The sequence below is a fragment of the Triticum urartu genome, chromosome 2A (genome assembly GCF_056163025.1).
Source record: "Triticum urartu cultivar PI428250 chromosome 2A, HENAU_Tu73, whole genome shotgun sequence".
Taxonomy (NCBI): domain Eukaryota; kingdom Viridiplantae; phylum Streptophyta; class Magnoliopsida; order Poales; family Poaceae; genus Triticum; species Triticum urartu.
In genome coordinates this window covers 26333212-26405300 of record NC_141874.1, presented here as the reverse complement: position 1 = coordinate 26405300, position 72089 = coordinate 26333212, and the positions used below count along the sequence as shown (strand labels likewise).

Here is a 72089-nt window from a genome sequence, read left to right as displayed (position 1 = left end):
TTTAACATATTATTTTTAGACAACTATGACCAATTTAGATGGTCATAGCATCATACTGCATTCTGATTGGTCTGTAGACGTTTCACGCGGATCGTGCATCATACGCCGTCGGATGCTCGCGGATCCAACGGCCGTCCTCAACCCTTCCACACAAACCCCGAAACCCTAGATGGTCATTTTGCATCCACCCCCCGCCTCCTTTCTTTCCAGTTTCCACATCCATCCCGTTCCAGATCCCCCATCTCCTCGCTATCTCGCCCGATGGAGAGACCTCGCCTCCTCCCTTCCAGATCGCTGCCGCCGCCACCTCCCTCCGGCGGAGCTCGCCATCGTTCATGGCCTCCCCCACGCCCCCTCCTCTCGCCCCTCCCCTTCCCTCACCACCCAAACGAACCAACCAGCCCACCACACGCCCTCACCTCGTTACCAAGCGCCGTCGCCGTCCCCCATGAATGGCGCCGTCCCCACGATCTGGATCCCCATGAACCACACGCTGGCGACCGCATCCACTCCGCCGCCGTCGCCACCTCCACCCCCTCCCCCTGCCCTCCAAACACTGTCGTCGGCCAGATCCACCGCAACCCCCTCCCCGCCGCTTCCTCCTCCCGACCCCACCCCCGTCCTCCACCTGCTCCGCGTGCCCAAACCCGTCGTCTCCGATCCCGCCCCTCAGATCCACCCCGCGCCCGCATCCGACCTACTCTAGCTTGCTCGCTCCGCCAGAGAGTAGGGGCGCCGGAGCAGCGGGCATTGGCGGAGATGGAGAGCAAGCGGGTGCTGGTGGTGGGCGGGAGCGGCTACCTCGGCCAGCACCTCCTCGTCGCGCTCGCCGTCGGGTGCGGGGGGCAACGGCGTCTACGTCGACGTGGCCTTCACCCACCACCATAGGGCCGTGCCACGGGCGCTGCTCAACGCGCTCCCCAGCGTCCGCGCCTTCTGCGCCGACCTCCGCTCAGGCGATGGCCTCGAGGCTGTCTTCGCGTCCTTCGGACAGGTACAGTAAGCGCGACAAGGATCGGCAGTAGGTCAGCAGACACCGCTCCTGCTATATATGCTAAGCTACTGCCAATGTTTGTGTGTTTGCGTTGCTTGTCACTCTGCTTGCATGCTCTGGATGAGATTGAGATGAATGAGGCAACTTGGTATGAGACTGGATGCTACATTCAGACGCCAACAGCCATTAGCTAGCGCCAACCAAATCAACCATATTATGATGTATGGCTTCAGTATCATGTTGTGCGCTGTAACAATAGTCTCCAGCTTCATCTAGCTATCTACTGTATCTAGTAGGAGTACATTTGAACACCAACCAACAGCCGTAAGCAGCAGCAACCAAATCAATCAATCAATCTAAAGCAGGCATCATATCCAATAGCTACTGCCTGTAGATGTGCTTGTTGTGGTGTCATGTGCTTCTCCTGAACCTGTTGTACGCTTAGCTAATTAAACATGCAGTTTTTTTAGTATTTTGGTCTGACGGCTTCAACGTTTCTTTTTTTGGCTGAAGTGCTTAACTGATGAGCTTATGTTGAACTTTATTTTCCTCTTGTCCGAGATGTGCATGTCTTTGGCTCATGTGTGGATAGTAATTTATCAATGAGCTCGAGACCATAACAGTGTAGACTGGCGCTGGTTTTGTTTAATCTGGACAGTGTTGTGTTTAAGACTGTTAGTCCAGGGTCTGTGTAGTTGTAGAATGGAACTATTTGATGTCAGAACATTTCATTTACAAGGTCAAATTTATATCTCTGTATGTTGATCAGTTTGTTACTTAATGTTCGTGCAGTATCGGCGAAAACAAGAAGGCCTGGAAGACCGAACACTGCAGGTATGTGCAGTCGCTGCCAAGCTTTCTGATATTATTAGCCTACCAGATAATTTCTGATATTGCCTTTTGGTGATTACAGGGCACTGAAGATAAAGCTTACAGAAAGAAATAAAGATGGCCATATTCTCACATACTCCTGGATTTCATTTACATCAACTTCTCAAGAGAGGAGTACTCCTTTTTAGTAGTCTCATCTCAGTTTAAAGTAAAGTAAATGAAAGGAGTACTCCTTTTCAGTTGTCTCAGTTTAAAGTAAATGAAAGGAGTACTTGCTCCCTGTACTACTACTACTTATTTTTAGCTGTTTAGTACTACTCTATAGATCTGTGATACTAGTCTAGTCGCTTGTATAATTTTGTTTATTAGTGTAACCTGAACCATGGAGTAGTACCCTGTTTGCATATGTGTGATTATGTGTGTTCTGTAGTCTCTAGCTCCAGTACATGTGAACTATATGTTGTGGTGTAAATCATTTTCATTCTATCTTACAAACGTGTTTCTTCAATAGCTATTTATGTTCAAGTCTTGTTGTCACTGATGTTACCATTTAGTTTGTCTCAAGTAAAAAACATACTGAAAATATAGTGTACAAATCAACCCAAATATGTGAGCCTCGGTTCTGAAAACTAAGGAGTTCATATATTGGTAGATAGACTGTGATATAGCATATGCTAAACAGAAAGCTTTATAAGATGGAACTCTCAATATCATGACTTCACTTTGTCCCTTAATTTAATATGGTTAGAACTACCATGGTTTTTTAAGTAGTTGGGGCATTAAGAAACAGTATGCTGGATGTTTGGCCTTGCATCCGTCCTTCCATGAATTCAAGCTTGTGCATTGCTAGTTATTGCTTTTTTTGCAGGTCTTCTTCTTCCTCGATCTGGTGCAGCAGCAACAATTCAAGGTCATGGTCATGGAGCAGCAGCCATATATTTTTCTTCTTATTCTTCCCTGAGATGACATGAGATGAGGTTTGTTTTCCTCAAGGTCAAGGTGCAGCAGCTCGATTTGATTTGATGTGATTGGATTCAGTTTCCTCATGCCTCTCTGTTTGCATTGCAGGCTCTGTTGGTCGGTCTTCAATTCTTCATGCTGCTGCTGCTACTGCTACATGAGGACCCTCTTCAATTCTGCATCCATTGCGGCCGCCGCAGCTTCCACCTCTACCCGGCCGCATCCGCAAGTGTAAGCTCCCCCTCCCTCCGTCCTAGATCTCTAGGTCTGTTGCTGTCATGTGCCATGTTCTTGATGTTGCGCGACCTCATGTGGATGCCACGAACGGCGCTGCTCCTGCGTGCAGATTTGATTTGCCACATTAGTATGCGGTTGTTGTCTCGCCGTGGTTGTTCAAACTGAGATGTACCCAGTTGATTCGTCATCTCGGGTCATAAATTTTTCTGCATTCCCTGTTGCTGTAGCTTGTTGGATGCATAGTTTGATCTCCCAATGGGAATTATTAGTGAATGGTGATGTCTGTGGTCACGAGAATGGTGATGTAGTAGCTGGTATGCTTGATGCATGTATGTCCATCTCTTTACTGTTTTGCTAGAACCATAAATCCTGATGCGCATGATGATCATGGTCTGGTTTGTTAGATCTATTCTGCTGGTGCTTAAAATTTGACATGCCTGGATTCTAAAACAAATTTTACAGCATTCTATGTTGTAGCCAAACACTTGCTCTGTATTTTATATTAAAACCATGGTATTGTGTACCTGCCAGCTACGAGTAAATTACTGCAGTTTTTAATACTTTGGTTTTTTTGATACTTTGCTGTTCGATTTACTTTTATTTTGTCCCTAAACATGTTGTTCTACAATGTGCAGATGCTGGCATTTCATTCAGGACAAAGAAGTTGGATGAAGCATAGTTTTACCTCATTGAGCTAGTTCTGGGAGTAACGAACTCCGTGTAGCAGAACTTGTACGTGTGCTAGTTCTGGGAGCTGATCCTATTTGTGTGTTATATGATGTAGCAGAACTTGTAGGGCTCCTATGATAGACTTGGGCTGATACACTTGGGCTGTATGTGTGTTATCTAATTGTAAACTTGATGCTGATCACATTTTTATGTATGTTATATGATGTAGCAGATTGCTTCCTGCTGTTATTTGAAATATTGTGTCTGTTTTCTGTATTTGCATATTGAAATATGAAAGAACATGACCTTGACAGTAGGGTCCCACAAACTAGAACGTCACATTTGGGACCCACTTACCAGAATTCGACAATTGGCAGGCATTAAAAAAAGAGAAACAAAGGCTACGGCCCAAAGATAAAAAGGCTATAATGTTGGGCTAGGCCCATGAAATCGACCAAAAATTGACACGAAAAAATATAGAAAGGCTGAATTAATGGGCTAGGCCCATGTAGAAAATCGAATTGGACCGGGCTGAATCTTGTGCCACGTCAGATTGCCACGCTGGATGCCTACGTGGCCTGGGGAGGTTGGTAGTGACCAAAATGCCACAGTAGACGTATTTTGGTCATAAACGTCTTCGACCATTCCAGAAGAAAGGTCGCTATAGTCAGTTTATGACCGCCAGCTTTTGACCTTCTGTTTTTGGTCACAAAAAGGTCGCAAATGAAAAACCATGACCTTTCAGTGACCAATAGTGGTGGTCACAAGTTGACATATTTCTTGTAGTGTCTTTGCTTGACCGAGACACAATTGCTTGTTTCTTTGCATTCCAGGATATGAGGTTTGAACCAAGAAAGATAGCAAAACCACCAGTGGACCTCCTATCATCAGGACATCCAGCCCAATCAGCATCTGAAAAGGCACTCACTGCTGTTGAAGAAGACTTACATAATCTCAGCCCTATTTCAACACTTCCTTGAAGATACCTCAAAATCCTTTTTACAGCTGTCCAATGTACTGTGGTAGGAGCATGTAGAAACTGACAAACCTTGTTAACAGAGAAGGAAATGTCTGGCCTTGTTAAGGTTAAATATTGAAGTGCACCAACTATGCTTCTATACTTTGTTCCTTCCTCTAGACTCAACAACACTCCTTCATGCAATGACAACTTTTCAGTTGTAGACATGGGTGTGTTGGAGGGTTTGTAGTCTTTCATACCTACACGCTTGATTACATCTCTGGCATATTTTTCTTGAGTTAGTACTATACCATCATGCACCTTTTTAACTTCAATTCCTAGGAAATAATGAAGCTCTCCAAGATCCTTAAGAGAAAACTCATTTTTCAACTGTTTTAACAATGCTGAGGTGGCTTCTGGAGATGAACTAGCAACAATTATGTCATCAACATAAATTAACATGTATATTATCACCTTTCCTTTTTTAAATAAGAATAGAGAAGTATCTCCCTTGGAAGCTCGAAACCCAAGTTGTTGTAGTTTAGTGCTTAGCCTCGAGTACCAAGCTCTAGGGGCTTGTTTGAGACCATATAAAGCCTTGTCCAGCTTGCACACATGATTAGGTTTAGAACCATCTTCAAACCCAGGTGGTTGTCTCATATAGACTTCCTCTTCGAGAGCGTCGTGTAAGAACGCATTCTGCACATCCAATTGGCGAAGATTCCATCCCCTGGAGATAGCAACAGACAAAACAAGTCTGATAGTAGCAGCTTTAACAACTGGACTAAAGGTGTCCTCATAATCAATACCGTATCGTTTTTAAAGCCTTTAGCTACTAACCTAGCCTTGTATCTATATATTGTGCCATCAGGTCTTTTCTTGATTTTATATACCCATTTACAATCTATAATATTCCTCCCTTGCTTGCAAGGAACTAGGTGCCATGTTTGGTTTTTCATGAGTGCATCATACTCAATATTCATAGCATTTTTCCAACTTGCGTTGTTCAATGCTTCGGTCAAATTTTGTGGTTCTCCAGTGGAGGCAAAATTTGCAAACTTGAAATTTCTTTCATACCTGACCATTCCATCCTTGTATGTTGAAGGCTTCAAAATAGAATTTTGTGATCTTGTTGTTACACGTTGTGGCGCAGAGTCAACAGTCGCAGAAGATCCCGATCCACTACCTCGTACTGGAGCAGGCCGCGACAGCGTAGACGAATCCTCCTCGGCTGCTGCGCGCCTAAGCTGGCTCAGATCCCGCACCTGTGGGCCTGGAGAAGGCGACCCACCGCCAGTCGACGGCACGCGGTCCACTGACCGACCGCCATCATTGCCTCGGGCGACAGGGTCCCTGCCCCCACTCGATCCGCGACAACTATCACGTGAGGGGGAGGAATCCACCGCGCCACCTGACCGGGGACTGGACCCAGACGACGTGTCGCTCGCTGAGTGGGCCGCCGCAGAATCTGGAGGGGGCGGCGTCTGTGGCGCCACCAGATCCTCCTCGGGATCGTTTTCCGCGCCAAATCCGTCGGGATTAGCATCAGCAGGCGGATCCTCCTCGTGTCCTGCGCCTGGCTGTATATGAACCTGTTGCTGCTGCATAAAATCACGGTTTGGGGCTGCGGTTTTTTACCACCGCTGTCACCACTGTTAGTAAGGCTATCACACAAATGATCATCAGTACTATTTTCACTCCCCTGATCAGTTGGATTCAAGAGTTCTGGCGGCAATAAGAGAATTTCAGAATGTAATCTGGCTTCCGCATTGGGATGTAGAGTGGAGAAGGGAAATATATTTTCGTCAAAGACTACATCCCTGGAAATATACACACGTCCTGTAGAGATATCAAGACATTTGAAACCCATATGAAGATTGCTATATCCGAGAAAAGCACATTGCTTGGATCTGAATTGAAGCTTGTGCTTATTATATGGCCGAAGATTAGGCCAACAAGCACAACCAAAGATTCTAAGAGCTGAATAGTTGGGTTTTTCATGATACAATCTTTCAAGAGGGGTTTCGAAGTTGATAACTTTACTAGGTGGACAATTGATCAAGTATGTAGTAGCAATGAAGGCTTCATCCCAAAACTTTAGGGGCATGCAAGCTTGAGCAAGAAGAGATAGACCAACCTCAACTATATGCCGGTGTTTACGTTCTGCCGAGCCATTCTGTTGATGGGCGTAGGTGGAAGAAACATGATGAGATATGCCAATTTTTGTGAAAAAGGAGTTGAGTTTTTCATACTCACCACTCCAGTCTGTTTGGAGAGCAAGGATTTTGCGATTGAATTGCCTTTCAACAAGGTTTTGAAAGTCATGAAATTTTTGGAAAACTTCAGACTGGTGTTTAATGAGATAGCTCCAGGTGAACTTGCTAAAATCATCTATGAAACTTACATAGAATTTCTTCCTCCCTACTGTTTCAACAGCAGGTCCCCAAACATCAGAGAAAACAAGTTCTAAGGGAAACTTTGATTCACTTATTGACTTTGGATAAGGTAGCTGGTGACTTTTGCCTTTTTGGAAAGCATCACATACAAACTCATTATTGAACAAATTATCACATGGGAGGTTATTGTTGCTAACAATCTTTCTAACGATAACTGAAGAAGGATGACCTAAACGCCTGTGCCACCTATCTGAAGATAGTTTGGTGACACTTAGCACTTGCTTCTTGGCATTTCCCCCCACGTGTTTGACAGGATAGAGACCTCGTCTACCCCTTCCTCGAAGTAGAACCTTCCTCGTTCCCTGTTCCTTGACAAGAAAAAATCGAGGATGAATTTCAATGAAGGTATTGTTGTCGGTGGCAAGCCGACTAGCTGAAATTAGGCTTTTATCAGCTTCTGGAACATGAAGGATTTTCTTTAAGTGGAGATCTCGATCGGGAGTGTGAATAGCTGAATAACCAATGTGCTGGATAGCCATACCTGAACCGTTTGCAGTATGGATCTGTTCGCCGCCGGTGTACCTGTCCCACACCGTCAGCTTCTCCAGGTCGCTGGTGATGTGGTCGGTTGCGCCACTATACAAGTACCAGTTGGAGTCTACCCCGTATTGTGGGATCACCATGTTGGCAGACTTCTCTTCTTCTCCCTAGTATGACTCGTCGTAGCGCTTCCAGCACTTCCAGGCTGGGTGGCCTGGCTTGCCACAGATCTGACACAACACTTTGGGGGCAGGAGCAGAGTTGTTGTAGTTGCCCCTGCCGCCTCCACCGCGACCGTTTTTGCTTGGTGTAGGGACGGCCGCGATCAGCACCAGAGTTGCCGCCGCCTTGTCTGCCGCGGCTGCAGTCACCACCGCCGCGACCACGCCCACGTGTCGCCGCGTTCGCCGAGGACTGGGATCCTCCGTGGCGAAGATTCATCCGTGTCTCAAAGCTAACGAGCTGTGAGTACAGCTCTGGCACGGTGACTGGCTCCACATGGGAGAACATGGCCGAAACCACCGGGTCGAAGTCTTCTTCAAGCCCGACCAGGATGTGGGAGACGACATCCTCCTCGTCCACCCTTTTGCCAGCTGCGACAAGTTCGTCACAGAGGGTTCGGATCTTGCCGACGTAGTCAGTGATGGAGTTGTTTCCCTTCTGAAGATTGGCGAGGGCGATCCGCACGTTCACGGTCGCGACACGGGTCTGTGAGGAGAGCATTCCCTGGACTGTGTTCCACAGCTCGGCCGAGGTGTGGCAGGTGGCGACCTGAATTTCCATCTCACAGGGCAGCGTTGTCAGAAGATATGAGAAAACTTGCTGATCTTGTGCATACCATGTTTGGAACTCCGGGTTGGGGGTCTTCTTCTTGGTTTTCCCGTCGGCGTCCGTGATCTCCAGCTCCATGGGCGGCACCGGATGATCGACGTTGAGGTACTTCTGCATCTGAGCACCGCGGATGGCAGACAGCACCGTCACCCACCATAGCGCCTGGTTGCCCTTGGTGAGTTTCTCCGAGACGACGTGAGTGAATGGAGAGGATGGGAAGGTACTTGAAGATGTTGCCATGGATGAGCTCAAGAGTGGCTCTGATTACCATGTAAGAGGAACTAGTTTGCGGTAAGCGTATGCATCGTTGCAGGAACGCGTGCGTGTTTATATAGCACAGGGAGTACATGCGGCGGCAGGTTGTTGGAGTCTTGACCCATCCTCCAAGCTATACAAGAGATAGGATCAAATCTTCCTAACAACCTGCCTTGGTTACAAGATACACACGCACACATTACACGCACACAATATCGTGACTATACAAACTAACTATCAAGCCTATCATTTAACACCTAGAACCTCCCTCGTATCTGTTATTTTGTCATTGTATCTACTCCCTCTGTTTCTAAATATAAGCCATTTTAGAGATTCAATCTGAACTACATATGGATGTATACAGACCTATTTTAGTGTGTAGATTAAGTCATTTTGCTCCATATGTAGTCTGTATTGAAATCTCTAAAAGGTCTAATATTTAGGAATAGAGGGAGTATTAGATAAAATAGATTAGCTCTACTGCTTAGGGATTTGACTAAGATTTGGTCCTGTATACGAGGCACCGGAGTCTCATCAATATAATGCACTAGTAGCCTAGCACACTACTTTATGTTCACTAAGCAGTAAGAGATTATAAGACATTAGGACAGGTGCCAAAGCCATCAGGGCCCTGCCGCTGATCTACAAAATATGTCAACAAAATCATGCTCAGATATGAACTAAGAAACTACAGAGGAATTCCTTCAAATAAACTTACACAAGTACTATTGAAAATATTTTAAATGTTCCTCACCACCTGATCAAATAAAAGCAATGCTCTGACAGAATCTAGCACGTCAATGCTGCAAGCTCACTAGCTCAGCATGTATGTTTGAACTCTCTCTCTCTCCCTCTCCCTCTCCCTCTCTGGCGTTCAGTCCTTCCTCTCCCTCTCCCTCACGCTCTCTCCCTCATGGCCTTAACCATGCCACATTATTCAGTCTATTATTCAACTACATAATGGCATTAGGTGATTTGGAGTATATAAACCGATGCCCTTCTCTGATAACCATTACCATTCAAGTAGTTGTGCGCAGTGTCGTGGTTCTAAGTCTGACATTAAAGTAGGGGGTAGGAATGTAGAGGCAAGATCCTAGCTACGGTGAGAATGTGCACGCAAGATGTACGAGTACAGGCCCTTCACGGAGGAAGTAACTGCCCTACATCTCGGTGCCCAGAGGCTCTGTCGATTGGAATATGCATGAAGTTACAGGGAGTGTGAACCCTTGTGCCAGAGGAGGGGGTGGCTTATATCGAGTGTGTCGGACCCCTCCAGCCCTCAGTTACACAGGGTTTAAGGTACATAAATATGGGGCGTTACTGATAACGCCAGTAATAAAGATACATGAATGCCCATTAAGTCTACAGGGTAACGCCTGGCCGTTGTCCTACAGAGTGACTTTAGATCTTCTATCCGTCGAGTGGTTCTTGTTACGGTCGAGTGAGTACTCCCTGGTCGAGTGAATGATGATATCTCTTGAATGCTTCTGAGTTTAGGTCAATGTCCTTGGGTAGGGTGTCTATGTCAGGCCTATGACCCTACCCTAGGTACATGTCGTCGTCATTAGCCCCCGAATGGTTCAGGGTTCTAGTGGAAAAGGAGTGGAAGTTGGTTCCGACTCTGCTACATTATGTGGAAGCGTTTTCCTTAGACTGATGAGTCGTACGACAACTTTGACTTCATTTTCAGTCGCCTTGATCTATTCTAAAGTAGTCGAGTGAACTTTTGCTGATAAGCTTTGAGTGTTGATATGGAAGAAATCTTCAGTCTGACAGGTTGCTCTGCTGCTCCCGGATCTTGCGGGATTCGAAATTTTGGGAAGCGCACGGGACGGAGGAGGCCGCAGTAATCAGGTGGATTAGGCATGGGTGCCTCGATCATCGCGCCACCTTTTTCGTCACGTACCGAGCGAGCGACAGTTGCGGGATTTGACATGATTTGCCGGGCCCAGTCGTCAGTTACTCGGAAATGACTCCATATAAGGCGTTGAGTTGGGGAATTTTGCACAGTGCGCCCCAATTTCTCCTTCTTCCTCCTCTCCTTCTCCACCGCTACCGCTTCCGCTCTCGACGCTGCCTCCCGCCCGTGCGCCTCTTGCTGCGATGGCGAAGGACAAGACGGCGGCGCTGGAGCACGCAAAGAACAGAGCGGCGAAGGGGAAGGGCAAGAAGATCGACAGGAGTGGGTCGTCGTCGAGATCCGCCTTGCCACCCGGCTGGGTTTAGGGCGACTGGATCCAGTCCACAATCGAGCTGGATAACTTGCAAGATCTGGCTGAGAGCGGGCTGATTGAGCAAGGTTCCTGGAAGCTCCCGGGGGATGAAACTGAGCCGCAGACTCAGGAGGGTGAGTGTGTCTTACTCGCCACTCACGTCGACCGCGGTTTTTCTTTGCCCCCATGTCAGTGTCAAAACCGGCGGATTTCAGGTAGGGGGTCCCGAACTGTGCGTCTAAGGTTGATGGTAACAGGAGACAGGGGACACGATGTTTACCCAGTTCTGGGCCCTCTCTATGGAGGTAATACCCTACGTCCTCCTTGTTGATCTTGATGAATATGAGTATTACAAGAGTTGATCTACCACGAGATCGTAATGGCTAAACCCTAGAAGTCTAGCCTGCATGACTATGATAATGAATATCCTCCCTATGGACTAAGTCCTCCAGTTTATATAGACACCGGGAGGCTCTAGGGTTACATAAGGTCGGTTACAAACAAAGGAATCTACATATTCGGTCACCAAGCTTGCCTTCCACGCCAAGGAGAGTCCCATCTGGACATGGGTGCAATCTTCGGTCTTTGTGTTCTTCACAGCCCATCAGTACGGCCCATGGCTAACAGGCCGGATGCCCGAGGACCCCTTAGTCCAGGACTCCCTCAGTAGCCCCTGAACCTGGCTTCAATGACAAGGTATCCGGCATGTAGATCTGTCTTCGGCATTGCAAGGCGGGTTCCTCCTTCCGAACTCCAAGATAGTCTTCGAACGTATTGACCGTGTCCGGACCTATAACACACACACCACACACAACCGCACAGGGAATATAATAATCCACAAGTCCGATCTTCCGACAACTTTTTACAGCATGACATCATGTTCGCCCGGTCGTAATTTCGAACCATTCTTCATCTGCCGCTCCATGTTTCGAGACGCGGTTACCATTGGCACGCCTTGTCGAAGCAGAGATCGTGTACCCTTATTGTGGGATTTTCATCAATGCGGGGATGGGTAACCCAACCATGCCGTTTACACAGCCCTTGGGAATAGGCGAGTTTTAGGGCGAGTGGGGAGGCGTTCGATATTCATAGCCTTTATAAGGGGATAAGGACTCCCCCTTCTTCTCCCACGCCTTCTCTCTTCCTCTGCCTTTCCACTCTTGAGCTCCAGTGCCCAAGCTCTCATCTTCTTCCCACTCAAGCTAGCACTCAACCATGTCCGGATCCGGAGGTCAAGGCAAGTGGATGGTCTCCTCCGTCAAGGAGGAGGACATTATTGAGCTTCGGGCGGCCGGGTACTTGGCGAAGGAAATCGCACACTGTCCTCCAGCCTAGGGGCAAGTCGTCCCCACACCGAAGCTCAATGAGAGGGTGGTATTCATCCCTCATTTCCTCCGCGGGCTAGGGTTTCCACTCCACCCTTTCGTCTGCAGGCTGATGTACTATTACGGGATAGACTTCCATGATCTATCCCCGAACTCCTTCCTCAACATCTCGGCATTCATCGTCGTGTGTGATGCCTTCCTCCGCATCCAACCCCACTTCAGGCTGTAGCTCAAGGTCTTCAATGTGAAGCCGAAGGTGGTGGATAGCCAGCACGCGGAGTGCGGAGGTGCCATGGTGAGCAAGCTGAGTAATGTCTCCTGGACGAAAGGCACTTTCGTGGAGACTGTCAAGGAATGGCAGAAACAATGGTTCTACATCACAGAACCCTGCGGCGCGAACCTGGCCGTCGCTACCGAATTCAACTCCGGTGCTCCAATGCGGCTCACCTCCTGGGTTGAAAAGTGCCTGAATTGGTCATCGTCAGATGAGCTGATAGCGCTACAGACGTGCGTTCAAAGTATGGTGGACAAGGGTATCAAGCTTGTCGATATTATCCAGGTGATGCTAGTTTGCCGGATTCTCCCGTGCCAAAGTCGAATTCGCCCTCTATGGGAGTTTAATCCGAAGAAGCACCATACCCTAAAAAGGCTCTTCGAAACTTCTCATGAAAACGCCTGGAAGTTGCTCTTCAAGGGCAACGAGACACCGCCGGCCACGAATTCGTACCATGGGCACGACATCAATCACCTCACCAACGAGGTATGTTATTTTTAACGCATCCCCTACACTACAAGAAATATGTCAACTTGTGACCCTCACAATTGGCCGCTGAAAGGTCATAGTTTTTCATTTGCGACCTTTTTGTGACCAAAATCAGAAGGTCAAAAGCTGGCGGTCGTAAACTGAAATTAACGACATTCTCTGTGAGAAGGTCATAGACGTTTACGACCAAAAGAGAAGGTCATTGATTCTATGTCCTTCTGTTTTGGTCGCTAGCTCTCTGCCTAGGCCACGTCGGATCCGACGTGGTAATCTGACGTGGCAAAATTGCGACCAATTGAAAAGGTCGTTGATAAGAATTGGCCCAGTCTAGATTGGTGTTTTAGATGGGCCGAGCCCAACAATTCAGCCTTTTTATATATTTTTTCTTATTAATTTTGGTCAACTATATCGGCCAAGCCCTACAATTCAGCCTTTTTATTTTCTGGGCCTAGGCCATTTCACAGTCCGTTTCATTAAGCTTTTTTTACCGGTTTTTCATAAATGCACAATATTCCAGCCCACAATTGTTTGGGCCATAGCCTTTTTAGAGCCCAAATATTATTTGACCCAATAGGACATTCAATCCTTTTCATTCACAGATTTTAATTTTACACATTTCAACAACAAACAATCAATAATTCTTTCAATTAAATGATCAAATCCAGAAATCTCTCAATGAAACTCACAACAGCACATACATGTTTGCACGTTCCAAAAAGTGTACATACAATCAAAAACAAATACACAGGCACCAAAACATGGTGGCAACATCAACTAAAACTATGGTGCACATCTCTAGGCTTCTTCTAATCTTCGGTAAGAGCAGGAGCCACCTCGATGACATTAGATCCTGATCTACATAAATTAGTAGTGAGATGTAGTGGAAGTTAAATGATTGACAATAAAATATATCCTTTCAAGAGAATAAAAGTTATACATAAATGCCCAAATGCCTCAGTTCAGTAAACAATAAGCATGGCATAGCAAAACTTCTAACCAGATGATGTTCTACTAAGATATTCAAGTTCAGAAAACTTATAGCACCAACTGTAAATCACTACAGAGAACATAAAGGTTCTATTTTAACTTAAATTTTATTAAGTACCAGACATCTCAACGAAAGCACTATAATCATACATGACACCTTGTTGTGATGTAACAGCATGCTACAACTGACTGCTTCCGGAACAAAGTGTGGATTATATAGAAGAGTAGAGATCTGTGTCCCTTGGAAGCACATCAAATGTAAAAAATCTGGACTGGTTAAATAATAATTGTATCCTTCTCTACAAGCACATGAGTAGTTAATAAGTACTAATCCTATCATGTATGGCAGGCTTGCAAGATGGAGATGCATACATGACTAAAAACTAACATATTATGGTATGACCAGGGCGAGAAAATCAACAACTCGGTTGACCCAAATCAGACATGATATCCTAAAATAGCAAGAAACAGGAAAAGTAGGCTCATAGATTAGGACCACATCACAATCATGGTCCAGGCTCATACCATAGTATAGCTGGAAAAAAACCCAACTTCAAGGTGTAGGTTCTCCTGCGCCGATCGTGACCATCCAGCTGATCATACAGCTTCATGTGCAAGTCACCTGTGCCAAAAAAACACCCAGCCGCCATAGGCCGTTGTTAGTCAGCAGCTAACACAACATAATTAACAGCTAGCTAAAGCTTAATACAAGATCTTTTCATAGTTGGCATGCATCAATACAGGAATCTACAATGTTGGATAAGGTGATAAAGAAAAACAGAAATACTGGAGTTGGAAACATATGCAGCATAATGATAAAATAGACCAATGGATTTATTGTGGCATCCATGCAACACACAAGATATGTGATCCCTCATCCAAAAATATACGTAATAATAGTTTCCAAGTACTTGCAGCTAGAGCTAGTATGCAACAGAAGCGACTGCATTACTCCTGATTGCTATCTCTAAAGACAAAGTGCACCTACTATATACAGTACTTTAATACAACAAAAGGCTAGCACTAGAAATAACATCTTGCTTGCTCTGGCTATGGAATATTATACTCTAGACAAGAAATACACATCATATTTTTTGGACAGAGAAAGTGACTAGTGTCTCAGCACAAGTAACTGCAAACTGACAAAAATGCTCACGGCAGAATTATCAAAGTGTTTTATTAACCTCTAGGTTAAAAAAACCACATTTTTATTGTCACTTGTTAGTCGGAAAATCTAGTTATCTCTCCTGTGTAAATATGTACATGTTGGCATTAATTGAGAAAAATGGGTATGAACAAGCATGCGCTGCTGCACAATAATGAATGAGAACAATCGGGTATTGGCAGGGGTATATGGCTGCACCATCAGTCAATGCAGGACACTACCAGGAGCGTAAATGCAGTAGCAACCCTTCTGACATTTGAGAGCACTCTCACTGTGCTATAATTAACTGTATTTTCATTTTCAGCAACAATTATGGAGCACTTAGTTCTAAATAGCAGTCATGAAACTGGGGAGACCCATCTATGTGAGATTTGGCAAACCAGAAACACAGATAGAGCATCAGTCAACTTTAGGTTTACAGTGAATTACAAAGGTACTATACACAGTAACTGAAATGCTTTGCAACATTCAAATTCAAACATACACATGGAACGTTTGACCCGCTACCTCTAAAGAAATCATACACTTCAGGCAAGAGATCCTTCCAGTAGATTTGAAGAGCTAAAAAACAAGGAAAAAACATGTATAGCGACCTCAGGATTAGGCGGGTGAGAGCTCGCAACATCCATGAATCGCATCAGTTGAGATCTAGAAAAAAACCAACAGATGGAGGGGAGGCATATACACTGATGAACCATGCATGAAATGAATTCCACACACTCACAAGCAAAACCTATGCAAGGTGAAGCGATCTACTGAAATCTGAGATGGGCTCTAGGCCCATATTGCAATTTCTGAAAAATCTCTAAGGGCCCATGTGGGTTATATGGCACTAGGTGTAGTGGGAAGTTTAGTCCCACCCCGGAAGTGGAAGGAGAGTTGGAGTGGTTTATAAAGGTTTCTCTTCTACATGCTATTGGAGCTTGAGAAGAGAAGAGGCCCTCGCGCACTCCTCCTCCGCTGCCCGCCTCGCCACGCCACGCCTCGTCACAACGCGCCGCGCCGCGGGTTGCGGGATTGAGCCGAGCCCAGCTCACACCTACGCGCTTATTTTTGCCAGTCACTAACGGAGAGTTTTCTGACAGCTGGGCCATGATCTGAGACGTCGGATCGTGGGCTGTCACGGACTCGGACGTGGGTCGAGCCCACGTCTCTCCACGCGGCTGCGCCTATAAGTATGCGGTGTCTCCTAACCCTAGCCGCCACGAACAGATCACATCTGCTCACGCACACGCCCACCGTCATTCCTTTGCTGCTGCTGCCGCCGGTGACTCCATCCCGTTCGCCGCGTACACGGTCGACGGGAGAGAAGGTCTCCGAAACCACGCCCTTCTGGTTCATGTACGGGGTGAGGGGCGAATAGGTTTTTGGGCAGCGATTACGTGACTGCTCGCTTCCGATCGTCTACTTCCTCTACATCTGCGTCGCCTTCATCATCACCATGTCCACCGACGCCGACCGTGCCGCCGCCGAGAAAGCTGAAGCCGACAAGAAGGCCGCCGAGGACGCCGCTGCTGCCACCAAAGCCACGGCCTCTGCGTGGCCTACTGGAGGGTATAACTCGTTTATCCCGCTCCTGATTATTTTCATATTAGCAGTACTAGCAGTATGTGTAGATTTGTCTATTGTTTGCCTAGTACGTGCATGTTTAGATCAGAGTCAGTATGTCATCAACTTAGTCAATGCCATGCTAGTGATTTACTCATGGATTAATTTAATCGAGAAATTGCCTATTTACTCAACAATCCAAAAACCTATTATGTGTAGGAATTTCTCGGCAAGTGGCTTTGCCGCTGCACTGAAACCGGATAAGTTTACCGGTACATACTTCAAGTGTTGGCAGACTAAGACCACGTTATGGCTCACGGCTATGAACGTGTTCTGGGTCACCGGTGTCTCCACGGGAACAATTGCTCCTGAACAGGAGAAGGCGTTCAAGGAGGCTACCGTTGTGTTTCTCGGAGCAGTTCTTAGCGTGATCGGAGATAAACTGGTCGACGCATATTTACATGTGCATGTCGCCAAGGACTTGTGGGCGGCGCTCAAATCTAAATTCGGGGCCGCCAATGCAGGGAGCGAGATGTATATTATAGAGCAGTTCCACGATTACAAGATGGTTGAAAACCGTCCTGTATTGGAGCAGGCTCATGAGATAATATGCATTGTTAAGGAACTTGAGCTTCTCAAGTGCGAGTTACCGGGCAAGTTTGTCGCGGGCTGCATAATCGCTAAGCTCCCTAATTCCTAGAGGAACTTTGCCACCACTCTGAAACATCAGAGGCGTGAATTCTCTGTGGAGGATGTCATTGGCCATCTGAGTGTTGAGCAGAATTCGAGGGCAAAAGACTCGCATGGAAAAGGGGCCGAAGGGACTTCTGTTGCCAACATGGTGAACCAGAAGAACTTCAACTCCCACAAGCCCAAGGGAAAGAACGGTGTCCAACACAATACCGACTTTAAGAAGAAGGGTAAAAAGACCTTCAAGAAGAACAAGAAGGACGAGGGCTGCTTTACTTGTGGTTCGGTTGAACATTGGGCCAACAAGTGCCCAAACAAGTACAAGAAGTCAGGACAGGACTCCAAGTCTGTCAACATGATTGTGGGCAACAATGAGAGTGGTGCATCTGGGTATGGTAATTTATTTACTGTTTTTCAGTGTTTCAACCCAACGATTGGTGGGTGGACACAGGTGCAGGTGTTCATGTGTGTGCTGACATTTCATTGTTCACTTCTTACCAGGTCACGGGTCCGTATTGATGGGGAATGGCGCGAGTGCTTCTGTTCATGGTGTTGGCACGGTTGATCTGAAGTTTACTTCGGGAAGGATCGTGCAGCTGAAGAACGTGCAGCATGTCCCCGCCATAAAGAAGAACCTCGTTAGTGGCTCCCTTCTATGTAGAGAAGGGTTTAAGTTGGTTTTTGAGTCTAATAAATTAGTTGTTACAAAATATGGACTCTTTGTTGGAAAAGGTTATGAGAGCGGAGGGATGTTCCGCCTTTCCCTTGCAGATTTTTGTAATAAAGTCGTGAACCATATTCATTCGAATGTTAATGAATCTGAAGTTTGGCATTCACGTCTTTGTCACATTAGTTTTGGTGTTATGACGCGGCTAGCCAAGTTGGATTTAATCCCGAGTTTCACTTTAGCCAAAGGTTCTAAGTGCCTTTCATGTGTGCAAGCTAAGCAACCTCGCAAGCCTCATAAGGCCGCGGAGGAGAGACACCTGGCACCATTAGAACTCATACATTCTGATCTTTGCGAGATGAATGGTGTGTTGACTAAAGGTGGAAAGAGATACTTCATGACATTGATAGATGATTCCACTAGATATTGCTATGTGTATCTGTTAAATACTAAAGATGAGGCTCTACACTACTTTAAAATCTATAAGGCAGAAGTTGAAAATCAACTTGAAAAGAAAATTAAACGAGTCCGGTCAGATCGTGGTGGAAAGTACTTCTCGAGTGAGTTTGATTCCTTCTGTGCGGAACACGGCATTATTCATGAGAGGGCGCCTCCCTATTCACCCCAGTCAAACGGGGTTGCCGAGCGGAAAAACCGTACTCTAACTGATTTGGTTAACGCCATGTTAGATACATCGGGTTTATCCAAGGCATGGTGGGGGGAGGCTATATTAATGGCATGTCATGTCCTGAATAAAGTTCCGACAAAGGATAATGAGATCAATCCCTATGAGAAATGGGCAAAGAGAAGGACGACACTCTCATACTTGCGCACTTGGGGCTGTTTGGCGAAAGTCAACGTGCCGATCCCCCAAAAGCATAAGCTTGGACCCAAGACCGTAGACTGCGTTAATTTGGGCTACGCTAAGAACAGCGTTGGCTATAGATTTCTAGTAGTGAAATCTGAGGTACCTGACCAGAAGATCGGTACAATTATGGAGTCTAAGGATGCTACATTCTTTGAGGATATTTTTCCTATGAGAGATATGCAAAGCACTTCTAGACAGGAATCTGAGGAGACTCCTGAACCTGCCATCCCTATGGAATATTATGAACAAACACATGATGAAAATCCTGAGGAGGATGACGAGGAAACCCTTGGTAGGGGCAAGAGACAAAGTACTGCAAAGACCTTTGGTGATGATTTCTTAGTGTACCTCGTGGATGATACTCCCACTTCTATTTCAGAAGCGTATGCCTCTCCAGAAGCTGATTACTGGAAGGATGCGGTCCATAGCGAGATGGATTCCATCATGGCTAAAGGGACATGGGAGATCACTGACCGTCCCTATGGTTGCAAACCACTGGGATGTAAGTGGGTGTTCAAAAAGAAGCTTAGGACCGATGGTACGATTGAAAAGTACAAGGCTAGGCTTGTGGCCAAGGGCTATGACCAGCAAGAAGAGGAAGATTTCTTTGATACTTATTCACCTGTGGCTAGACTGACCACCATTCGAGTACTACTCTCGTTGGCGGCCTCACATGGTCTTCTCGTCCATCAGATGGATGTTAAGACGGCTTTTCTAAATGGAGAGCTAAAGGAGGAAATCTACATGCAACAGCCTGATGGCTTTGTGATAGATGGTCAGGAAAGAAAGGTGTGTAGGTTGATAAAATCTTTATATGGCCTGAAACAAGCACCTAAGCAATGGCATGATAAGTTTAATACAACTCTGACATCTGTTGGTTTTGTTGTTAATGAGGCTGACAAATGTGTATACTATTGCCATGGTGGGGGCGAAGGAGTTATACTGTGCTTGTATGTTGATGACATACTGATATTCAGAACAAACCTCAAAGTCATTGAGGAGGTCAAATCGTTTCTATCTCAGAACTTTGAGATGAAAGACCTTGGTGTGGCTGATGTTATCTTGAACATCAAGCTACTGAGAGATAATGAGGGTGGGATCACACTTCTGCAATCCCATTATGTTGAGAAGGTGTTGAGTCGTTTTGGATATTCGGACTGCACACCATCTCAAACACCATATGATCCTAGCGTATTGATTCGAAAGTCCAAAGGCATGGCTAAAGATCAATTGAGATACTCTCAAATCATTGGTTCACTGATGTACCTAGCGAGCGCAACGAGGCCTGACATCGCGTTTGCTGTGAGCAAACTGAGCCGGTTTGTTTCCAAACCGGGTGATGTACATTGGCATGCTGTTGAGAGAGTTATGCACTATCTGAAAGGTACTATGAACTATGGACTTCACTATACCAGATACCCGTCGGTACTTGAAGGGTATAGTGACGCAAATTGGATCTCTGATGCTGATGAGATGAAGGCCACAACTGGGTATATGTTTACTCTTGGAGGTGGCGCTGTTTCCTGGAAGTCTTGCAAGCAAACGATCTTAACGAGATCGACAATGGAAGCAGAATTAACGGCATTAGACACATCTGGTGTTGAAGCGAGATGGCTTCGAGATCTTTTGATGGACTTGCCATTGGTTGATAAACCGGTTCCGGCTATCCTTATGAACTGTGACAATCAGACTGTCATCACCAAGGTGAAGGGTTCAAAGGACAACATGAAGTCCACCAAACACATAAGAATGAGATTAAAAGCTGTCAGAAAATTAAGAAACTCCGGAGTGATAGCGTTGGACTATGTCCATACGGCTAAGAATCTGGCAGATCCCTTTACAAAAGGGCTATCACGTGTTGTGATAGATAATGCATCGAGGGAGACGGGTATGAGACCCACATGAGTTGCCATGGTGGTAACCCAACCTATGTGATCGGAGATCCCGTAAACTAGGACCTGGGAAAACAAGCCAGTGGTGAACTGAGGAGAGTAACTATACTAACCCACTCTGTTGGAGATGCAATACTCTCGATACTGTATGGTAGGATGACTACGGTCTCAATGTGTTCCAAAGCTTATAAAAGCAAGATGCTATCCTACAGAGCGATCTTTGGAGGAACACACCTATATGAGCCCGACTGCTGGTCACAGTCTATGAGATTGGGGTGATCTCTAGTAAGCTCATGAATAGGCCAGGAGTGTGACTTATATGCTCCACCCGAGGGGTCAGCCTTCGGCAGCCTAGTACTAGTAAGATATGTAGTGAAACTTCTTTACGCCAAACTGACAATTCAAGGCATAGTCCATTGTTCAGTTGTGAAGGAGTGTAGCCACTTGTTCTAGGTGAAGTTCAACCTTAACAGGTCTTCACTGAAACACTGGTACATCGAAACAACAATTGGAACAGAGGACACAATGGGCCCTCGAGATCTGGTGGGGGATTGCTGAAATCTGAGATGGGCTCTAGGCCCATATTGCAATTTCTGAAAAATCTCTAAGGGCCCATGTGGGTTATATGGCACTAGGTGTAGTGGGAAGTTTAGCCCCACCCCGGAAGTGGAAGGAGAGTTGGAGTGGTTTATAAGGGTTTCTCTTCTACATGCTATTGGAGCTTGAGAAGAGAAGAGGCCCTCGCGCACTCCTCCTCCGCCGCCTGCCTCGCCACGCCACGCCACGCCTCGTCACGACGCGCCGCGGGTTGCGGGATTGAGCCGAGCCGAGCTCACACCTACGCGCTTATTTTTGCCAGTCACTAACGGAGAGTTTTCTGACAGCTGGGCCACGATCTGAGACATCGGATCGTGGGCTGTCACAGACGTGGGTCGAGCCCACGTCTCTCCATGCGGCTGCGCCTATAAGTATGCGGTGTCTCCTAACCCTAGCCGCCACGAACAGATCATATCTGCTCACGCGCACGCCCACCGTCGTTCCTTTGCTGCTGCTGCCACCGGTGACTCCATCCCGTCCGCCGCGTACACGGTCGACGGGAGAGCAGGTCTCCGAAACCACGCCCCTCTGGTTCCTGTACGGGGTGAGGGGTGAATAGGTTTGTGGGCAGCGATTACGCGACTGCTCGCTTCCGATCGTCTACTTCCTCTACGTCCGCGTCGCCTTCATCATCACCATGTCCATCGACGCCGACCGTGCCGCCGCCGAGAAAGCTGAAGCCGACAAGAAGGCCGCCGAGGACGCCGCTGCTGCCACCAAAGCCGCGGCCTCTGCGTGGCCTACTGGAGGGTATAACTCGTTTATCCTGCTCCTGATTATTTTCATATTAGCAGTACTAGCAGTATGTGTAGATTTGTCTACCGTTTGCCTAGTACGTGCATGTTTAGATCAGAGTCAGTACGTCATCAACTTAGTCAATGCCATGCTAGTGATTTACTCATGGATTAATTTAATCAAGAAATTGCCTATTTACTCAACACGATCATCATCTCAATAGTGTCAACATACATGCAGTTTCTAAATTACAAATCTCTGTTTTGACCGTCCAATAGTCAGACATGACAGGAACATGGCGGGCAGACAACATCATATATGAGACAAACTACTAGAGGATACACACGTACATCAAACACCACCTATCAATGCTCAGCAGCTGCACCTTGATACACAGAGTGAAAAAAGAGGTAAATCACCTCCACAAACACCAGCACCTTGAGAAGGAATTGTGCCAAAACACGTATATAATCATGCCTAAAATACATCACATCCACATCGCGTGCCAAATTAACATAGGAAGCAGGAGATTAGGTCGTTTTACCAATCCATCACCTTGATGGAGTTAGGGGAAGAGAAGAAGCAGAGGAGGGAGGTCCATGGCGTCCCTCCCAAGCAGCAACCACAACAAGAAATCTGTTAATACGTGACGATACTGGTCCGTCACAGATGAGTGGAAAACTGTCATGGGTGCCCATCCAAGTCCGTCATGTATATCGCGTCATAATTTGACATCGTGCCTTCCTTGACGGTTCTTGACCGTCATGGATCTGCCCAAAGCCTGCCCAGGCCCAAACCATTGTGACAGAACAAGCCGTCATAGTTTGACGCCATGTTGGATTTTCAATTCGCCAATTGGAATGATGTGGCTGCCTACGTGGATACTACTTTTCGTTACAAAAATCGTCACGAATGTAGGCACAATTTAAATATAGTCCAGCCAATTTCTTTCAGCCCAATTTTGACACAGTATATTTTTTAGCCAATTTTGGCCCAAAGAGAAAGTAATTTCAAACAGTTCACGTAATATGCAGCCATCTGTATGTATATATTTTTCTCAAAAAAAATTCTGTGTGTATATACAACATAGCAGTTTACATATCCTTCATGTAATGATAATTTACAACATAGGTTCACTAAATATATCACACAACAAGGTTAAGAAGCAGTACAATCCGGTTTACACCAACAACACATATAAACTTTCAAGGCTGCTGTTTAGGTTCTTCGTCGACTCTCCTGATGGCAACTATCATGTCATGGCACGGATTATGATGGGTAGCACTATGTAGCCCACTACCCAAGCATACCTAGCATATTTAAAAGAACATTAGATTTTTGCAGATTCATACATAGTAGAGACAAGAGTATTACAACAAGTGTAAAAAATGTATAATACTAGTACTAAGTCACATTAGATTATGCAAGCTATAATACTTCATGCACCCAATTAATTAAGTAGGACGTGGGATCTCAGGGGACTTACATGTATGTCATGTAGTAACAATCACTAAGCTGTTTTGATAGAAGATTTTTTTGGTTTGATGTGATCAAACATCTCAGCAGCACATGTGAAAGACACATGCAGTAGGAAGGTTTCAGCATCTGCGCCTACAAGCAGCAAGTCGTGTATCAATAAAAATGAGAAAGAGTCAATCCATACTGAAATTCAAGACATAAGCGAGAAGTTAAATTGGATGAGAGAAAGGTTCCTCTCTCACAACCAGCTAAGACGTTGTACAACTTACTACAACCGGATGACTCGTACGTGTAGAGCATACCAGTGGGCGCAGTTATCTAAATTTGCACCAGTCTGAATGGAGCCACTTCGTATGCAACATCCTGAACATGGTGAGATGCAATCACTGGTGGCACACCCCAGTGGGCAAGGGGTGGCAGCTGCCATACCTTGATTCTTGGGTGCGAAAAAGATTATGTACCTATGCATAACATGTGATCGACTTGATAGGCTCGCTGCAGTTGCTTGATGGCCACGGTGACATGCAGATACAGGCCCACGAGCTGACTTGCTGAACCAATTGCCCCAGTCATCCTGTCAACCGCTCACACAGCACATGCATGCAGCAACCCTAGCGAGCTGTTCTAAAAAAAGGAAAAAAAAAGTTCAACCCTGGCTAGCGTGGCTGTGGCTGGCCAGGACGAGACGGGAGGCTACGACGGGACGGCCGGCGGTGGCCGTGGGTTGGGCATCGAGCAATGCATGATGGACTGCTAGTTTAGATAGATTTTCAAGTTAAATATGTTTCCATTATCACCGGCACAAAAAAATGTTTTCATTATAATTGTATTTTTTCTGTGAGAACATTATCTTTGTATTTGGTTATGTTGAGGATCACATGAAAATATTGATATGTATTTTTACTGTGTATTGACTATTATCATTTTGTGTCAATCTTTTACTTAATTTTGAGTTCGCCACACCTTATTTTTCTTTCGTCCTCCACCTCTGCATGCAATGGTAACAAGGAATTTATCATCTACATCTCACTGATATTTCATGGAGTTCACAAGCCTGCCATTTAAGAATCATCAAATTGTGAGATATCAAGTTTATGGCTGACTTGAGAAATCGAACAAGGATCAAGAGCTACTTGTAGGCATCTATCATATTAATGAATGACAATTAGACAGCCATTAGAACATATGCGCATTCGGATCAACGATGGCATGATTTAGCTCAAACATTCCAATATTAACTAATCAGATAAATAAATTATAACTCCATATGAAAGATTGCTTTCTCTGTTGATTATGTTTACCTAAGGCATCACAAAAATCTGTATTCTACAAATATTGACACATGTTTACAACCAGGAAATCATCCAAGAACATGAATGCAAGGTGAATAAAGGGTAATGATATCAACTACTTTCATAGTGATAGAATTTTACAACAAATCATCTAAGCAACATATACACTATTTACATGAGATTTAGGAAATAAAAATTATTGTGATAAGCTACTTTGAACACCTTAACACATACAAAGTTTGTGCATGGTATAGAACAGAGAAACAGTATAATAACAAGCCTAGTTAGCAAATAATCTTACTCTTAGTCACTTGATTGGGTGAGATTGATGAATTGATTTGAGAACAAAAACGCTAAAAAAACATGTCATCCTACTAATACAGTAGCAAAAATCGTGTCTCGAAGACCTATTTTAACAGAACATATACTGCAATATATAATCATGTGAAACAAACAAGTCGACATTGCAGTATGCATGCTTTGATTTATGTAAGCAACAAAAGAACTAGTGCAACAGATTTATGTTTTGTTGTTGTACTGTATATGGCCATAGTATCCCAAAGAGGAAAAGAGAAAATATCATAGATCTTTCACTGGCAGGTAGTTCATCACAGATCTTCATCACAAAATGTATTGCCTATTTTGTTTGGAACCAGTGCATGTATGCAGAACGAAAAACATTATGGAACAGAGGGTATGGAGAGAAGCAAAGCCTCACAGGATCTTGAAGAGGAGCACGAGGAAGAGGTGTCATGGGAGAGAGGGGTGGTGATGACAGCCACCCCTTACTGACGGCGGCCTCAAGGGGGTTGTCAGCGAGATCCGGGAGGAGGACGTCATTGCATGGCACACGAGCTTCACCAAGATCCCATGGTCAGCTCGTAGTCAGACATCGCCCTCGTCCCTCCTCTGTTGCTTCTCGACCCCATCCTCTTGTCCTCCTCATTCCATCCTCCCCTGAGCGGCCGAGGACGAGGTGGTCATCGTCATGGCGGTTGATGGTGTGGTGGTTGTCCAGATCTGGAATGTGGTAAGAGATGTCTGATACGTCTCCAACGTATCTATAATTTTTTATTGCTCCGTGCTATATTATTTACTGTTTTAGACATTATTGGGCTTTATTATCCACTTTTATATTATTTTTGGGACTAACCTATCAACCGGAGGCCCAGCCCAGAATTGCTGTTTTTTTCCTGTTTTAGGGTTTCGAAGAAAAGGAATATCAAACGGAGTCCAAACGGAATGAAACCTTCGGAAACGTGATTTTCTCATCAGATAAGATCCATGAGACTTGGACCCTCCGTCAAGAAAGCCATGAGGTGGTCACGAGGGTGGAGGGTGCCCCCCCCTAGGGCGCGCCCCCTGCCTCGTGGGCCCCTCGAAGCTCCACCGACGTACTTATTCCTCCTATATATATATCCACGTACCCCCAAACGATCGGGGCCGGAGCCAAAAACCTAATTCCACCGCCGCAACTTTATGTATCCACGAGATCCCATCTTGGGGCCTGTTCCAGAGCTCCGCCGGAGGGGGCATCGATCACGGAGGGCTTCTACATCATCATCCAAGCCCCTCCAATGAATTGTGAGTAGTTTACTTCAGACCTGCGGGTCCATAGCTAGTAGCTAGATGGCTTCTTCTCTCTTTTTGGATCTCAATACAATGTTCTCCCCCTCTCTCGTGGAGATCTATTCGATGTAATCTTCTTTTTGCGGTGTGTTTGTTGAGACCGATGAATTGTGGGTTTATGATCACGTCTATCTATGAATAATATTTGAATCTTCTTTGAATTCTTTTTTGTATGATTGGTTATCTTTGCAAGTCTCTTTGAATTATCACTTTGGTTTGGCCTACTAGATTGGTTTTTCTTGCCATGGGAGAAGTGCTTAGCTTTGGGTTCAATCTTGCGGTGTCCTTTCCCAGTGACAGAAGGGGCAGCAAGGCACGTATTGTATTGTTTCCATCGAGGATAACAAGATGGGGTTTTTATCATATTGCATGAAACTATCCCTCTACATCATGTCATCTTGCTTAAGGCGTTACTTTGTTTTTAACTTAATACTATAGATGCATGCTGGATAGCGGTCGATGAGTGGAGTAATAGTAGTAGATGCAGAATCGTTTCGGTCTACTTGTCTCGGATGATATGCCTATATACATGATCATTAGATATTCTCATAACTATGCTCAACTCCATCAATTTCTCAACAGTAATTTGTTCACCCACCGTAGAATATTTATGCTCTTGAGAGAAGCCACTAGTGAAACCTATGGCCCCCGGATCTCTTTCTCATCATATCAATCTCCATCATTTTATTATTGCTTTGCTTTTGCTTTGCTTTAACTTTTTACTTTGCATCTCTATACCAAAAATACCAAAAAAATATTATTTATCATCTCTATCAGATCTCACTTTCGTAAGTGACCGTGAAGGGATTGACAACCCCTAAGCGTGTTGGTTGCGTTGAGCTATTGTTTTTGTGTAGGTACGAGGGACTCGAGCATAGCCTCCTACTGGATTGATACCTTGGTTCTCAAAAACTGAGGGAAATACTTACGCTACTTTGCTGCATCATCCCTGCCTCTTCGGGGAAATCCAACGAAGTGCTCAAGAGGTAGCAATGTCAGGGAATAGAGTGGCGGCGGTTGACGGTGTGCTGGTCATCATCGTGGATCAGGAGAGGAAGGGGAGGTCCGGCAGAGGGCTGCGGAAGGAGGGAGGCAAGGAGGTGCGGAAGGGGAGGGCCGGCGGAGAGTTATGGGAGGAGGGAGGCGAGGTGGTAGGTGGCGGTGATGGGGACTTAGGAGGGGGCTGCGGACGAGGGAGAGAGAAGGGGCCGAGGACTAGGGTTAGGGTTAGCATTTATACAGGTAAAGATTAGATGGGCTTTAGCGGGCTTGGGCGGGCTTGCCGGGCTATACCACGCCGTCCATGACAGTTTTGAAAACGTCAATAAAAATCCGTCATGGATTAACAAATTTCTTGTAGTGAGCACAACACATCACGCCTTCATCTCCCATGGTGACGTCCTGGTTCGAAAGAGAGATGAGAAGGGGGTCAGACAGAGCGGAAGAAGAAAAGACGAGGGGAGGAGAAAGGGATTCATACCTTTGATCCATGCGGTTGGAGCTACTCGTTCGCCATGGCCCATGGACGGGGGTAGGAATCCCAAGAAGAAGAACACGGACGGACGGAGCTGCTCCATGGCGCCGAGGCAGGGGAGGAAGTAGCCATCGTCCATGGCGTCCCGGTGCTCGAGCGAGGACGACATCTTGGATTTGGGAGGCAGAGATGATGAACTGAGGAAGTTAGGAATGGCTATGAGGAGGAGATGGAGTAGATGGACGCACCTGAGTCGCCGGAGCCACGCCGGCCGAAACCCTAGCGACAGGAGCAGGTCGAGGTTGGCGCTAGAGGACGCGCGTGACGGATCTCGACGGGGAACGCTAGCCTCCCCAAGCCCCGCTGGTAGAGAGCGCCTGCTCGATCCAGAGGGAGGGAGTGGTGGTGGGGGCGGCGCCTGCTCGATCCAGAGGCAGGGAGGTGGGAAGGAGGTATTATTGCAGGATCTGGCCATGAGATGAGCGGATCGAGTCGATCTGGGCGAAGAGGTAAGGGGCAACCGGCGGTGAGGTTGGGGGAGAGTAGGAGGTCGCCGTGGGTCGTCGATGATGGGGGTGGGCGGCAGTGGGGTGGGCGACAGTGGGCGGCGGTGGGGGTAGGCGACAGTGGGTGGCGGTGGGGGTGGGCGATGGTGGGCGGTGGTAGATTCAAATCAGATCAGAATGAGGGAGAGGAGAGAGGGGCGTCAGTGCGTGGGAGAGAAGGGTGCGAGAGGAGGAGTGTGGGATGTGGGTGAGACCGGTGACATGTGGGCCGTTGGATCCAGCAACATCCGACGGTGATTTATCCACGATCCGCGTGAGAGGCCTCTGGACCATTCAGAACGCAGTATACAAGGTGAGATATTTTGACCATTTAAATTGGTCGTAATTGACTAAAAGTAATGTGGTAAATCATGTTAGCTATTTTATTATGACCTGCAAAATTGAAAAAAATAATTCACATTGTGTTAGAAAATTTGACTTTATTTTTCAGGAATAATCACAAATTGAAATAAAACAAATAGTTTTTAAAGAGTTATGAGAAATGAGTTCTTTTAAATCAGTTTTTCATTTTCGAGTGCCCAAAATGAGTTTTTTTAAGGACCTACCATATATTTGTTGAAAATTTGGACCAAATCATTTTCATAAAATACTAGGCCATATATATGCACAATTGACCAAATGGTTGGGTGACAAAAGTTTCGATCCACCTCTCGTGAAAAAGACAAATTTCCGTCGATTTAGCAGGAAGCGGGTCAAATTTGAACTGCAGTTGCCTCATATTTTGCTCTTTAATTTTTCCAAAAATAATTTCTAGGTACATAATTATCTATTTAATCAGAGAAACGTCAAAAGTTTTCCAAGATTCAACCACTAGCTAGGAACGGTCAAGCCCGCCGTTTTGACCGCATTTTGAAATGGGCATAAAACATTCAAAAAAATCAAAAAATTGGAAAACCTTCACATTGTGTCATCATATGTGACCAAGTTTCCAGGAAAAATAATAAACTTGTAATACGGCAATTATTTTTAAAAAGTGTTCTCAGAAATGAGTTATCATGCGTGAAGATTCATGGCTTTCAAGCCAAATGATCAATCGTATTGCCACATTCACGGCATACTTTGTTCAAATGATCTCATATTGTGCACAAGGGTGCATATTGGAATTCCAAACATTGTTGCCTAAGGGAGTTTTCATTTTCTTTGCGCGGAAAATTCATTTTCCATTTTCCGAGTGCCCGAAATGAGTTTTTTTTGTGAAGGACCTACCATATATTTGTTGCAAAATTGGACCAAATCAATTTTCTAAAATACTAGGTCATATTTAATGCACAATTGACAAAAATGGTTGGGTGTCAAAAGTTTTGATCCACCTCTGGTGAAAAAGACAAATTCCCGCCGATTCAGTAGGAAGCGGGTCAAATTTGAACGGTAGGTCCCTCATAATTTGCTCTTTATGTTTTCCAAAAATCATTTCTAGTTATATAAGTACCTATTTAATCATAAATACATGGTTTGGTGGCGATACGTCGAGGTTTGGATGGTGGCCGAGGGCCCCAACTCTAGAGCGCGTAAACTCGCATGCCCGCCGCGTGGCCACCGCATGACCGTGGCATTGCCATGTGTTCTGGGTGGCCTAGGCATGTCTAGTGGGCTGGGCACTCCCCAGGTAGGTGCTAGGAAGAAAATCACAACATTAGATTCTCACGAGGAGACCGATCGATGCTCAAACATGAATAAGCAGCCAAGTGTCTGATTAGCGGTACGGGAAATGCACATGGCTAATGGGTGTGAGTTTTGGCTGAGGATGATCAGTTACTAAGAAGACCGTCTTCACAAATTTTCAGCTCAAAAGGAGGAGCCTAGGTGGTACTTGCTTTGCAAAGTACCACACTGGACATAAATACGAATGTTGAAGCTGGGCTCAAAATAATGAATGGGTTGAGCTGGCATTTGGTGGAGGATGGTTATTTGGGCATAGGAAAGCACTGTAGAAAATGGATACCATTTGGACATGCCAAAGTGGTACTTCCTTCACAAAGTGTTTTTCTAAACATAATAGGTAAATGAATATTTTTGAATTATTTTTGAACTAGGCAAGGAAGGTTTTTTACATATTTGACGAAGATATGACCCAAAGAATTTATGAGATTTTTTTGGGAATTTTGGGAATGACAGAAATATAGGTTGCTTCGCAACCTGGGGCAAAAATTGCCGCATGGACATGACACATAGGCAAAACTGATGAGGTGGCGCCTAGTCATAGCAACCCACCACAATTTACAAGGTTATGACCATCTATATTGGTCGTGATCAACTAGAAATAAGGCAGCGGACCAGTGCTATCTGCTTTATGACCATTTCGTGTAAGGAAATTACGACCTTTCTGACCAAAATGGTCGTTATAGTTTAGGCTTTGGAGCCCCCCGAACAACTTTTGACCAATTGGTCTGAAACGGTCATAGATCTATAACCAATTCTACCAGGGTCACTGATAGAAGGTCACTAGTTGACATATTTTTTGTAGTGCTACTTGCTTGTTTCAAGGATGATATCTAAGCTATTATTATCATTGCTTTTTCAGGACTGGATGGAGAGGGCGAAGCAGATCCGGTGTCCAGCTCCGCTGCCTGAAGAACCAGTCATTCTACGTTTAGCGAAGATGCTGGTGCCGGCGCCCTATACGGCGCAGACGAAGAAGGCCACGGGGAAGGCCATGTATTGTGGCTGTGGAAACAGGCATGACAGGAGCGCATCAGACTGAGTCAACCTGAAAGGAGAGGAATGTGGTAGTGGTCCTTTTTTAGGAATGTGGCGATGCCTTGTTTCTTGTGAGATATGCATGAACTCTTATAATTAACGTTGTTCATTTTCTTGTGAGATCTCAACTCCTATAACGTTCTTTGTTTAGGAGATTTTTTTTGAGTTGGTGTTTAGGAGAATATTGACTGTTTTTTTTCTGATGTTAATTATGGGCAGATTAGGTCAGATTTACGTCCAGATCAGATATTTTTGGGCTCAGGAATAACGTAATGTTGGAAATATTAGCACTTTTTCGATTAATCTAATCCACGAGTAAACAGTAAGCATGACAAATATGGTATGCATCTCATGCCTATACCTAAGCATGTGATCATGTACAGTATATAGAACCGAAACATCTATGAACAACATATATACGACTAGCACATGAACGAGAAAATACGGGATGAACGAGTCATACCCTCCGGTTGGCCAGGCCAACGCGGCCGTGGCAGCGGCAGCCTCGGCATCGGCCGAGGCCTTCTTCTTGGCGGCGGCGTCAGCCATGGGGTCGATGCAGGGGAAGTAGTGGAAGCTGAGGCAGACAAAGACGGGGACGGATCGGGAGCAGTCGCGTCGAGACACTACCCAAAAACCTTATTGCCGTTCTCCTGGGCAGGATCTCGAACGACAGGGTTCCGGAGGCACTTGCTCTCCCGACCAACCGTGCACGCGGTCATCGGGATGGGATCGCCGAAAGCAGCACAGAGAGAGCAACAGTAGATGACGGCAAAGGTTGTCCGAGAGGGAGTGAGTGAACTGAGTTAGGGTTCACTCCACTGGCCAATGCCTTATTCTTATATAGGCCGTCGGGTAGATGGGCTTGGGCTCAGGCCCATGACCGAGTCTGCAAACAGTGGCACTTTCATAAGCAACTCATTAATTAATACAAGATTAATTAACCATTCTTGACCGGCAAAAATAAGCTTCGGCTCAGCTCATTTCCGCAACTTGTGGCGCGCGCGCATCGTGACGAGGCGAGGCATGGCGAGGTGGACGGCGGCGGTGGAGGAGTGCGCATGTACATCTCCTATTCCCAAGCTCCCAATAGCAAGTGATGGAGCAGCTCTGATAAAGAGGTCTCACTCTTCTTACTATAGCAGTATGGTACTAAACTTTTCACACTTCCTACCACTTTACATACACATGCATGGGCCTTAGAGATTAACTAGGGATTATTGTCTTATATGGTTCTAAGCCCATCCATAATCCATCAATCCCCCACCTGATCTCAAGGCACATAAGTTTGTCAAATGTTTCAAACAATATTTGATATACTAGAATTTTCAGTGGAGATTGTTAAGTTGAACTTTTCCCTAGAGCAATGGGATTAGATTTCTTCACAACTAAATAATGGACTATGCCTTGAATTGTCAGTTTGGCGTGTAGAAGTTTCTCCCATTGTCAGCTGATACGTGGTTGCCGACGGCTAAACCCCATGGTGGAGCTTATTAGTCATACTCAATACCTTCTCACGAGCTTCCTAGAGATCACCCAATCTCATAGACTGTGACCAGCAGTTGGGCTCACATAGGTGTGTTCCTCCAAAGAATGCTCTGTAGGTTAGCATCTTGCTTACATAAGCTTTGGAACACATTAAAACAAAAGTCAGCCTACCTTACAGAATTGAGAGTATTATTGCATCTTCAACAGAGTGGGTTAATTAAGGATACTCTCCTCAGTTGACCGTTGGATTGTTTTCACAGGTCCTAATTCATGGGATCTCTAATCACATAGGTTGGGTTACCCCCATGACAACTTACGTGGGTCTCATGCCCATCTCCCTCAATGCATTTTCTATCACAATCTGTGATAGCCCTTTCATAAAAGGGTCTGCCAGATTTTTAGCAGTCTAGATATAAGCCAATGCTATCACTCCGGAGTTTCTTAATTTTCTGACAGATTTCAATCTTCTTCTTATGTGTTTTTTGGATTTCATATTTCCCTTTGAACTCTTAGCCTTGGCAATCACAGTTTGATTGTTACAATTCATAAGGATAGCCGAGACTGGTTTATCAACCACAGGCAAATCCATCAAAAGCTCTCGAAGCCATTCTGCCTCGACGCATTATGTGTCTAATGCTGTGAGTTCTGCTTCCATTGTCGATCTAGTTAAGATCGTCTGCTTGCAAGACTTCCAGGAAACAGCACCACCACCAAGTGTGAAGACATATCCACTTGTGGCTTTCATCTCATCAGCATCAGATATCCAACTCGAATCACTATACCCCTCAAGTACCGTCGGGTACCTAGAATAGTGAATTACATAGTTCACAGTACCTTGCAAATAATGCATCCCTTGCTCAATAGCATGGCAATGCACATCTCCCGGATTGGAAACAAACCGTCTCAGTTTGCACATAGCAAATGAGATGTTAGGACGAGTAGCACAAGCTAGGTACATCAGTGAACCAACCACTTGAGAATATCTCAATTGATCTACAGCCGTTCCTTCGAACTTTCGAATCCGCATGCTATGATCATATGGTGTTGAAGAAGGTTTGCAGTCCAAGTATCCAAAACGGCTCAAAATCTACTCAACATAGTGGGATTGCAAAACTGTAATTCCACCCTCAGTATTTCTCAGTAGCTTGATGTTCAAGATAACATCATCCACGCTCAGGTCTTTCATCTCGAAGCTATGAGATAGAAAATCCTTGACCTCCTCAATGACCTTGAGGTGGGTCCCAAATATCGGTATGTCATTGACATACAAACACAGTATAACTCCTTCGCCCCTGCCGTAGCGATAGTATACACATTTGTCAACTTCCTTAACTACAAAGCCAGCAAATGTCAAAGTTGTATTAAACTTCTCATGCCATTGCTTAGGCGCTTGTTTCAGGCCATAAAAAGATTACACTAACTTACACACCTTTCTTTCCTGACCATTTACTACAAGCCATCTGGCTATTGCATGTAAATTTCCTCGTCTAGCTCTCCATTAAGGAAAGTCGTCTTAACGTCCATCTGATGAACGAGAAGACCATGCGAGGCAGCCAAAGCAAGTAACACTTGAATGGTTGTCAGCCTAGCCAGTGTCGAAGAAATCCTCTTCTTCCTTTTGGGTATAACCCTTGGCCACAAGCCTAGCCTTGTACTTCACAACAGTACCATCGGGCCTAAGCTTTCTCTTGAACACCCACTTACATCCCAATGGTTGGCAACCATAAGGACGATCGGTGATCTCCCATGTCCCATTAGCCATGATGGAATCCATCTCGATACAGACTGCATCCTCCCAGAAGTCAGCATCCGGAGATGCATAAACTTCTGAAATGCAACTGGGAGTGTCATCATCCACGAGGTACACGAGGAAATCATCACCAAAAGACTTTGCAGTCCTTTGTCTCTTGCTCCTAACAGGAGCTTCCTCGTCATCCTCCGTGGAACTATCATCACTTATGTGTTCATAGTATTCCATCGGAATGGCAGGTTCAGGAGTCACATCAGATTCCAGTCTAGAAGTGCTTTGCATATCTCACATGAGAAAAATATCATCAAAGAATGTAGCATCCTTAGACTCTATAATTGTACCGACCTTCTGATCAGGTACCTCAGATTTCACTACTAGAAATCTATAGCCAACGCTATCCTTAGCATAGCCCAAATTAACGCAGTCCACGGACTTTGGTCCAAGCTTGCGCTTTTTGGGGATCAACACATTGACTTTCGCTAAACAACCCCAAGTGTGCAAGTAAGAGAGTGTAGTTCTTTTCTTTTCCCATTGCTCATAGGGAGTAGTCTCATTATCTTTTCCCATGAATATTGGCCCAGTGTCACACACCAACCGGTGGACTGAAAAACTGAAAGTACGGTAAACAGGTTACCATACCCAGATGCCCCATCATTGTTGCTCAGAGTGACATTGATAGACTTGGCGTCCTGCCCTGGCTTCTTGTACTTGTTTGGGCACTTGTTTGCCCAATGTTCCTCTAAACCACAAGTAAAGCAGCCATCTCTCTTTTTGTCTTTCTTCTTACCCTTCTTCTTGAAGGTAGTATTCTGCTGGATAGAGTTCTTTCCCTTGAACTTGTGGAAGTTCTTCTGCACCACGTTGGCGCTAGAAGAACCCTCTGCCCCTTTCACTTGTGAGTCCTTTGCTCTTGAGTTCTGCTCAACACTTAGATGATCGATGACATCCTCAACAGAGAATTCATGTCTGAAGTGCTTGAGAGAAGTAGCAAAGTTCCTCCATCCATGAGGGAGTTTTGCAATAATGCAACCCGCGACAAACTTGTCCGGTAACGCACACTTCAGGAGCTGCAGCTCCTTAGCGATGCATTGTATCTCATGGGCCTGGTCCAATAAAGAACGGTTATCAACCATTTTGTAATCATGGAACTTCTCCATAGCATACAAGTCGCTTCCAGCATCGGTTGCACCGAATTTAGCTTCGAGCGCATCCCACAAATTCTTGGCAACGCGCGTCCCCAAGCTTGTCTCCGATCACAGTAAGAATGGCTCCCACAAAGATGGTGGTTTCCTTCCTAAACGCATTCTTCTGTTCAGGAGCAATCGTTATCGTGGGAGACACACCACCAACCCAGAACACGTTCATTGATGTGAGCCACAAGGTGGTCCTCGTTTGCCAACGCTTAAAATGCGTTCCACTAAACTTTTCCGGTTTCGGAGTAGCGGCGAAGCCATGAGTCGGAAAGTGCCTAAAATAAGGTTTTTGGATTGTTGGAAATATTAGCACTTTTCCGACTAATCTAATCCACGAGTAAACAGTAAGCACGGAAAATACGGTATGCATCTCATGTCGATACCTAAGCATGTAAGCACGTACAGTACATAGAACCGAAACATCTATGAACAACGTATATACGGCTAGCACATGAACGAGCAAATAGGGGATTAACGAGTCATACCCTCCGGTTGGCCAGGCCAACGCGGCGGCATCGGGGGCAGCCTCGGCATCACCCGAGTCCTTCTTCTTGGCGGCGGCGTCAGTGGTGGGGTCGATGCAGGGGAAGTAGTGGAAGCAGAGGTGGACGAAGACGGGGACGGATCGGGAGCAGTCGCGTCGAGACGCTCCCCAAAAACCTTATTGTCGTTCTCCCGGGCGGGATCTCGAACGACGGGGTTCCGGAGGCACCTACTCTCCCGACCAACAGTGCACACGGTCGTTGGGATGGGATCGCCAGAAGCAGCACACAGAGAAGAATAGTACATGACGGCTAGGGTTGTGCGAGAGGGAGTGAGTGAACTGGGTTAGGGTTCATTCCACTGGCCAGCGCCTTCTTATATAGGTCGTCGGGTAGATGGGCCTGGGCTCAGGCCCATGACCGAGTCCACGAATAGCCCATGGTCCAACATCTCAGACAGTGGCACTTTCATAAACGACTCATTAATTAATATGAGATTAATTAACCATTCTTGACCGGCTCATTCCCGCAAACCGTGGAGCACGCACGTCTTGATGAGGCGTGGCGAGGCGGGCGGCGGAGGAGGAGGTGTTAGCTTAATCTTGATCACTTGTATCTGCATATTTGCTTTAGTCGTGCATGTAGCATAGATTAGGGAGTTCTTCTTCGGAGAGGTCTCGGCTGAGCGGGCAAAGAAGACGAGATACTAGTTGCCGTGTGATACGGCGAGCATGACGAGATGCCGATGGCAATGTGAAACTGCAGTGTTGCGCGAGGCGGCAAGGTCGTGTGATACAACAAGCACGTGTATTGTATCTGCATATTTGCTTTAGTCGTGCATGTAGCATAGATTAGGAAGTTCTTCTCTGGAGAGGTCTCGGCTGAGCAGGCAAAGAAGACAAGATACTAGCTGCCATGAGATACGGCGAGCATGACGAGATGTCGATGGCAGTGTGAAACTGCAGTGCTGCGCGAGGCGGCAAGGTCGTGTGATACAACAAGCACGTCATCTTCTTCCTGCGCCGCCACGCCATCACGCTGCGAGCTGCTGACGGCGTTTGTGCCACCTCGCCGATGGCTGTCGGTCGTGCTCTGGAGGCACAGCTATGCATCCCGCCGCACCACCTGCGTGTGATAGCGCATAACCCGGAGGACTTCTTCGTCATCTTCACGCAGCCGGCCCACCACGACAATGCGGTCCGCCGTGGCTCCCTGCGTGTCGACGGCGCCACCTTCGCCAGCGCGCCGTGGGGGGAGAATGACCATGCTGTCCACGACACCTTCAACCTCCAGGTACGGTGCATCATCGAGCATCTTCCCCAGCAGTACTGGACGCCGGAAGGCATCCAAGAAGTCTTCGGCGACAAGGTGCTCATGGACCGGCTCGACAGCCGCACCCTGGAGCGAGACCACACCAAGACGTTCGCATGCTGGGTGTGGGTTTGGGACATGTCGTTCATCCCCACCCGGCACACATACTGGAAGCTGCCCCAGGGCGCTGATCAGGTCGAGGAGATGGACGGGTTCTCGCCGTCGGACCGCCACGTCGCCCTCCCGCCCGGTGCGGAGCGCTACGACTTGCTCATCCACGTCGACCGCGTCGAAGATTGGTCCCCCCGCTCCCCCAAGTCATTGCACTCAGCTCAAAGCGGCTCGCCCTCCTCCGACTCCGACAACGACGATGAGCTGCCCCGGACCATCCCCGGCACCTGGGTCATGCATGTTGAGGACGGCCAGCCCATGGAGCCCCACCACCGTCAGCAGTGCGCGCCCGTGGTGGACACGGAATGCCGCGGCCTCCCTAGAGGCGGCCCTCGCCGCGACCATGACGACCAGGGTGGGGGCAGCGGTCTCCGCTCCTCGAAGGACACCCTATTGGGCCGGGGCCGCGGCCACGCTGCCCAGGGAGATCACGGCGAGGCCACGAGCAAGGAGCGCCAGCGTAGCCGCTCTCCCCCCCCCACCCCCGACGCTCGAAGAAAGCTAGAGGCCATAGACGGCATGGTGGCCGCCCGTCCTCTCAGGCGTACCCGGCCAAGCAGCTGCCGGGGAAGACCAAGCTTGCCAGTCAGATCCACGTACCTTCCCCTGCTGCGACTCCGGCTCGCCCCTGCACCACGCAAGACGACGTCGCGGAGTTCTTTGCCACTGCTGAGAAGGCCCTTGCCGCTCCCACCCTGGGCGACGCCGCTGCAGCGCTCCTGGATGAGGAGATCACCACTGCCATCAAGACGCCCCTGGAGTTCCACGACCGCGACAAGCCAGAGACAAGCAATGCCGCGCCCAAGATGCCGGACGTGTTCGGTCCCACTCTCTTGGGGTCGCGCCATGCCCCGGAGCATTTCAGCTGCCAGACTCCTTCGCGCGCCGACACGGTCTCCCTCCAGCTGAGAGTGCTGACCCAGCAGGTCCAGCTGCTCGAGATCGATGGGAACCGGGAGGCTCCACGGCGCCTCTTCTCCGACAAGCCTGCCTCCCTGCTCGGCCCGGCTCCGTCCAAGCGCAACTCTGCCCTGCCAAAGTCTAGGGCGATCTCGGTCGCCCCCCCCCCCCCCCACGTCAGAGCGCGCGCCAAGCTACTCAAAACTGCAAGGTACCTGTGGCGCAGCGCGGCTCGCTTCGGCTGGTGCAAAGCCTTGGTCTGCTGGGCCCAAAGGAGAAGATGACAAGAAGGCGGCGGAAGCCCTCATCCGCAAGTTCGATGAGCCCCTCTCCGACGATGACATCGCCATCATCTCTAAGCTCACCAACATGGACAAGGGCACCCTCCGCATACCGGCTGGCCTCGTTGGTCCTGATGGAGTTCCCGGGGAGGCCTCGGTGTGATCATGTTAGCAAGCTCCGGCTCCTATAGTTCTAGGTTTAGTTTTAGTTTCCGGCGACGGCCAGCCCTTGGCCGGCTTGAGTTAGGTGTCATTTGCTCCTGTTGTAGCTGTTGTAAGCTGTGGTTTGTGTTGCGCCGTCGTAGTTTTGGGGCTATTGGTGGTCGGCGGCGACCCCTGGAGAGTTGGTGGGTGTACCTGTTCTTTGCTTCGATTAGTTACATTAGTCGCCGGAGATCCTTTATGTTTTCCCATGGATGACGACCGCTGCACCCCCCCCCCCCCGATCCTGTGCTGGAACGTGTGCGGGTTAAACTCGCCGGCAAAGCGAGAGGCCATGCAAGAGGTAGTTGCGGCACACCGTACTGCTATCCTATGTCTCCAGGAAACAAAGATAGATGCTTGGACGCCTGCACTTGTTCGTGACATCGGTGGTAGCGCCCTGCAGGGCTGTGCGGTTCTGCCGGCCATCGGCACCCGCGGCGGAGCTGCCATTCTTTTTTTTAAAAGTTCCAACCCAACTTTATTAAACCAAATTAGGAATTTTGTCTGAAACAATGCTAAGAATACAATCTGGGGGGACCAAGTCCCAAAAAACCGAATCACTAGAACTCACACCCAGTTTAGCCAACGCATGTGCCAAAAAGAGCTGCCATTCTTTGGAACAAGGACGTAGTCTCCGTCGACTCCCACGCCATCGGGCAGTTTGCGCTCACGGCCAAGGTCACGCTCGTCGACTCCCCCACTTCCTTTTGGCTCACCACGGTCTACGGACCGGCCGAAGACGCGAGCAAAGACGCCTTCCTCGCCGAGCTAGCCAGAACTGCACCTCCCCCCTCCGAGACATGGCTCATCAACAGAGACTTCAACCTAATCTATGAGGCGCGAGATAAAAACAACCAAAATCTTAATAGAAGGCTTATGGGCCGGTTTAGAACGGCGATCGACGGAGCAGGGCTGCACCAGATCAAGTGTAGAAATCACCGGTTTACCTGGAGCAATGAGAGGGATAACCCCACTTTAGCTAGCATCGATAAATTCTTCTGCTCCTCGCCCTGGGAAGCTCTATTCCCACGCGCGCTTCTGATCGCGGTTTCGACTGCATGTTCTGATCACTGCCCGCTTCTGCTAGCGGATGCGTCGGCGCCTCGTAGACGAGGGGGATTCAAATTCGAATCCTTCTGGCCACGTTTCCCGCGCTTCCTAGACACGGTCACGGCTCCCTGGTCGCGCCCGCTGGCCACCACCTGTGCTTTCGCCCGGCTACGCATCAAGATGAGCAGAACAGCCAAAGATCTTCGCATTTGGAGCAAGAATATGATCGGTGACACCAAGCTTCAATTCCATATTGCCTGTGAGGTCATTCTACGCCTCGACATTGCTCAGGAAAGACGGCGACTCTCGGCGGCAGAAGCTGAGCTCAGAAAGGGCCTGAAGATCAAATTACTGGGACTTGCGGCGATCGAGCGATGCAGAAAAAGGCAAGCTTCCCGCCTAACCTGGCTGCGTGCGGGTGACGCCCCCACCAAATTTTTCATGGCCAAGATCAGCTCAAGAAGGCGCAAGAACTTCATCAGTGCTCTGAAAGTGGGCGACAACGTAGTGACTACACACGCTGAGAAGGAAAAGACAATACATGACCACTTCAACTGCATCCTGGGATCCACCCAGCACCGATCCACGTCCATCAACTGGGATGAGCTGCGAATGCCATCAGTGCATGCAAACGGCCTGGACAACCCATTCTCTGAGGAAGAAGTGTGGGCGGCGATAAAGGATTCTCCAGCGGAGAAATCGCCAGGGCCTGACGGGTTTTGCGGCGTCTTTTTTCGGAGTTGCTGGAGCATTATAAAGACGGATATCATGCGGGCATTCCAGCAGTTCTATCACCTGGCTGGACAAAATTTTGGAGCTCTAAACTCTGCGATCGTCGCTCTCATCCCCAAGAAGGATGGTGCGGAGTCCATTGCCGATTACAGACCGATCAGCCTAATACATTCAGTTGCAAAGTTGTTCTCCAAGGTGCTATCAATCAGGCTCGCTTCGGTGGTGCAGTCAGTTATCTCGCCCGCTTAGACGGCTTTTCTGAAGACCAGATGTTTGCACGACAGCTTTGCCTACGTCCAGAATTGCGTCAAGATCCTGCACCACAGAAAAACATCGGCAGTTCTTCTTAAGCTTGACATCTCGCGAGCTTTTCACAACGTCTCATGGGAATATCTCCTGGAACTGCTTGAGAGGCTAGGTTTTAGTGCACGCTGGCGGGACTGGGTCACGCTCCTCCTCGCTACATCATCCTCGGCTTTCCTCCTCAACGGATCACCTGGCGCGCAAATCCTGCATCGGTGAGGACTGAGGCAAGGCGACCCTCTGTCTCCTCTCCTCTACATCCTCGCGATCGACCCCATCCACCGCCTGCTTCAGGCTGCCGAGGAGGCCCTCGAGATCATGTCGGTGCCTGGCCGTGAGGTCAAGCTCAGAGTGAGCTTATACGCTGACGATGCCATAATTTTCGCCAACCCTGACAAAGAAGAGATAGATTACTTGATGCATATCCTTCAGAGCTTCGGCGACGCCTCGGGCCTCCGGATCAATCTGGCCAAGTCCACGGCCACGCCGATCCACTGCAACGACATCAACTTAGGGCTAGTTCTTCAAGCGTTTGGCGGCCCGATCGCTCACTTCCTAATTAGATATCTAGGTCTACCAATCACCACGGGACGGCTACGTCTAGTGCACTTGCAGTTCATCCTTGACCGCATCAAGGCACGGCTCGCAGGCTGGAAGGGACGCATGCTGTCCATGGCTGGCAGACGGGTCCTTGTCCGCTGCGTCCTCTCGGCTCTGCCTACCTTTGCCCTCACAATGCTGCGGGTACCCAAGAAGCTTCTGAAGGAAATTGACAAGCATAGGCGACGGTTTCTCTGGGGGAAGGATCAAGAGCTCTCCGGTGGCAGCTGCAAGGTAAACTGGGAACGGGTTTGCTCCCCGATCGAGCATGGCGGCCTCGGCGTGCTGGACCTTCCCAAATTCAGTCGCGCTCTTCGGCTGAGATGGCTCTGGCACAGCTGGAAGAATCCCTCTCGCCCTTGGGTTGGAACGGAGCCGCCGTGCGATGACTCAGATCACGCCCTCTTCAACGCGGCAACGACTGTCACAATCGGCAACCGTGAAACAGCAAGCTTCTAGAGCTGCTCTTGGCTCGGGACGGTGCCACTGAAGTTCTGCTTCCCGTCTCTATTCAAGACCTCCAGGCGTAAGGGCAGGACGGTGGCACAAGCTATCACCGACGACCGCTGGGTTCTGGACCTTGCACACGGCAACAACACTGATCTTGTCAGCAAGGTTCTAGAACTGCACCGCCTCATTCAGCGCTGACAGCTCAACTTTCAGAATGAAGATTAGGACCAGATCCGCTGGAACTCGGAGGGATCAGGTCAGTACTGCTCGCACTCGGCCTACGCCCTCTAGTTTCTGGGCTCCACGACGACCATGTTCCAGGCCATGATCTGGAAAGTCTGGGCTCCGGCCAAGCTCAAGATGTTTGCGTGGCTCCTCCACCTGAACCGATTATGGTGCAACGACCGACTCTAGCGTAGGGGCTGGCCGAACTCCTACTTTTGCCAGCTCTGTCTCAGAAACCTGGAAACCTCGGCTCATCTGTTCTGGAGCTGCCCGTTCACGAAGACAGTATGGTCTAGCTTGTCAACTTGGCAGCACTGCCAGGGTCTCAGCATGGCGTGTCTGCCAAATGAATGCAGCCCACTGGAAAAGGCCGAAGCCATGGTTTCTGCAACAGGGCCAGCACATGCAAAAGGGATCAAGTCTTTGATCATGCTGGTGTTTTGGAAAATCTGGCAGGAACGTAACAGTCGAGTCTTTAGAAATCAGGAGGCCACGGTGCTTGCGGTGATCGCAGACATCAGGAGAGAGCTCTCGCTTTGGCAAGAGGGAGGCTACAAATCCATTCTGAGCCCCTTCGGGGATCCTCCATGAGATAGTAGCCGTTCATCGGGGTGCTTCAGGCACCAAGGCTTTTTCTACTTCTTTTTGTTTATCTCCTTGATCCACGGATCTTCGCCTTTGTCACTTTGTCACCTGCTCCCTGCTTAATCAATGAAACCCCAGCCCTGCTGGCTCGTTCAAAAAAAAAGAATGGAGCAAGACCAGACGTGCTGGCCTGATTAGTTGGAGGAGCCAAGAGATCTGGTGAGTTAGTTGTATGCAAGTCGTAGTTAGCTGCATAGCCGGGTCTTGTGACCGTTGAGAGATTGGCACAAGTGATGAGTATAGACGTGCATGTAATTAGTGGTTAGGTAGTGCCGTAGTGCATGGAGTTAGTTGAGCTAGTGGCCGGATGATGCGTGAGTGCATGGCTTAGTGGCTGGTTATGGTGACTGGTAGCGCGTGCGTGAGGCCAAGGCCTGCTGTATAAACATGTGTTGCATACTGAGTAATCAAGAGAGGCCGAGAGGGCTGGGAAAAACACAATGTAGTCTCTTGTTCCACCAAGGAGAAGGGCTTCTCGTGCAAAGTAACAGCCGGTCTTCTTCTTGGTTGTGTGCGTGTGTGTTGAGTTCCCCACCATGTGTGTGTGTGTGTATGTTCTTGAGAGGAAGTACAAGAGAGATGATGCAGATTGAGGGAAGAGAAAGCTGTGCGAGGCAGCCGAGAGGAAGAAGAGGCGGGCGACGGAGAGGCGGCGCCAACAATTGGCATCAGAGCCTCGTCGATCCGAGGCGGTGGCAGCGCCGCGGCGGACTCCATGTGAGGTGGAGGACGCCGGCGCGAGGTGATGGCCGGCAGAGGCACAATGCCGCTGGTGGGACGTTGAGGTGCGATGCCGCGAGGTGAAGATGGTGCGATGATCGACGTCGCGAGGACGTCATCCCCAGCAAGATGGTGACAGGCCGGCGCTGTGACGGCGTCGACGACGTCGGTGCCTGTGGCTATGGTGGCCGGCGTGACGGTGGTGAAGGCTATGGCTGCGGTGACGGGCACATGGTGGACTCCATGCGAGATGGAGGACGGTGGTGCGACATGGAGGTGTTTGGCGGTGTGATGCCGCACGAGCATATGGCTGCGGTGCGATGCCGCTAGATGGAGATGGCGGCGCGAAGCTGCCACAAAAAGACAATGATGTGATGCCATTGGAAGGTACGGCGGCGCGAAACCGTCATGAGGATCGGCGTCAAGCTCGTCGACGGTGCTGTCTTGGGTGGTGTGATGCCATCAGCAAGATGGGCCGATGTGACGACGTGGTGACCGGCGCCGCGAAGGTGTCGTCCACGTCAAGAGGTCGTCCACGTCCAGAGGTTGCTGCCGCGTGCGGCAAGAGGACATGGTGATGGACGCCGGCGATGCGATGGCGTCGGTCCATGGCAAGGTGCGCGGCACCATGATGGCGTTGTCAAGTGGCAGCGGGTGATCCGCGTCGAAGATTGTGATGACCGGAGAATCAAGATTAGGTGGGAAATTGTTAGCTTAATCTTGATCACTTGTATCTGCATATTTGCTTTAGTCGTGCATGTAGCATGGATTAGGGAGTTCTTCTCCAGAGAGGTCTCAGCTGAGCGGGCAAAGAAGACGAGATACTAGCTGCCGTGTGATACGGCGAGCATGACGAGATGCCGATGGCAGTGTGAAACTGCAGTGCTGCGTGAGGCGGCAAGGTCGTGTGATACAACAAGCACGTGTACGAATGGAGCAAGACCAGACATATTGGCCTGATTAGTTGGAGGAGCCAAGAGATCTGGTGAGTTAGTTGTATGCAAGTCGTAGTTAGCTGCATAGCCGGGTCTTGTGACCGTTGAGAGATTGGCACAAGTGATGAGTATAGACGTGCATGTAATTAGTGGTTAGGTAGTGCCGTAGTGCATGGAGTTAGTTGAGCTAGTGGCCGGATGATGCGTGAGTGCATGGCTTAGTGGCTGGTTATGGTGACTGGTAGCGCGTGCGTGAGGCCAAGGCCTGCTGTATAAACATGTGTTGCATACTGAGTAATCAAGAGAGGCCGAGAGGGCTGGGAAAAACACAATGTAGTCTCTTGTTCCACCAAGGAGAAGGGCTTCTCGTGCAAAGTAACAGCCGGTCTTCTTCTTGGTTGTGTGCGTGTGTGTTGAGTTCCCCACCATATGTGTGTGTGTGTATGTTCTTGAGAGGAAGTATAAGAGAGATGATACAGATTGAGGGAAGAGAAAGCTGTGTGAGGCAGCCGAGAGGAAGAAGAGGCGGGCGACGGAGAGGCGGCGCCAACAGAAGGAGCGCGCGTGTACAGCTCCTATTCTCAAGCTCCCAATAGCAAGCGATGGAGCATCCCTTATAAAGAGGCCTCACTCTTTTTACTGTAGCAGTATGGTACTAAACTGCCTACACTTCCCACCACTTACTGTACACATGCATGAGCCTTAGAGATTAACTAGGGATTATTGTCTTATATGGGCCTAAGCCCATCCATAATCCATCACGTAAATCGGAGGGTTAAGATAGATCAATTACATAGATCCAATGATAAAGGATGGTTAAGATATTTTGAAGAACGTGGATTAACGTGGAGCTCCGAGGGTAGAGTTGTTCAACCCAGCTCCAGGCCTTAGAGTTGGAGGAGTCCACAGCTGGAGTGCTACCAAACATTCCCTTAGCACTGCTCCTCTAGAGGCCCTGCTCCTTTTCAGCCATTCTTAGCTGCATGCATCAATATATATGTGGGGCAAATTTTAACATGGTTCCTCTTAACTACTCTTTTTACTTTAGAGGTAAGAGTACATACAAAATTTAAGCTATTAATTTGAGCTCGCCCTTGTAGCAATGTGGTTTATTTGGTGGCAAAGGAGAATCCATACAAAAGGTGAGATAGTTCAGATGCCTCAACAAGCAGCTATGACGATCCGGGTGCTAGCAACAAATTTTTTACGAGCAAACACTCCAAATCAGGCTACTCGCAAGCGGGACAATGTATGGAAGAAGTCTGTGGTGGGAGCTGTTCAAATAAATGTCGATGCTTCTTTTCATGTGGATAGGTTCACGGGATCTTGTGCTGTCATTGCTCGTGACGACCACGGTTAGTTCCTAGGTGCAGCGACTCATCTATTACCGCATGTGGCGAGTATAGAAGTAGCAGAACTAATCGCTACTCGATGTGGGTTAAATCTTGGAGCAAATCTGGGGTGCACGAATTTGGTAGTTGAGTCTGACTGTCTCAATGCACTTGAGGCCATCTCTGATCCAAACACATATATGGGAACAGGCGTACCAATCATAGCCGAGTGCTCCCTCCTGGCACTGGAGTTTGCTAGTATCACTTTTGATCACTGTAGTAGAGATGCCAATTCGGTCATGGATGATTTAGCAAAACATTGTATTAGTTCTGGCAAGTCTGAAGCATGGAAAACTGTCATCCCTGACTTTATTCTTCACCATTATGTAAACGATGTAGCTATTATATGATGAATAAAGTTTGTGATGCTAAAAAAACTAGTTGGTCTGAGTAACTTTTATCTTCTTATCTTCCGTGTGAAAAGAGGAGATAAGTGGGACCAACATGTGGATGCTGCCAGCTGGGCACGTAAAGTTACTCGTGGCCATTCATGCAGAGTCAGAAATTTCGAAATTTGTGGTTTTTGGTAAACAAACAAGTACGACCATGCAAGCAAAAGTAGTTAACAAACACATCCGAGATTCAATCAAAATACAAAAAGCTCACATTAGCTAGGAGTAATTCAGAGACAACATACACAGGCACATGCGCGTGCGCTTATTTGCAGAACAGGCTTGCTAGCATGACTGGGGAAAGTGAGTAGTAGGTAAATAATGTATCATGCATGCCTAGAGGTCGACGACCTTGAAGTGGTGTCTGTTCTTGACGACGATGTCGTACATGTGGGTGGAGCGGAACCGCGCAAAGTCGCGCGGGAGGGCGATGAGGTCGACCCCGCCGTCGCGACGGTGGAGCTGCACGATGTCTCCGTTTTCGTAGTAGCGCTCCCAACCCAGCGAACCCAGCCGCCGCTCCAGCACCTCCAGCGACCGCATCGGCTCCTTCGCCGGCAGGTACACCAGCGCCTTATTGCGGCCGCCCACGCTCGGGTCCGTAGACGACCCTCCGGCTGCGCTCTGCAGCTCCATCACCCCGTCCTTCCGGAACACCCAAACACCCCCCGCCGCCATTGATGAAGTGTATATCGGTCTTTCTTTGCCCTGCGAGGCTAGAGAGAGTGGTACTCCTCTATGGGTATATGTATATGTGCTTCGTGCGCGCTAAAATAGTCGGTGATCCTTTTTGTCGTCCCACTCAACAGTCGGTGCCAATAATATGCATAGGAGGACACTGGGCCTTCACGTGGAGGGAGGGGCGGCAGGTTATCTCTGTCCAGCAGCTGCCAGATTTTGGGTGCAATAATAAGGCAAGTCGGCGATCAATAATAGTGTTTCGTGTGCCGACGGATGTACAGGGTCGCGGTTGAGGACGACACCTCAATTGGTCGCTCCCGGGAACGGCATGATTTCCAATTGGAGCTCGCAGCACGTGTGGTTATGCGGGATGCCAGATCAAGATTGCTGTACGCCAAATCTGTGCCTGCGCGACGTGACTGCCAGCGTGTGGCTGCCACATGTGGCTGCCAGATATATCCAACATCTATGCTGGTTCGTTTGGATCTTCAAGGCGGACAAAAATGTCTGGAGCTGTCCGGCTTGCCGTAGATGCGTCCAATGCAGCCAACAAATTTGAAACTTAAAAAAGCTTAAGGCAAATAAAACATTTAAAAATATAAGATTAATAGATAAAACACACCGCTCAAAGTTCACTTACATTAAAACTTAATTAAAACAATAGATAAAACTTAGAGAAATACCACAACCTGCAGCCATGGGCGTCGCCGTCCTCGGCCAGGTCGACAGATGCCGGCGCCTCCGCCTGGGGAACGACTGCTGGTACGTCGCCAGCAATGCCGCTTGCTGCGCTGCATTCGAGGTCGTGCTCACCTGCATGGCGCGCTCTGTGGCCTCCTGCTTGCCCGCCACCGCACAACCCTCCCACTCGTAGAGCTGATGCTGCTCCACCTCCATTGCGCCCAGCCAAACGGGCAGGCACGACACGTAGGTTGGCAGCAAGCCGCCCACTTGTAGGTCTCAGGCAAGAGCGCGGGCGCAGGTGTGTGCAGTGGCGGTGCGTAGGCCTGGATGCTGATGAGTGGATTTTATCCATACTTTTTAGAGTATATTTTAGTGCCAAAATATTTCATATCATATCCATCTAGCACTTATACAAGTCCTCAATGCATAGTTTTCGGTATTTACTTTTTTTTACCAAGTGTGTTGCATAATTTTTATTTTTTTATTTAGTCTTTGTTAGTTTACCTTTCTTTTGTGGTCTTTGTAGGTCCGTTGACACGTTCATGCACTTGGGACATCAAAATAACTAAGTTGGAGGTCACACCGGAGGAGTTCCAAGCACCCGATTAAGTCCCTATGGAGTATTTGATATTCTGACATTTATTAAAGTGTCAAAATTTAGGATCCAAGGCCATTGACGCATCGGGTTTTTTGCTAGCAATCTAACGAGCCAAAGAATGTCAAAATCTGAGTTCGTATAAAGAATTGGTGACCAAAACACTAAAGCGCCCGAAACTTCCATAGCGCAAGACGGCGTCTAAGCGCTCGTACTAGACTGTGACAGTTTCTTAAATTGACCATAGCTACTCCGATTTTGCTTTGATTTCATCACCATCTTTTCCTACGGGATTCTTGACAACCAAGCCTTCTATTTGGTGTGGATTTGGCTTCACTAGAGCCTTTGTATGAAGGGGGGGAGGGGGGGGGCACATCAAGCAACATTGAAGAGGTGGATTGAATTGGTAAAAAGATACTCATCCCTTATATTTTATTCATATCCGGCATCATGCATAGACCGTGGATTCAAAGAGCACCTATGATATCAATATTGACCGTGGATTCTTAATAAACTCAATACAGGTATGGAGGTCCTACAATTTGTACTTCTTGTGGGTGTCGATGAGGTTCTACATTACATAATGGGAATGAAGATTAGAGATGCTATCCTTGATACAATTTGCATTGAGTTGCAACCTATTCATACTTTTTCCCTAGATAATTTATGTGATAATGTGTTAGTTGTCAATGAACAAGAACCCGTTTCATCCGTCTTGCGAGCAGAAAAATTCTTGCAGAGCTCACAGGAAGATAAAGGAAAGGATGCAAACGATGAAGAGCAAACATCCCCCTATGATGAATGGCTGCAAGAATTGGTAAGAGATCTTGAATTAAATATTTATGAAATTAACTTGCAGCAAAATAATGGGGATCACAAAGAACAACAAAACTATGATGAGCAAGTGTGCTTACAAGAAAAGAAAAGCATTGAGGAAGAAGAAGAGGAGGAAATTCACCCATGCCCGCCTCCCACTTCTAGGTTATTTGTTGTTTCTTTGGTTGTCGGATGGGCTAGGATGTGGAGCCATTAACCTGTACTCTAAAACTCTTCTCCTTTATTAATGAATGAGGGAGGGAGGGCCGATGACCGCGGCGCGTCTTTGGCTCGCTTAAGTTCTTGTAGTCATCGTGAAGTAGTCTATGATTTAGATGTAATTTTTATTATTTCTATTTTTCGTTATACTGACATGATTGAAGATGCATAGATCGGTAGTTTTTTATAAAAAAAAAATAGGTGTGCGTACTAAAATAGTCGGTGCTTGTTGTCGTCACCGCATGGAACAGTAAGGGCAATAATGCGAGGACACATATATGAGCCTTCACGTGGACGCAGGGGCTGCAGGCTGGTTTGCCTCTACTGCTGCTGCCAGATTTTGGCACCAATAATAAGGCAAGGCGATGATCAATAATAGTGTTCCGTGTACCGGCGAATGTACAGGGTCGCGGTCCAGGGCGCTGTAGGCACGTGAAGGCAATTTGGCCACTCCGGGCAAGGGCATTATTTCCAATTCAAGAATGCACCACGTGGGGATATGGGCATGCCAAATCGGGATTGCTGTATACCAAATTTGTCCCTGCGCGACGTGACACAGCGACGCCAGATATATCGAGCGAGTGGCTGCCAGCGTGTATGCCCAGTGCACGCATTGGCTGGTCAGCAATGCACATCATACATCAATATTAATATTATGCATATGTCCAGTCCACATCTGGGCTGGTCACCCTGAGGAATATTGTAGTATTATGCATATGTTTTTTCCGCAAAATCATGCATATACAGTACTGATGTATGATTCTACGTTCCTAACGCATAATATTATATGTTGGTTTGTTAGATTACCTTATTTGTTATTTTTGTATGACTTATAGTAGCATCTCATTTGTTAAGATACGTACAATATCATGACACGATACCCATGATACGAAACTAGTATCATCTAGCTTGAATATATCTGGGCCACTTGTCTATGAATCTAAATTACCCAAAAAATTCACCCCCGCAAGTACCCAGAATTTCGCCGCCTCCTTAATCGACGCAACCATATGGGTGGCCAGGGAGGCTTTGTTAAGAAACACTCTCGCATTCCTCTCGTTTTATATTGCCCAGCATATATACTAGCATCTTCAAAGAATTGAATGCCTTCTGGTTGGCTCCAACCAGCCCAGCACCGCCTTTCCACCACATAGCCACCGAAGGAAAAGCAACCCAGTCGCTAGACTAAGATTGCATCCCAATCCAGTCGATGATCGTGTTCCAAACTCTGATAGAGTAGTGGCATTTGAAGATATAGAAGATGTGTCGCCGTTTCCGGTGCTCTCTTACATAACTGGCAAAGACAACAATTTGGCCACCTCCTCCTCGTTAATTTGTCGGTCATCCACACTCTATCATGCAGGATGAGCCATGACAAGATGGGTTTTTATTTATGCTTATTTGCAACACGTTATCGGAATCGGCAACTTCGGCGAGTCCGCGAGCACTTCATGACCGCGACCAACTCGCTGAAGTGTTTGCCAAGTTCATTTTATCAAGACACTCTGCAAGCGGGGATTTTGGCACGCAGGTGTGGGGACACGCGGATTCTGGGCCACCGATCTGCGCCAAGATTTGCACATTTGTCTAGGTATTTCTTATATTCCGCTTCGTATAGCAGTTCATATAAATATGTATTAACATGGTAAAGATAAATTATTATACTTATTTTTGTGGGACCGTTATAGGAGGTATAGATATTTCGGTGAACAGTTCCTATTAAAAGTCTCTACTAAAAGGTTATACCCGTCACTGATGCATTCAGTGTCCGCTTCTCTTATCCTTTGTGTTGTTCAAGCACCCTCTGCTTCTCTTCTTAGAAATCTTGTGTTCTATCAGCACTGATGTAGACAAAAACCGAGCCATAAGTTTATCCGGCAGAGGTTAGTCGATGTTGTATCTTGGATCTTCTTTGAATGTTTTTCTTAGGAAAAATTGTGTGTATGGTTGCTGCCTAATCGATCTTTATTCTTTATTGATTCTACTAGTTTGTTGTGTTTCAAGAATTCAGATATTCTGCTTATCCTATCTTGTTTGTAAGGAAAATATTCGAGCTCGACCTCACAAAAGCACACATAATCACAGTCGTCTGTCATTGACGAATACAGGACACTAATGTAAATAGTCGATAATAAAATTTAGAAACTTGGCAATTATGTTAGTTACGGACAGTGGAACTTAAGTGATTATCTTAATTAAGGAAACTAAAACTTACAACACATAGCACATGTATTGTCGTATACACTTAGAATAATTCGGATCACATAGTTACTAAATACTTGTACGATGAAGTCTCAAATATGGGTTACTATATCGAAAATAAAGATACATGTACTTAGATATGTATGTAAAAGGTTTTTTAAGTTCCATTAGCAATAGAAAATAGCGTTTGTTATGTATAATGCAACCACGGTATGTAGCATGTTTTTCAAATAGTTGTTCGCATTAAATGTTGTTTTAACTAATCAGGAATCTGTATTACGTCACTTTGTAGATTGAAAGACCTGAACTTTGTATGTTATATGAAGAGCAGTAATTCCAGAGAAATCACACTCAGTTTGATATGTTGGTCATATTTCATCTAAAGAATCACTGAAGAACAATGTGGATATCAAAATACCTGAAGCTGCTTGAAAGAACGTGCAATTTTGCTTACCCTCATCAAATGCTAAACATATATCTGATGGAAAGTAAAATGATCATGTTAGAGATACTTATCCACAAATCATAATTTCCATATATATAGTTTAGGAATGTTGAATGTTGTTAAGTTTTTTGCACTGATTTATATTATATTTGAAGGTGTGACATTATGTAACTCAACAATTTAAACTAAGGCATGCTAAAAGAATTCATGAATGGAGTATGAAGAAGGATGATATAATTAGAGAAGATATTTACTTTATAGATATAGTGTTCTAATTGTTAAACAAAAGTTTCATGTGTTGCACCCAAAGAGGTAATCCACGTTTGCATGAAAAACAAAGCGACTGGGATTAGCAAAATAAATAAATTATGTATTATACTTCTCTTTCACCATTATTGTTCATTCATATCTATCTTACTTCATTGTCTTAGATAATGAAAACCAGCCAAGTATGTTGAAGCAAGTTTCTATTGTCAGTAATATTGTTGCAAGATCAGAAGGTAATATTTGTTCAATCACTTGTTGATTTTAGTCTCTTCCCATAATGGTGATTCATTATTTGCTCGATATAAAGATGAAGGTTCTACTTTTAATAATGCAACTGGTTTTAAGAGAAAATTGAAGGACAAAATGCAACCAAATAATGAGGGAACGATTGAAGGGGAAAGTACGATAAGGGTGAAAGATGGTAAGAGTCTTCTGAGCTACAATTACTAGTTACTCTATTAACAATGATATTTTCTTAGGTAATTCTTGTATTTCATGTTTAAGTGCTGAGACGTCAATTACTAAGTATGATCCAAGTAAAAAATCTAAGTATCGAAATAGGATAGGATGATGTTGGCAATTCTGATACATCAAGTGTGTCAACTATGGACCAAAATGTTTACTGTTTTGGTTTAGACTTTGTACAAGAAATTTAACAAGCATTACAAAGAAATTGAAATCACTCGAGCACATCATGTTTATTTTGGTGATTCGTCTGACTGTGAGATTATGCAGAGAAAAGTTAATTCTCTTCAACTCAAATGTAATATAATATTTGATATTATGAGGTCAAACCTGCCAACTAAATTACAATGAGAATTTCTCGAGGAACCAATTGTTGCAACAGAGAAAGATTAATTTTACAGGCATGTTAATATATATTTTTATTATATCCTACTTTATATATTAAAGCTAATGTTATCTATCGTTGTTCTTATAGTTGATGGATAAAACATTATGAACCAAGGTATCTGGAACTTTATGGAACTGGTATAGAATGGCAACTAGTTTTCCCAAACACAATGAATCATGAGGTATACACTTCATATATTCGAAGGACATCTCAAATGGATTGCAAACATTATACATGAACAGATCTGGATCGCACAAGGATCTTCATTGAACCAGAATTTGCTGCAAGTATTCTTGTTACCATATATCAGTATTTATCAAAAATATTTATTATCAAACTTATATTTAAAAGAATGTGTAGACTTTTTCTTTTGCTAAGATTGACATAACGAAGGTGAAGTCAATAGAAAATGTGTTTATTGGAAAGAATGTGGACTATGATATTACATCTGCAAAAATGGTATTTCCTTTAATATGTTCCATTCAGATGAAATGTTGGTTTATCATATTAAACTATAATGAATATTTCTCTTTTTGCAAAATAATTTCAGTTCATAAATGGTGTGCCGATGCACCAGGTTAGGTAAACTTATGTGTAGGATATGAAGGAGAAACGGATTGACATTTTATATCCACAATGTCTAAATGGTATTGCATCATACATGAAAGAAAAGAATGAAACATGTCCTAATACAGTACACGGCGCATTGTTTGACTGTATTGAAAAGTTCTCTTTAGTACTTGGAGTTGTTTTCGTCATCTTGGATGCTCAAAGAAGTTTCATCAGCCAAACTCATGTACCCTTGCAAAGGTACATTCTGCTATTTATGTTTATCTGTGTGAAAGTGATCTGTTGCTTCTAAATTGAGTTCTAATAACGACAAATATAGGGAAGATTTAGGAATTGCATCTCTAATGATAGCAATGTAATTTTATGGTGTTGAAGTAAAATACAAACTAAACAAGGGTAGTTACCATATTAATCTTTCTTTTGGGTTTGTTTATCATCTCTATTGCTACATACAGAATTGCATTTTTTTCCTGCAGTACACAATTCCTATTTAACGAGCACTAATGTTATGGAATTTGATGAAACTGAACCGCAATAAAGGAAAGTTGCCATTACATCTTCAACTAATAATGATAGGGAAATTGCAGATCAATGGGTTATATATGAGCATACATTAACTCTCCGTGTTATAGACTATAGACTTGTGACGATGACATCTCTTAGCGTAACAAACAAGTTGGTTCAATTCAATACGATTGTTCTTCTAACATCATATTCTCAAAGTTGTCGGCATCCTTGTTACACTTGACTTATGTCTATGATCAGGAAAACATAACCATCATGCAACACTAGAGCTAGTCCTAGAGGCAAGACTAGGAATCAAGTTTTACCCTTTATAACTCTACACGTGCTTATGAGTTTTCCTCTAAATCACATATTCGACAACACTAGCAGGTACAGAGTATAAATATTTAATTATAAACTTGAAAATAAATATTTTACATCCTAGAAATATTTTAACGTCACATGCATATTTTTTCAAATGTGTGACATTTGTTAATTGCCACAAATATTTTTCATACACATGATTAATATTTTCTACTTACACATTATAAATTTTTCGTATACATCAGACACATTTTTCTGTACACGTTTAGCATTTACCAAATGCAGGATTAACATTTTCAAAATTTATGTAATTTTTTCTTTTAATATATATATTTAGAATATTTCAAAATCTAAAAAAGTTAAATAAAAATGGGAAGAAAAAACATGCATGGCTCCAGCATGACGACGCGTGGTTACTAGGCCGGCCTAGTTCCGGCTCCCTGGAGGCGTGGCGTGTGTAGGCGTCGCTGCGGGCGGCACATAGCTACACCCCCAACGAAGCAGTTGTGGGTGACGACGTCGAAAATGTCAGCCCAACGAAGCAGCTATGCAGCACCTGCCAATTTTATCTTGGAATGTAGTCCCACCAGACACCAAGCATTGTACTCAATGATCCTCAAAGATTTTACTAATGAGTACCAAGTTTTTATCTTGATGAGTAGTACCACTACACATCAAGCTTGATACTCAATAAATGGTCAAACCCTTGTTTGTTAAACCTGTGTGATTTGTTTGCATAACGGTATATCTAACCACTAATCTACGGCTTGTATGTATGCACAACCTAAGCGGGCACGGAAGTTTTGTTCCTGGGTGATGGAAAAAATTTAATAATTACCCAAAAAATAAAAAAAATTGAAGTTCTTTTTGGAATAAACTTGACTTTCTTCTGCACTAGTATGTAACTTTCCGCCAATAGAAACCCAGCGTCGACTTCAGAGCAAAAAAAACAATTATTGCTATATACATACACTATTCACACAATTTTGACCAAATTTTCTGTTTTTTTCGCCCTGAAGTCGACACTAGTTTTTTGGTGGTGGAAAAATTATATATTAGGGCAAAAGAGAGTCAAGTTTATTTATAAATAGACTTTTCAGAAATCATGAACCTTTCGAAATCCATGAATATATTAACATTTTTTTCAAATTAATGAACATTTTTTAAATCATGATTTGTTTTCAAATCTGCAACCTTTTTCAAATTCATGAACTTTTTCAATCCGTGAACATTTTTCAAATCCACGCACTTTTCCCATATTCGTGAATAGATTTTCAAATGCGTGAAATCTTTTTTCATATTCATGATGTTTTTCAAAAAGCTGCAAACTTTTTAAACTTGCAAACACTTTTCAAATCCATGTATATTATGAAGTTCATGAAAAAAAATTAAAACTTGATTTCTTTTCAAATTCATAAAATGTTTTCCTATTCATGTCTTTTAAAAATTCGTGATCATTTTTTTAAAAATTAAGAATTTAACGTATTGAACAATTTTACAATTCAACATTTTATTATTTAATTAAATTTCATAAAATATGAAAAATCAGTGGGATGTTATTTTTCTAAAATAGCAGCACAACATAGCAGAAAAATGCAAGGAGTGACCGGGTCATGCTGAGGGAGCAAACAAGGAAGGGAGTGCAAATAGAGAGAGAGAGAGAGAGAGAGAGAGAGAGAGAGAGAGAGAGAGAGAGAGAGAGAGAACTACGCCATCTACGAAGGAGTGATAGGAACGTTAGATGTTCAGCCCATACAAGCCTCCTCACTCGCTATAGCAGAACACTGGCCCTTAAAATTGAAGGGCCAGTGTAAGAGCCACTTTTCTGCTATAGGGGGGAGCCTCAGCCGCCCCCCTAAATGGATCGTCCCAGTGCAGAAGTAGCGCTGGCTCTCCAATGTTTTTTCTTTCATTTTTGTTTTATTACATTTAGTTATATTTCTAGAGTACCCTGCAAAAACAAAGTTATATTTCTAGAGTGAAAAAAAATATTTTCTTTAAATTTATAAAAATGTCCATCCCAGGTTCAAATATTTTTAATATGTAAAACAATCATGTAATTTAAAAATGTACACGTGTCTCAAAAATAAGTGCAACTTTTAAGAAAAAAATGTTTTGTGCCATTCAAAAAAATGAGTATATTATTATTTTTTAAATGTTCGCATAATTCAAGAATTTTTCCCTATTATTAAAATAGTTTCCCTAAATTTAGAAAAAAACATCGCAGGATCCAATGTTTATACAATGTAAAAAAATCACTTATTTCAGAAATATGTATATCAGTTTAATACTAATGGCAATATCATATGGGCTATATGTAGTATCATATAGCACAATTTAAGAACACACTTAGGTTTAACAACACTCTTATGTTTAACACTTAAACATAATTGTAATAAAATCATACAACATGTTCAATGAAGTGCTAATACTATAAGAGCAGCATGCATGCCTATGAACTCAAGACCAATGGCGGGAACCAGCGGCGAATCCAAGGGGCGGGCTTGGATGGGCTCAAGCCTGCCCTCCGAAATTAAAATCCAGCCTATCTCAGCCCATCTCAGCCCAGTTTCAGCCCATCATAACCCAGTTTCAACCTGTGTACTGAAGTTGAGCCTGCCCTTCAAATTCATCCTAGATTCGCTACTGGCGGGAACTATTGTGATGGGGGGAGTCAAACCACACATAGATGTCGCCGTCATCATGTTTGCCAAGAAACATCAAGAGCGTCTCCCCAGCTTGCAACATTTATTTTGTTGCAAGGTCTCTACAACGAGGACAACCGAAATAGGTTTGGTGTGCCTTGTTGCTGACCACAATGTGTGCTCATCCATGTCACGTTCACCTTCTGCGGGAAGTGAGCCCTTGCCCAACAAGGGATGTACTAAGCAAAACTAAAAGAGACAACAATTACACATTGTTTGGTATATATGTTTGCTACAAGCAGTGGTAATTACCACCACTTGCATTTTGTATGTTGTATGTAATACCTGTCGAACCCAAGAGTATGTACGTGTAGTATGTAGTATATAATAATGATTAGGTAGTATATATACTAATTCTTAGGATGTATATATCATGTTTTGAGTATGCTCTTTTTTACGTACAAATATAACAAAAACCATGGACTCATATGCAATTTTTTATGTAACTTGCTTTGAAATATCTTACATATAGTATACGAATATATTTAAAATGATAAAGTAGTATATATAGTACCACATGGTAGTATATGAGACATATGAGGTAACTACCACCGGATGGTAGGATGAATTTTCCCTATATAGTGTTACTATTCATCACCCAGGATGCAGAATAAGTTATTTTTCACCAAGATAATCTTACGATCATTTCATAATTAAATTACGTTTGGATTCAAATAGTTACATTCTTATTGATTCACTACGTAAAATTTGGCATAAAAAACTAAAAATATAGGTCATAAGAAAAGAAAATTTGCAGTATATATTCTTCACCCCCACATATTTTACCATCAATGCACCGAAATTTTACGATCCGTAAGTTTTGTCTTATTTTTGAAAAGAGACCGTAAGAAAATATATAATCATCGTAAAAAAATATTTTATGTTATGTAAAATTACAAACGTAAAAACATAGTGTAAAATACACATAAACTGCAAATTTTCTTTTCTTATGACCTATATTTTTAGTTTTTTATGTCAAATTTTACGTAGTGAATCAATAAGAATGTAACTATTTGAATTCCAAACGTAATTTAATTATGAAATGATCGTAAGATTATCTTGGTGAAAACTAACTTATTCTGCATCCTGGGTGATGAATAGTCGCGCTATTCGTCACCCTGGGTGAGGAATAGTTATTCTTCACCTCCTCTCTATTTTGACATTAATGCACCGTATTTTTACATTTCGCAAATTTTATCTTATTTCATACATAAAAAGAGAACGTAATAAAATATGTACTCGCTGTAAAAAATATTTTATATTACGTAAAATTACGAATGTAAAGACATAGTGTAAAACATACATAAAATGTGATTTTCTGGTCTTATAGCCTATTTTTTTATACCAAATTTTACATATTGAATCAATATGCACGTAACTATTTATATTTTAAACGTAATTTATTTAGGAAGCGATCGTAAGATTATCTCGTGTGAGGAATAACTTATTCTGCACCCTGGGTGATGAATAGTAACACTATATAAGTTCAGTATATATTTATGTCGCAGTGAGCTGACATGCTTGTTTGTTTTGCCGAGGACACATAAATGCATATTTTCACAATTACTCTGTTGGATCATCTTATTACATTAGATAGATGCTCCACTATTTATTTTATATTTTTAATAACTTTTAAACCGTTAAAAGCTTACCGAGCCTAAACAAGTTGTGTGGCCAGCGATGTATATGTATATATATGAGATATTGTGTTTCTCTTTAGCGGTAGAGGTGGCAAACAGGGCCACACGTTCTAGTCATCCCATTTATTTCTTTTCATGTGATTGATAGGTATTTCTTCTTATAGATGAATTAGGACCACGGTCCCCTCCTTATAGCCCAATAGGCTCAGTGGTAGGTTGCCAAAGCTGCAGCGGTGCAGCCCTCGGCCCGCGCACAACGCTTCTTAGCCCATGAACAGTTCCAACTCACTGACGGTGCCTAGCCTAAAAAAGGTTCGAATATTTTCTTAGAGTAAAATGCATTGGTAGTCATTGAACTTGTGTTGATAGCTCATTTTAATCACCGTACTCAAGAATATGATCAATAAAGTCACTAAATATGACTCATTGGTCCACCGTATTGCGTTGTATTTTTCCTAGTTAACCGGTCAAATGTCCATGTGGCGCCTTCAGTTCATGTTCTCTCTCTGGCTATGCGGGTCCATGTCTGATCCGTGTCTGAAACAAACAAAAAATTAGAGGAAACAAAATTGCACACAAGCAGGAATTGAACAAAGAACCTCGCTTCAGCTGCCGCCGTAGTTGGGCACACACTTCCTTAATATCAAAATAAATGTCTTAATCTTAATACAATTTTATATTTCATTAAAGTTAATATAAAGTTGAAACACTTATTTTGGGACGGAGGGAGTACATCACACTATAGCCCCGTAGCAATCTTGACAGACGTCTACGTCTACGTCCGCATGTCCGGACGGACCGGCCTCTCGGCAGCGACGCGGCCATACGCCACACTCGTCGCCACTTGAACATACCTACGGACAATGGTATGCAGTGGACACAAATGATCAATCTCTCAATCTCATATCACATAGCGGAAACTTTTGGCTAGGTTTTTCTATTCTTGGTTTATTTTTCTGATTGGTTTCTGCTCAAACTTCTTTGGTTTTTTTATAGGTTTCTTATCAAACTTTTCGTTTAGTATTTGCTTTCTCTTTTCCTTTTTGCTTTTTCACTTTAAATTCGTCAACATATTTATAAATTCAAGAATTTTCAGAAATCATGAACCTTTTGAAATCCTTGAACATATTAACATTTTTTCAAATTAATGGACATTTTTGAAATCATGATTTATTTTCAAATCTGATTTTTTTTTCAAATTTGCGAACTCTTTCAAATCCATGAATATTTTACAAATCAACATACTTTTTCCATATTCATGAATGGTTTTTCAAATGTGTGAACTCTTTTGTCATATTCATGATATTTTGAAAAAATCCACAAACTTTTTAATTCTGCAAACAATTTCAAATCCATGTATATTAAGAAGTTCATGAATTTTTTTTTAAAACTTGATTTATTTTCAAATTCATGAACTGTTTAAAATTCACAAAGTGTTTTCATATTCATGTGTTTTTAAATTTGTGATCATTTTTAAAAATTTGTATGTTTTTTGAAGCAATTGAACATTTTTACAATTCATGATTTTCTTATCTAATGAAATTTCTCAAAATACAAAAAATCGGTGGGTTGCATTTTGCTAAACTAGCAGCAGGACACAGCTGAAAAATCCAGGGAGCGACAGTTGTGTCGCATGCCACCATCAGATGCCATCACAGCGCCATGAGATCTCTCACCTAAGCTACATGTCGGTCCCGCCCTGATTTTGCTCGCTAGAACCTCGCAGGAGCCCCTCCACATCATCTTCAGGCATCCTCTATGTTGTATTTGTCAACCAAGACGGTCTCCCAACACACCGTAATTGTAATTCAGATATGAAGCATGGGAAATTACAAGGAAAATAGAAGACACTCTGTTGTAGACTGTGCCTTACTCTATTGAGGAAAAAAGGTTACGAGCGGCAGAGCAGGCACAAGTCTATCAACGTCAACTCGGCCGCGCTTTAGACCGATCTACGAATAAGAGCCCAACTGCTGTTGCGACCACCAGGCTTCGATCAGCGGCTTGCACCGACAGTGGCAGTGGGAGAGTGAGGGATAGGGGACGTGGTGGCTGCCGGCCTGGGGAGTCCCCTGTGTTTTCCAGGGTTGGCAACGTGGGGGCTTTACGAATCCCCCAAAGTCCGAGACCCGCATGGGGGATTCTTTGTGTTTGATAGAGGATGCTTTTTATTTATGCTTATTGGGATTTGGCCTATTGCTAAAAAAGACAAATATGCTTTTTATTTATGCTTATTAGGAAAAGGTTTAGATAGTCGTATCGTTCTATACTTGTGGTTTCCAAAATTCCAACAATCTCATTAACTATTACCTTCGTCACAAAAATCTTGTCTTATGTACATTTATCTAGATACAAATGTATCTAATACTAAAACATGTCTAGATATATCCGTGTCTAGACAAGCTTTTTGCTATGGAGGGAGTACTAATTAATGGACTTCTACTATGAAGAACAAATAGCTACTTGCATGTTTTCGTTTTACATCAAAGGGCCACATGGTATATTCTTTGGCACTATATATTAAATAGAGGTGTTCTCACAAGAGAAAAACCTCCCTGGTCCTCATCATTTCCTCTTTCACCAGTGACCTCTTCAAGGGACCTCTTTTTGGTTTCTGGTAAGATGAGCGTGAACGCCAAGCCAATTATGTTGCAACCAACTAGCACGAAGAGAATAATTGGGAGGCCTTTATCGGCATATAGGAACCAAAGCACACCAGTGATAGCACCACCCTTCCCGCCAGCACTGGCTATGCCATGGCATGTTGACCGCATACGTGCTGGGAAGATCTCTGCTGGAAGGATGAAAGTGGTCGAGTTGGGGCCGAAGTCAGTGAAGAACATTATTGCCGAGTAAATGACAATGAAGTAGATGTTCCCGAAGCGAGAACACCATATTGTTTTCGATAACACTTGTGGAATAGCAAGCCCGAGCATGAAGACACTCATCATAATGAATCCTACAATTTGCATCTTGATTCGACCAATTCTGTCCATGAACTTGATTGCAAAGAAGAAGCCCGGCAACGTGCCAATGACCGTAATGAGAGCTTGGGTTCTTGCTATCTGGTATGTTTGCTCAAGCGGGCTCATTGTGCTTGCGTCTTTGATGTATTGAACTTCGGTAAAGATGTTCTTCATGAATAGGTTGAGCAGGTAAAATGACATGTCAAGCATAAACCAACAGATCATGGTGCTAAGGAGGTGGAGGCCGTGTCGATGGAGGAACTCCATGGTGAAGAAACCAAACTCATGCTCTCTGTTGAACACATCAACCTCTTCTTTTTCAGCCACGATGTCGATGTTAAGGACCAAGGCCATGTCTGAAGAAGCTTTCTTGATGTCCTTAGCTATGAGCGCCGTAAAGCGTGCCGTCTCGGGCATCCTCATGCGCCAATAATAAGTCAGGATAGCAGGGATGGCGCCTACCATGAGAATGATACGCCACACATAGTCAGCGTGCCAGTGAGGGTCATGGTCATATCCTGGTACATGCCTGAATGACTGTGAGACGATTATGGCAACTATTCCAGCAGCAAGATTTCCTAGACCCTGCAATTACAAGACAACAGACAAATAAAAATATAATCAAGGGATCTTTTTTGCAAAATGGAGATTGATTGATTCACACAACAAAAATTAAGACACAATCGTGTTGTATGGTTGCACCTGCATGGCAAATACAGCGGCAATGAAGGCGCCACGAGTCTTCTTATTTGCGTACTCCGCCATGATCGTAGCGGAGAGTGGATAGTCGCCACCGATACCAAAGCCAAGCCAAAAACGAAAAAAACAGAGCGTGGTAATGACGCTCTTGCGTGAATGGTGGAAGGAGAGGCCGGAGGCGATGGAGCAGATGACCATGAGCTTCAGGGTGACACCATAGATGTGCCTCCGGCCCACCTTGTCGCCGAGCCATCCGAAGAAGAGCTGCCCGACCACCGTGCCGCATAGTGCAACACCGTTGACAAGCGCCGAGACGCCGACAGGGAGGATGCCGTCCGCGTAGTAGATGCGGCCGAGGAGGTCGGTGACGAGGGAGATGGAGAAGAGGTCGTAGGCGTCAGTGAAGAAGCCCATGCCGGCGATCGCAATGGCGGTGAAGTGGTATACTTGCGTCGTGGCTATGTCGAGGGCATGGAGCACCTTGAGCTGCTTCCGTGCCATCAGTGCCTGTGTCGGCTGCCGCCATGGCATTTGCACTGCAGGAAGGAAATGGTGAAAAAGGTTGTAGGTGTTGGCGTGTTTGTTGATACTGAGACATTTTGATCCAAAGGTGTATATAAAAGCCACACTTTCTTAAAGCCTCTACGCCTAGTTACTCTATGTGCGAGCTTCTCAAGGAAACTTCATGGAGCATATTGTTGTGTCGATCGCCATGTATAGGACAAATGACCGTGAAGTAAGCATGATCCAGTATCTTGGTATAGCCGTCCCCTGATGTGAGAAATGGTGGATTGGTTGTTACTACGTGTGATTTACATGAGGAATATACGGTCGAACATGGATGATACAGAGAGGGAATTTGGAGGTAGCTTCGTGGAATCTAACAATTCCTCCGGATATGTTGTACATTCTCAAAGCTGAATTAATAAATGAACAAAAGATGAAAACAATATATATTAATTAAACACATGTGCTTCATGTTGGCATTGATGCGTTAGCCATCAGCCGACTGATTAGCTACGCACCGCTCCATGAAAAATGGAACTGCGGCAGGAACGCATTCCGTGCGATCAGAAGGAACTCGCGGCCTAGCGCTGTCGCCGGATCCCTCCTCCGCCGCCACCTCACCCCAATGCCCCTTCCTCTCCTTGCCGCCGCCTGAGACGCCCTCCGGCAAAATCAGGATGGCTCCAAAGAAGGCGACGGCAGCGGCCCTTCTCCGGTTGCTCGGCATTAGTACGGTGGCTGCGATCCATGGATCAGGGATGGTGGTCCCTTTGGTGAGGCTTCCCAGTCCGGCGGTGTGGTAGGGTTGGCGGGTTCAGGCCATGGCAATAATGCCCCGGCGGCTGACAGCGCCATTTTGTCCGCTGTCTACAATCCGGTCTAGGTGCGCTCCCACCTCACCGGAGTTGCAGTGCTGGCTAGCTAGCCGGTCATCTGTTTGTGGGTGGAACGTGAGGTGCGGATCTAGATCGGGATAATTCCCTGGCCCATTCCAGCCGGCCACAACGACAACGCCCGCAGGTGCCGATATTCTTCTTGGAGATGTTGATCGGGTCCGCCCTACCTCTTCACACCTCACTACTTCTCGGGTGAAAACCCTAACTGCGATGGGTGGTGACGGCGCTAAAGGCATCGTATCCTTCTTGAAGGCGTCATCGGGAGAGCCTTGTGATGGTGGGCACCGTTTGGTTTTGTTGGCAGGTGCAAATGGCGTTCACCTCTTCCTCTAGGGGGCATCTGTTCCGTGGGAAAACCTAGATCTGGATCTTTCGGATCGGCTGATGACAGAGACTATGATGTCGTTTTCCCTCCCGAGGACATTGTTTTGAAGCAGAGATTCACTGGAGGGGGCAACAGGTGGAGCGGTGTTGCATCTACCACATTGAAGATGGTGGGTCTCGACGGCGTGGAGCAGTGGAGTCACGGAGTTGGACATGGTTTGATGGACGCATGCAGGGTGGTGGTGTTGTCTAGCATCATGGTGACGTCGACGGTAGATAGGTCTGGCAAGGTCTATGCAATGATTCCTCCTGAAGATGGATGACGAAAGATGGCGGTGGTGGATCCTAGAGTGTGTGCAAGCACTGCGTGTTATGAGACGCCTAGACTGGTTGGTGCTCTCAGTTTGCCAGCCGGACGGCTTCTTGAAGCCACTGGATTAGATAGTGTCCGTTGATGCAGTGAGAGCACATCTTTATACTTGTAGGTGTAATGACTTTATTCGCCTTGAAGATGGCTTTGGGTTGATCATTGTATTTATTTGATGAATAACTTAATAAAGATGAGTGCATGCATCATTTTGATGCAAAGACTGGGGTAATACTTTTCTTAAACATGTGCTTCATGTACCATAAGTGAATACCAATTAACCGACCATTTATATCCAGACAATTTTATGATGAATTTTTAATTCATTTTTCTTTTTCGAGAATAAGAGAAGCTCCTGGCCTATCTGCATCGGTTTATATACATCGCAACCATTTTCTATCGCAACATATCAAGTATTAGAAATGTGGATATAAAATAAAAGGTTCATCAAATAAGGATGTGGCAACCGTAACTTGAATTGAATGCTACACTTATGCTGGTCAAATCTTATTGCCAAACAGCCACCAAATCTATCACCTCTAATAGACTGCAACTTAGACCCGAAAGTCCTACACCTTCAGAAGCTAATATAAAGTGTTGACCGCGTATATTTCCAGAGTGTAGCCAAGAGGATAAGCCTGAGGGAAATAGGAAACTGTTTTGTTAAGTTGGATTGATTCTTAATTAGAGTTTATTTTCTCTATGTATACTTTCATATCAGTTACTTTTCTCTGTTAAGAGATCTATTTCTCTAATTTGCATTGCACCACTCTAACCCCCCCCCCCCCTTTCCCGGTCGCTAACAGCATCGACAGCAAGGATTGGCTAATTTAGATCCTCAAATGTCCCCAGACGTGCTCGGTCAGTGAACGTGCGCGTCCGATTTGAGAATTCATTTGTGCATGTATGCAACCATGTCCACTACATCCTACTCAAATTGTTCAGCCATATTCATGTGATTGGTGGACATGTCCAGATATCCTCATATCCTCCTCATATTTGATGTGGATATGGAATTTGCAGACAACCCGAGCAACTCTAGCTCCCCTAGACGGCTATAGAGGAGTAAAATTTCGACTTTACTTGTCTAACTCACACCTAGTCGATCCCCTAAACCAAATAGTGGAGTAAATTTTTCAGTCTGCCTCCTATCCAGTGTGTATATTTACTCGGTGTAACACCCACGATGCGGCTATATCTCCCACGTGTCGGAGCACGACTTAGAAGCATAACCGCATTGTAGGCATGTCGCAAGAGGGGTAATCTTTACACATCCCATGTACTGAATAAGAAAGAGGTACAGAGTTGGCTTACAATCGCCACTTCACACAATTACATAAATATAGCATTCCATCAACCAGATACAATCAAGGACCGACTACGGAACCAAAATAAAAGAAGACTACCCCTAATGCAAAAGATCCCCGATCGCCCCAACCGGGCTCCACTACTGATCAACTGAAATGAAAACAACACAATGAACACGATCTTCATCGAGCTCCTCCTTGAGCTCGGTTGCGTCACCTGCACGGTATCATCGGCACCTGCAAACTGGTTTTGAAAGTAAACTGTGAGTCACGGGGACTCAGCAATCTCACACCCTCGCGATCAAGACTATTTAACTTTATGGGTAGGGAAAAGGTATGAAGTGGAGCTGCAGCAAGCACTAGCATATATGGTGTCTAACATATGCAAATGAGAGCAAGAAGAGAAGGCAAAGCACGGTCGAGAATCTATGATCAAGAAGTGATCCTAGACTACTTACGTTCAAGCATAACTCCAACACCGTGTTCACTTCCCGGACTCCGCCGAAAAGAGACCATCACGGCTACACACGCGGTTGATGCATTTTAATTAAGATAAGTTTCAGGTTTTCTACAACCGGACATTAAGAAATTCCCATCTGCCCATAACCGCGGGCACGGCTTTCGAAAGATCAAATCCCTGTAGGGGTGTCCCAACTTAGCCCATCACAAGCTCTCACGGTCAATGAAGGATATTCCTTCTCCCAGGAAGACCCGATCAGGCTCGGAATCCCGGTTACAAGACATTTTGACAATGGTAAAACAAGACCAGCAAGACCACCCGAATGTGCCGACAAATCCCGATAGGAGCTGCACATATCTCGTTCTCAGGGCACACCGGATAAGCTAAGCGTACAGGAGCCGACATAACCCAAGTTGCCAAGGGATGGCCCTGCACGGTGCTCTGGTTTGGACCAACACTTAGAGGAGCACTGGCCCGGGGGTTTAAAATAAAGATGACCCTCGGGAGCGCGACTCCCAAGGAAAAAAGACTTAGGTGGCAAATGGTAAAACCAATGTTGGACCTTGCTGGAGGTGTTTTATTCAAGGCGAACTGTCAAGGGGTTCCCATTATAACCCAACCGTGTAAGGAACGCAAAATCAAGGAACATAACACCAGTATGACAGAAACTAGGGCGGCAAGAGTGGAACAAAACACCAGGCATAAGGCCGAGCCTTCCACCCTTTACCAAGTATATAGATGCATTAATTAAATAGGAGATATTGTGATATCCCAACAAATAAACATGTTCCCACAAGGAATAACTCCAATCTTCACCTGCAACTAACAGTGTTATAAGAGGGGCTGAGCAAAGCGGTAACATGGCCAAACAACGGTTTGCTAGGACAAGGTGGGTTAGAGGCTCATGGCAATAAGGGAGGCATGATAAGCAAGTGGTAGGTATCGCGTCATAGGCATAGCAAAAGAGCAAGCATCTAGCAAGCAAAGATAGAAGTGATTTCGAGGGTATGGTCATCTTGTCTGAGATCCCGCAAGGAAGAAGAAGGAGTCCATGAAGAAGACAAACGGACTAAGTCGAACGAAACCTCACAAACGCGACGTTATTAGAACTAACCCGAAGAAGCAACACCAGAAAGAAGCAAACAACATAGTAAACAACCATCACATAAACATGGCATGATGCACAATCAAGTATGATGCATGTCTAGTTTAATGCGGCATGGCATGGCATAGTGCACAAGCATTCCTACAAATTAAGTGGAGCTCAATATGCAACTTCGTTGCATATTGACGAAACACCACATGACTTATTTAGTTCTCTCTCGGTTATGAACCCAACAATATTAAATGTAGTTAAACATGTCAAGAGGTGAAACATAACAAAACTATACCATCTAAACCATTTAAATGGGGCCGGATATAACAAACAACAAACCCGGTAAATCCCCATATGCATTAGTAATTTAAAGCAAACAACAATTTAAACATTCTTGAAGTTGTTATCATGATGCGGATGACATGCACGTTTTATGCAATATTTATGAAAATGTTGATACGAGCATATTAAGAAGCATTTGTCATCGTGGCGGAAATGAAAAGGGGTGCCATGGCAACGATAACGAAACGGTGCCACAGCAACGTCCCGGTTTCCGGTAACTCGATTGAGATGCCGGTGCAGAAGGAAAAGTGACGGGGGCGTGTCATGCAAGGATGGTGGGGTGCTCCCGGATACCGGGTCCCCACGGGTTAGCGGCAAAAGAGGAGGACCGAGCAAGTGACTACTCGGACACGGTGCAGACAACGGGTGCATCTCATACATCACACAACATGCATTCGTTCCACGCGTCACAGTCTTGGCGGTTATACCTTTCGGAGCGTGCATTATCGGAACGGATCAAATTCGAAGCGGAGAAGGGGAAGTAGACGTTCTCGGCTTTCGTAGTGGAAGTAGTCGTTCTCTCATGCTCTAGGGTCGACGGTAGAGGTTCTCGCGATCTCGGCGATGGTAGTGGTACATGTTTATCGGTAGTCGAACATGACGATCCGGAGAGGGTACTTGGCAACATACACGTCGTCGGTAGTTGTACACAATCGTTGTCGGACTTGACGGGTCCGATGCCTCCGGACATAGTGGTACATGTTCGTTTTTCGGAGAGATACTTGGCGTTCTTCGGTCATAGGTACTTGACGTTTTTGCTACCAGGGTCTTTGGCGACGGTCGTTGTACACATGACGTTGGGGTACTTGTCAGTTCGAGTCTTGACGGAGTAGATGTACACGTTGTCGGGGTACTTGTCGCATTCCGGTTTTGTAGTCGTGCCAGGCATCGGCGCGGCGTACTTGGCGATCCAAAACGAAGCAAAACAAAGGTCCCGGTTACAGTCTTGTTTTCCTGGACTTGGTGGACATCGAGTCTCGGGGGGATCTTGTGGAGGCGCGTCCTCCTGCCTGTTCGAACAAGGCAGAGGCGGGGCAGGGCTTTCCGTGGTGCGAGATCTGCCGAATATGAAGAGGGCGGCCACGGGACTTGCGGATCCGGCAGGTGGCCGTCCAACCTGGCCGGTGGCGGATGAGGGAGCAGCAGCCTGTCGAGCATGAGGCCATGGAAGAGGAGGGGAGGCTGCAGGGGCGCCGGGGTTGGTGCGGTCGGAGGCCAGGGCTGTGGGGCGGAGCATGGCGGCGTCTCCCTGTCGGAGATGATGATGGGGGGTATGGAGGTCGCTGGCCCGGGCGGAGGTCGGGGCCGGAGCTCCTGGCCGCAGCGGAGCGGCGCCGGAGCACGGTCCAGCGACGAGGAGACTCGAGCGCGGCAGGGCAGCGGTGCCGGCGATGGGGAGGTCTCGCGGCGCGGGTGAGGGCGCCATGGGAGGCGGCTGGAGGTGCGAACGGAGCAGGGGGAGGGAGGTCGAGCAGGGGATGCGGTGGAGGTGCTTGTAGGAGAAGCACGCAATGGGGATCGAGCGCCTCCTGGCACTGGCTCTGTGTGTGGCGGCGCACAGGGAGAGATGGGGATCGACCGGGAGAGGAGGCCAGCGAGCAAGGGGATAAGGGGGAGATCGGGCAGGCTTCTTGGGCCGGCTAGGGTTAAGAGGAGGTTTTAGGTGGGCTGGGCTAGCTGCGCAAATGGGCCGGCCTAGATGGACAGACCCAAGAGGCTGGGCTCTTCTCTCCCTCTATTATTTTCCTTTTTAAAACAGACCAGAGAAGGAGAAGGAAAAGAAAGAGAAGGTAGGGGCGGAATCTGGGCACGAGGACAATTTTCCCGGACTCATAAAAATATGCATGGTCCGAGAAAATTAGAAGTGGCAAGATCGGAAGATATGAATTCAAACTCATTTGAATTTAATCAAATGGTTTGAACTAGGGCCAGGGTTTTGAAGCGCCCAGAAATGTTGAGAAATTAGGTGGAGCTCGGGGAAATGACGAAAGAAATTACAGGAAAAGTTTGGGGACCAAACTTGAAGCGGAAAAGGGCATGTGATAAATTGCAAGTGTGTTATAGGTGATTCCGAAAATGGAATATTTAATATAGCTCCCTAATATCGGGAGGATATGTTATAAAGAGAATCACCATGTGAATTCCCTCGATTTAAATGGATCGAAGATCCATACGATTTATTTATTTGAGTTGCAAAAGATTTATGAGATGATGGCATGATGACATGATGCAATGCACATGATGCAAAGAACCAAAAAAATCACACGACGAAACCCGGAAACCCTGGAAGGCATCTGAAGCTCCGGTCTTGGGGCGTTACAACACTCCAGCACAACGAGAGGATCTCGTCCCGAGATCTAGAATGGCACCGGAGGGAAAAGAAGAGGAAGAGCAGCGATAAAACTAAGTTGCTTCTTTGACCAAAGAGTGAAACCAAAGAACCTTGAAAGGTTGAACAGATTGAAAGAAATAATGCAACTAAGAAGAACAAAGTTGCAAACACTCCGTTAGAAAAGAGGAACAAGGATCATTACTAGAACCTTGTAGGTTGAACGACATAAGAATAAAGGTTGCAATGAACAAGAAGCACATGCAAGCACTCCGGTTGAAAGAAGAAGCACACTGAACGATAAAGATCAATTACGACAACACTCCAGTTGGAAATGGAAGGAATTGAACATGATCTTGACAAGATGAGAGGATACTTGAAAAGAGGACGCGACACTCCGGTTAAATGGATAAGCGCGAAAAGAACATGGTCTTTGACCAAACGAGATGATAAGAGGATAGAGCAACAACACAATGCCTCCGGAACGAAAGAATAGAAGATAGATAATTGAAATAAAAGAATGGAGAATAAAATGCCAACTTCTGCCACAAGAGAGCTTGAAAAAGGCATCTTTAGGAGAAGGTCGAACGGAGTTGTTGGAAAACCAACAACGAAAAGAACAAAGTTGTAGTGGGCTTATGGAGAACATCTCAAAACTATGAGGTGAATTTCTGCCACTAACGGAAACCAAAAGATTGGATTGATATGATCAAGCAGACGAGAAACTTATTTCACCGGGAGGATAAATGAAGAACTTGGGTCATTTATGAGCACCATAAATAGCAACAATCCTTAGGGAAAGCTTTAGGTGAAATATAACCCAATATAATTCCAATGAAGAGATTGTTGGGTTGCAAAGGATCTCATGAACGAATTGAAAATGATGGGTTTACAATATGTCATCCCGGACAACTTGTGAATCATGAAACACCAAGAAATTGTCAAAAATGACGCAACACCACCTCAAAAGATAAGGTAGAACGAATTGCACTTCGGAATGCAAGATGAAGAATACATGAGCTCCTCTGAAAAGAATCTCGATGAACGCTTCGAGAAGGAATTAAATCCTTGATGAGGCATCATGTCGAGCCTCCATGAAGAACTCCGGTGACGAGCGGATGATCAAAACAAAAGGAAGGAGAAATTGAAAACACAAGGTGAAACCTTGTAACTATTTAGATGGATCTCCGTGATAATTAGAGCTTGGAACTCCGAGAAAGAAAAGATGAACAAAAGAAAAACAAAAATTTATTCATCATGAACAAACTCCGAAGGAAAGGAATTTTTCACTTGGATGGAACCCGGATAAGAATTATGTTATGCGTATCCTTCACCAATTTAATTGATGACAAGCAACGGATTTGGCATACCACTTATTCTCGTTGAAAAAATTAAGAGAGATATAGCGCAAACCTGAGAAGGTCTTCCACGAACCACCGGTAGGATTTGAACAATGAATAGATTGATACGATAACGAAGGAAGAGAAACCTTGAATGAATCATCGTAAGAATTGAAAACGAACGAAGTAAAGATAAAGAAACACCGGGAAGAATTAGAAAATGAACGAAGATGCTTGAGAGAATTTAGATACAAGTGAGCGAATGGATCACGAGCTGATTAAAGAATACTTGAATGATGCACCGGTAAGATTTGGAGAGCGAGAGCTGAAAGCTGGAATGAATAAATCTGAGAAGATGGGCTCCGGATGATCAAACTGAAAATACTCCTGAATTGCTCCAGATGGGTGAAAAGAATTCTCACAATAAAAAACAATTATGAGAGGATGGCGGCAAGCTAGAACCATGAATC

At 45.5% G+C, this 72089-nt stretch overlaps 1 protein-coding gene and 2 pseudogenes across 1 annotated transcript; 1 reads left to right on the top strand and 2 right to left on the bottom strand.

Moving 5' to 3' along the window:
* The first annotated feature begins 12501 nt into the window (after positions 1-12501).
* Positions 12502-24155, top strand: LOC147983124 (uncharacterized; annotated as a pseudogene).
* Positions 24156-46670: 22515 nt separating this feature from the next.
* Positions 46671-47203, bottom strand: LOC125540728 (flowering-promoting factor 1-like protein 5 pseudogene; annotated as a pseudogene).
* A 14296-nt stretch (positions 47204-61499) lies between these two features.
* On the bottom strand, positions 61500-63182 carry LOC125531478 (putative inorganic phosphate transporter 1-13). Its single transcript, XM_087539443.1, has 2 exons — positions 62655-63182; positions 61500-62537 (listed from the first exon to the last, which is right to left on the bottom strand). Exons 1-2 carry the CDS (start codon positions 63180-63182, stop codon positions 61500-61502), a joined length of 1566 nt encoding a protein of 521 aa, XP_087395569.1.
* Between the last annotated feature and the right edge of the window lie 8907 nt (positions 63183-72089).

Coding starts and splice junctions, on each gene's coding strand:
- LOC125531478 (XM_087539443.1), bottom strand. CDS start 63,182: ATGCCATGGCGGCAGCCGACACAGGCACTGATGGCACGGAAGCAGCTC. Junction 62,538..62,654: donor CCGCTGTATTTGCCATGCAG/GTGCAACCATAC, acceptor TTGTAATTGCAG/GGTCTAGGAAATCTTGCTGC.